Source organism: Aythya ferina (genome assembly GCF_964211825.1).
Source record: "Aythya ferina genome assembly, chromosome: 3".
Classification (NCBI taxonomy): domain Eukaryota; kingdom Metazoa; phylum Chordata; class Aves; order Anseriformes; family Anatidae; genus Aythya; species Aythya ferina.
In genome coordinates, this window is record NC_140298.1 from 84,892,829 (window position 1) to 84,964,917 (window position 72,089).

The 72,089-nt window shown below is 40.1% G+C and overlaps 1 protein-coding gene across 2 annotated transcripts; it reads right to left on the bottom strand.

The window, feature by feature from the left end:
- Nucleotides 1–27,049: 27,049 nt before the first annotated feature.
- TTK (TTK protein kinase) lies at nt 27,050–57,173 on the bottom strand. 2 transcript variants are annotated; one of them, XM_084514402.1, is made up of 24 exons: nt 57,048–57,065; nt 55,740–55,924; nt 54,783–54,956; nt 53,830–53,977; nt 53,503–53,725; nt 49,730–49,836; nt 44,879–45,022; nt 43,379–43,484; nt 43,210–43,285; nt 43,037–43,131; nt 41,934–42,033; nt 41,148–41,244; nt 39,498–39,679; nt 39,235–39,368; nt 37,875–38,001; nt 35,853–35,945; nt 35,063–35,220; nt 34,828–34,979; nt 33,215–33,339; nt 32,857–32,940; nt 30,289–30,465; nt 29,491–29,581; nt 29,138–29,232; nt 27,050–27,711 (listed from the first exon to the last, which is right to left on the bottom strand). In XM_084514402.1, the coding sequence occupies exons 4-24, from the start codon at nt 53,975–53,977 to the stop codon at nt 27,622–27,624; spliced, it is 2,604 nt and encodes an 867-aa protein (XP_084370528.1). In that variant the 5' UTR covers nt 54,783–54,956; nt 55,740–55,924; nt 57,048–57,065; the 3' UTR covers nt 27,050–27,621. The 2 variants fall into 2 exon arrangements, with proteins under 2 accessions (XP_084370528.1, XP_084370529.1); XM_084514403.1 differs by lacking the exon at nt 55,740–55,924 and having other exon boundaries at nt 57,048–57,173.
- Between the last annotated feature and the right edge of the window lie 14,916 nt (nt 57,174–72,089).

Genomic DNA, 72,089 nt, shown 5'->3' on the forward strand with positions numbered 1-72,089 from the left:
AAAGACTTGAAGCTAAACATGGAACAAAAGTGGCCTTACTGTTCATTAAAAAGCATATCTTTAATCAGTCTCAGTCCATGGTCCTCTTATGCCCCTCTAGATGTTCTGTACGTGCTCCTGTGTGCTTTATTTTATGTGCTTTGCTATTTTGAAATTCTGCCTGTCATATCTCTGTCCCAACACCTGCCATCTTAGTTTTACCGAGACACAAATTAAGCATGTGGAGCAGCATTCAACTCTTGTAATGCTCAACATCTACACGACAGACAGCTGCACTGAAAACGGTCACCCTCTGCTCCCCTGACAGCCATTGGGCACAAGTGACAGTGGAGATTTGACTACAATGAGAAGCCCAGCTATAGATGTCTACATTGCTAACATTTACATTTGTCCAGAGAAATCCTATCCCCAGGGTCTGACTTAAAAAGCCTCCTTTGATTCTGTTCTTGTTCTTCTTCATTTCCAACCCCATTTCTGTCCCCCTAGCTGTCAACAGAGGCTGTCTTCTCCAGCTACCTGCCCTGTACTCTCATACCTTCACAGAATCACAGAATTTCCAGGTTGGAAGAGACCTCAAGATCATCGAGTCCAACATCTGACCTAACACTAACCAGTCCTCCACTAAGCCATATCCCTAAGCTCTACATCTAAACGTCTTTTGAAGACTTCCAGGGATGGTGACTCCACCACTTCCCTGGGCAGCCTGTTCCAGTGCCTCACAACCCTTTCAGTGAAGAAGTTCTTCCTAACATCTAACCTAAAACTCCCCTGGCTCAACTTAAGCCCATTTTCCCTCGTCCTGTCACCAGGCACGTGGGAGAGCAGACCAACCCCCACCTCGCTACAGCCTCCCTTGAGGTACCTACAGAGAGCGATAAGGTCGCCCCTGAGCCTCCTCTTCTCCAGGCTGAACAAGCCCAGCTCCCTCAGCCGCTCCTCGTAGGACTTGTTCTCCAGACCCCTCACCAGCTTCGTCGCCCTTCTCTGGACTCGCTGGAGCACCTCAATGTCCTTCTTGTAGCGAGGGGCCCAAAACTGAACACAGTACTCGAGGTGCGGCCTCACCAGAGCTGAGTACAGGGGGACGATCACCTCCCTAGCCCTGCTGGTCACACTGTTCCTGATACAAGCCAGGATGCCGTTGGCCTTCTTGGCCACCTGAGCACACTGCTGGCTCATATTCAGCCGACTATCCACCATCACTCCCAGGTCCTTCTCTGCCTGGCAGCTCTCCAACCATTCCTCTCCCAGCCTGTAGCTCTGCTTGGGGTTATTGCGCCCCAGGTGCAGGACCCGGCACTTGGCCTTGTTAAACTTCATGCAGTTGACCTCAGCCCATCGGTGCAGCCTATCCAGATCCTCCTGCAGAGCCTTCCTACCCTCGAGCAGATTGACACACGCACCTAACTTGGTGTCATCTGCAAACTTACTGAGGGTGCACTCAATGCCCTCATCCAGATCATCAATGAAGATATTAAAGAGGACCGGCACCAGTACCAAGCCCTGGGGAACTCCACTAGTGACTGGCCTCCAACTGGACTTGGCTCCATTCACCACAACTCTTTGGGCCCGGCTATCCAGCCAGTTTCTAACCCAACGAAGCGTGCGCCAGTCCAAGCCAAGAGCAGCCAGTTTCTTGAGGAGAATGCTGTGGGAGACGGTGTCAAAAGCCTTGCTGAAGTCAAGGTAGACCACATCCACAGCCTTTCCCTCGTCCACCCAGCGCGTCACTTTGTCATAGAAGGAGATCAGGTTCGTCAAGCAGGATCTGCCTTTCATAAACCCATGCTGACTGCGCCTGATCGCCTGCTTGCCCTGCAAGTGCCGCGTGATGACTCTCAAGATAATGTGCTCCATGAGCTTCCCTGGCACTGAGGTCAAACTGACAGGCCTGTAGTTTTTCTGGGTTTGGCTTTTTTTTGGCAAAAAAGCCAAAAAGATGTATTTACGAGTTAGTTTTACGTGCCGGCATTATTTCCTTGTCTGGTCTCCCATTTAGGGCAAGATCTATCTGGGGGGGAACGTGTAATGCCGTGCAAGGTTGTTTGGTGGTATGAGCGACAACATGACTTTAAAATTTTGAGCTGTTTGTATAGAAGCAAAGAACAAAAGAGTACACTATCCCCGAGGGCAACATAGAAACTACCCGTTGCTTCTCAGGTTTAAAAGTTAAAAGGTGTAAGCAGCTGTTTGAGTACCATACTGACGTATACATGAACATTTTCCTCTCTAATGTCCAAGCTGGAGTGCAACATTTTTCATCATGCTCTCAGATCAGGATTCTGATTCTAACAATGGTTCCTAGTGCAAATTTCCAGAGAAGGGGGAAGCAAACCATTCCTGACTGCTTTGAATGAGATGGAGAGAGCAAACAAACGTAGACAAAGAAGATAAACCTATAGGAATGTTTTCAGATAATTGCCACTGTCCAAAAGCTTTAGAGTGCTTGATTCCTTCAAAGTTCATTACTGAAAACTCCGGCAGCATCACTGAATTTGAAGGAGTAAGATAGACTTGCACCATCGCAGAGCCTCAGCCACAGTTTAAATGGGCACTGCCTCTAACTTCACAAGAATGAAAGAGAAGAGGTCATCTTTCTACCTTGTCAGCTACTGGCAGACCTAGAGAAAGAAAAAACAAGAGTTGTTAACATTAGGATGTAATGCTTTTTTTTAGGACATCTCACCAAATGTGTAATATTGAATAGTAACCGGACAACAAATGAAAGGGAAGAAGAAGGAGTAGAAGGTACTTGCATGGCCATAATTTCCATGGCAATTGACAACAACCACAATGCGCAATGATTTCTAAGTGCCTTACACCATTGACCCTTGAGGCACAAAAACGGGATTCCCACATTAGTTAAGGGGAGTACAATCCTTCTCAAAACACGAGAGTCTGAGGCCCGCGACTGAGTACTGAAAATCTTAAGGCTAGGATGTTCACATACCAGAAAGGAAACTCACATTTTAGCACTAAACAACTACCTTTCGAGGCAGGCTGGGAACCAGTTCTTTTTAACCCAGGGTCCATTTCAGCATCTTCAAAGCTAAAGAAATGGTTGACTGCTCTGTTGAATTGTGCTCCAGGCAGAAAGACTCACATTCCTATTAACAGAAAGAGCTTAATACCTTGCTTCTATCCTAAAGATGAGTTTTGGATTCAAACGTATCATCTGACAATGATCTCCAGAAGCCTAGTGTTTGTTTTCAGTCTGACCATCAAAAGTTAAACCAAACTGCCCAGATGTAATTGCAAAATCCAAGGATGGAGGATTATATGCAGGCTGACTTCACAGGCAGAAAACAACTGATAAGAGACAATATGACATCTGACTGTAGTTAACCCTTAATTGGGATCCAACAACAGCATGTGTGTGCTAAACATGACGTTTCAAACACACACATGTAATCTCATCTTGTTTATGCAATAAGTAAAATTAATGTAAAACATTAATCTTTGATCTAATTTGATGATGTTTATATTATAAAACTACTCTGCAGTCAGTGCCATTTGATACCAAACCTCAAGTAGGATTGCTTTTTGTCTTTATTTCACCCTCCGTGAAACCAGGCCCTTATTAATCCCATTTGCGAAGACAGCAAAGTTTAAGAAGATGAAAAGCCATGATTTACACATACCTATATTTAAGCACAAACAGTCCTCTTTGATCAGGTTATAGCATATGCTTTGCTGTGTTTTAGACAAGTCTTGAGAGAAAGCCCAGGGGCAGCTTTCCCCAGCTATCATCACCTATGGCTGATCCCTTGCTGCACCTCTCTCCAGTGATGTAATTTTGATTTCCCTGCTTATGTTCATAACAGACAGAGAGAGAAGAAAAATGGGAAGCAATCCATTTATTTCCACCTAAATTTATTCACAAAGTCCTTCACACCTTCATCCCTATCTTTCACCCTATGGAGAGATTTCAGTCAGGTTGAATAAGCCTACAGGTAGGTAGAAATATTCCTCTCCACGCCCTGAAAAAAAAAAAAAAAAAACCTTTTTGAACCATTATATAGTTCTTTCTTACATCCTGATGGATGGGAACCACTTTCTTTTAATACATATGACAATCTGCATTAAAATGATGTCCCAGAAATATTCCTGAGGTATGTGGCCACAGATCTTAACTCTGAACCCTCTGCAGAACATCAGCATGACCAACAGTGCCAAACCTCCCAACCTGGTCACCAGCCTCGCTCAGTAAAGCTAAAGTCTCGGAGGATTTATGCACAGCAGAAAATATTTAGGGAGCAAGCAACTGATCCAATGACAACAGGCGTTCATTCTCCACATCCCGTTAGACTCACGTCACTCAGCCAAACTGGCAAAAAACATTTAAAAATTTGCTTTGCATATCATTGAATTTAAGCATGAGCAGCCCTGTTGACTCAAGCTGGCTCTACTGAATTAACTAAAGCCTTTTATCCGTCTGAAATTTCATCTGCTGCAGAGGAGCACAGGAAGAGAAGAGTCACTGAGAAAAATAAGGTCCTCAGTGAGGACACAAATAAGAGCAAACAAAAGCAACGTCACCCTCACATTTTAGACTGCTGAATTTGTGTTTAATTAAGCATTTTGTGTACAATTTGTGTACAAGAATTTGTGTACAATTAAGCATAGCACACAGAAAGTGAAGCAGAGGCTCGGAGAGGCCCTGCAGCTTGTCATATGGGCAGCAGTAGGTTTGAGATTCAAAATCATTTCTCCTCATGCTTCACCTCACAGCCTGCCAGCTGGGGCCCTTAGGAGTCACAGAGTGAGCCCAGAACCAAAGCTCTTCACCTTCTCTGTAGCAGGGATCCTGGTACTGCGGCTTTATGTCTTTGGGAGCCTGTTCCTGTGCTGACAAGCCTGAAGTGGCCCAGCCTCTGAAATACAGACAGAAATACTCCTGGGGCACAACCTTAAGGCCTGCAGCACTTGCCAGAGAAGCACACACCTCCTCCGCGTTCCTCCAAAGTAACAGGCTTAAACCTAAGTGCCCCTCGGGAGGTTTCCCTGGGCAGGGCTCCTGCTGTGCTTTCGGGCCTCGCTCCCTGGTCAGCAGTGTCCATAGCAGGAGCCAACTCTTCCTCTGTTTCGGTCAGACGCTAGTTCAAGCCGTTGTCAAAAATCAGATTCTCCCAAAAAAGCAGCACACAGCCATCCATTGGCATTACCCAGCCCGCCCTCCCTTGAGTGACAAAGCACAGAAGCCTCCTTGCTGAGCAAGGCCAGGGCAGCCAAGGACACTGACCACGGGACCTGCTCAGGAGCTCTGCTGCTTTTGGGAACCGTGTGACACCAAGCAGATTCACTCAGCCACACAAAGGTGTCCTTCCCCTTTATTTGGCACAGGTGAGGCCGCACCTCTAGTACTGTGTTCAGTTTTGTGGCCCTCACTACAAGAAGGACATGGAGGTGCTTGAGCAGGTCCAGAGAAGGGTGACGAAGCTGGTGAGGGGCCTGGAGAACAAGTCCTACGAGGAGCGGCTGAGGGAGCTGGGCTTGTTCAGCCTGGAGAAGAGGAGGCTCAGGGGCGACCTTATCGTTCTTTGTAAGTACATTAAAGGAGGCTGTAGAGAGGTGGGCATTGGTCTGTTCTCCCACGTTCCTGGTGACAGGATGACGGGGAATGAGCTAAAGTTGAGCCAGGGGAGGTTTAGGTTGGGTATTAGGAAGAACTTCTTTACCGAAAGGGTTGTTAGACAGTGGATTGGGCTGCCCAGGGAAGTGGAGTCACCATCCCTGGAAGTCTTTAAAAGACATTTAGATGTAGAGCTTAGGGATATAGTTAAGTGGAGGACTGGTTAGTGTTAGGTCAGGGGTTGGATTCAGTGATCTTGGAGGTTTCTTCCAACCTAGGTGATTCTGTGATTCTCTTATAGGAGACTGCCTTTGTGCTCAAATCTGGACCTTCCACTGTCTGCAGTGATATTATGGAGGGCTGTAAAGGGAGGGCAATGTGGGCATGAAACTGTGGCACAGCAGCAGCCTTCAGCTTTCAGGCCCAGCAACTGGCAGCCAGTCCCTCTTCAGATAAGTATTTCCTGTTGTTGGCACAGCACTGGCTCTCCAAGAAAAGAGCTCAGAGCTAAAACACTCCTTATTTTGTCTCTTTTTAGGTCTGTCAATTGACAACTCTCATCACCCTACCAGGAGTAACTGGAAGGACTGGTGATATATATACCATATAGATAGTTTTGTGCACTAAGGCACAATGCCAATAATCCAGGGAAAGAAAAAAGAGGTCAGAAATAGGTGATTTCACTAGATGGCTTTTTTTTTTTTTTTTAATATATATATATATTTTAATAAATTTCCTTAAAAACAAAAACAAAACAAAACAAAAAACCTCAGGGTACAGTCCACCCACTTAAAGTTTTTACTATCAGCAATACTATGGTGCCCTCAAGTGGCTGCAAGCACTGTGATATGTGCTATAAACCGAGGTTTCCTCATGACCATGGTACGTGCTGCATGGCCTACAACCAGGGCCTGTGAGCACAGCTCCTGGGGGCCCGCCCTAAGAGCCCTCTGCGAGGCCAGAGGAATAAAGGCGTTTCAGCATTCAAAGCGTGCCAGACCCAAAAGTCTAATCAAATCTCTAATTTATGGTTTAATGTAGTAGAGGCATGTTTGGAAAAAATATAGCAAAAATGTTTTCGTCTGTCAAATGGCATTTCTTTTCTCACTTTAATAGATGCTCCTTCCCTCTCCCCTTAACTTCCCAGCACTGGTCAGCTAGAACTTTCTATAATAAAGGTTTTCAAAGTAATTATTGAATTTAGGGACACAACAACAACAAAAAAAGATTGCAGCATTACCTTTCTGATGTTTCTAAGAGGTAAAGGAAAATCAAGGGGCTTCTGAGCCCCAACCACAGGCCAAATACCATGGGACTTGATTCCCCTTCCAGATGCAGTACCGTTTTCCTTCCTCTGGAAATCAGCAATTGATGCTGAATTGCCCAACGTTGGTCCTTGCTGATGTGCTGTCGCCAGCCTGCTCTGCCAGCCGTTGTGCAATCCTTGTTTTGTTCCCCCACCAGAAGACCTCTCAGTCATGACTCCAGCAGACAGGGCTCACAAACACTTCTCCACCCAACCCTGGTGTTCTGCAAGAGCCTGTCCTTTCCCACCCACCAAACCTGGAAAACCACCAGGGAACTGCTGAAACACAGGGTCACAGAGGTGCCACCACAGGTTACAAACTCTCCTCCCCTTCTTCCAGTCCTCCAGAGATCAGGACAAGGACAAGATGGTTCAAGAGTGGTCATACTGGTCAAGACCTTCATACTAGCAAGTCAGGCCAGTGACACGACTGGTGAGCTGGTTTGCTGCCAGCTGTGCTATTTCACTGATGGCAAGCTACCTACCAAATATTTTGCCAGACAGCAGACACAGCCATTGAGCCAGAGGAGCATCTCTCCATACCCTTTGTGAGGTCCATCTCATGTAAGGGGGAATGAATGGGTAATTAAGATAACCTAGGCACTGGGTGAAGCAGATCCGTGAGACCAGTAACACAAATATTGCAGCAGAACATAGAACAGAAAACAGCAAGAACTTAAAGGTAGTTAACAATGAACTAGACACAGGAGTTAACAGCACACTAGAAAAGACACAGATCCCATTTATGGCTTCCTCCTTCCCATTTTCAGTTTAGGAATGTACCATGCTCTTTGTCACATCAAAGAGTTACAGGGGCAGCACGAGCTCTAGCAAACACCCCTAAAGAAAACAGGGAAGATCTCAGGAGGGTGGAATAGAAATACAAAGACTCTTAACACCCAGTTGACATAATTTTAAAACAAATCCCTCATTTTTAACTCAAAGATCACACAATGAGCCTCACTGAGCTTCGTGCTCAGAGGTCATAGGGCAAGCAACACCACCACTAGAGAGGACTTGAGTCATGGTGGGCACGGTAGATTTTAAATTAGCTTATCATAGCAGCTAAGTTACCTCAGCTATATGCTGCACAGGCAGAGGGAGGTCTGTTAGAAGAACAACACGGGTGTGGATGCACATTCACACGCCTGCTCAGTTCACTGCCCATCACAGCCCTTTCTACAGAGCTGCTCCCAGGCAGGCAGTCCCAGCCTGTCCTGGCACCCAGGGCTCTTTCTCCCCAGGGGCAGGGCTTAGCAGTAGTCGTTGCTGGATTTCATGAGGTTCCTGTTGGCCCATTCCTCCAGCCTGCCTAGGAAAGGCAGCCCTGCCCTTAAGCAGCTGTCATCTCCAGGCTTAATGAGGGCGCCTTGCATCGCCTCCTCCTCCAGGCCGTTCATGAAGATGCTGAACAGGATGCACCCCAGCACCTGGAGGCCAGCACCAGTGGAGAACTACACGTGAGGAATGTTTTAACAATTCGTGTCCATAAAGAACAATTCTGTTTGAATCCTGTCTGCCTCTGGGCCCTGCACTGGCAATTTAATTCTTGAACCACAGATGCAGTGTGTCCCAGTCTCCCCCTCATTCTAGTCAATTTATCACTTCTTAAATTTATGAACCTGTTTGCTTTTGTTATTCCGGACTTCTATTTCTAACACTGCTATAGATGTGTCTGTGAATGGCTGGGGAAGAATGTTTTAATTACTCGTGTGTCTGGGAGTTTCAGAACAACTGATAACAACTAGTGACTGTTATGGGATACTATGTGGATCTTTGGTATCTGGTTAGGGGGGGCCAAGAGATAAAGAGGAAGGAGAAAGAAGCTGAAGGGCGGCTGGGAGACAAGACTTGAAGAAGATGTTCCGTAAACTTGGTATGGTGCCCAGTAAGTACAAAGGTGGAGAGGAAGACTATGAGCCTTCAGCATGAAAGACCCCTAGAGACCCCCAGAAGAGACCCCAGAGGAGACTGCGCATGCTCCAGTAGGAGGGACTGCACCCCGGAAGCTAATTTTAATAATCTATTTTTTTTTAGAAGTAGTAATGAATATGTATTAGTCTAGGAGCATAAAAATCAGCTGCTTGATGTAACTGGTGTGCGTCCTGGTGGAGCAGAGACTCCCGGTGCACCCAGCGCTGTTTGCTTACCTCTATTCCTTTATATTCTTTCAATAAATCCTATTTTTTTATTTAATCCTAATTTGAATCCTGAGCCATTTATAACAATTTGGGGGCTCGTCCGGGATGGCTATAGTTCCTGAATTCTGATTTAATCTAGGAGAGGCGCCCCACCATTTGGTGGCTCCTGTTTGAGTCAGATCAGGACTAATGCCATCCTGAACCTGAATAAAGGTAAGCAAAGAATTTGATTTTTTTTGAGCTCCCTTGCCGGCTGTTTTTTGCCCGTAATTCTGCGCGCGAAGATCCGGACGAAGACGACAGGGTCGTTTGGATACCGTTCGGTTGGGTTCCGGTGTCCGGAATCGAACCGGATGAAGACGACAGTCGTTTGGATACCGTCTGGTTCGATCCCAGACGAAGACGCTTGTGGATACCGTCCGGTTGGACTCTGGACGAAGACGACTGATTCGTAAGATACCGTCCGGTTGGGTAAAGGTACGGTTGCCCGTGTTTGTGTGTGAGAGTGTAACTGAGACTTCTAAAGTCAGCGTGGAGGTCTTTTTGTTTTCTCACCAGTTCTAATCTCCTGTCGGGGGGGCTGGGCTGGTGAATGGAGTGATACGTGGGTGGGTGATAGGTCCTAAACCCCCTGCAAGACACTCTCACTGGGGGCAACCAAGGGCTGTGGGAATTGCCACTAGTAAAATTCCCGGATGGGTCAGATAAAATCGAAGACCAAGGACCAGAAAGGGAGCAAATTACCAGATATATGACCAAAAAGTCCATTATGAATAATGATTAGAAATTGGAACAATAGGGGCCCCAGAAAATTAAAGAGTAAATTGAAAATGATCCAGTATTATATGATAGAATGACCAAAAGAACCCTTAAGACCCCATGTATTTTGATCCACGGAGGACGGGGTCTGTCAGGCTTTAAACATTAATAGTAGAATACCTGTGGATCCGGAAAAGAGCAAGCTGAAACAATGGAATTAGAAATTAGAGAGCAATTGATTAAGAATGAATATGTGCTGCATTTGTGCCTGTGCTGCACTTATACCACCAGATAACAGGAGCCTCTCGGACACCGAGAACCAGATCAAAAACAACCTCATGGTTCAGATTTTAATCAAGGGGTCTGAGATAAGGAGGACTGTTCACAAAGGGACAGGTTAGGAATATGTATATGTATAGGAATGTTCATGTATATGTAACTCTTTACTAGAGCAATTTGCCACGTTAGGCGTGCACGACTCTGGTGGGACTACCCGCCCCGTGCTGCATGGAACTGAGTAAACATACCTACTTTACAATCTTACTGATGGTGGAGTCAGCTTTCTGTGAGTCATTTTGGAGAGCCAGGCAGGAGACACTCTGCTCGGCTGCGGGATCAGCTGCAGCGCGGACGCCCCTAGGTGCACCCTGAGCGTTTTGCTCGGAGGGGACTCCACACTCGGCTGCTCACCGCAGGAGCAAAGATCTCCTGAAACTGCAGACAAACGGTATGTTTTCGGCTGCTGGAGGGATACTAACTGGAGTGTTAATAATTGTATGTGTTTTTATGTATGTATTTTGTGTTGTATTTTGTGTTGAAATTTTGTATATTGTAATATTTGCATATTGTACGTATTTTGTGTTGAAAGTATTTGTGTAAGTGTAAGGGTTTGAAACAAAGTGTTACAAGTCACTTCACGAAGAACACAGTCAGAGACAATACTTATTTGGTTGGTTATTGTTATAAATTGCCCCCTTAATTAATTTTCAGAGAGCATTGCATTAATAATAGAAAGGAATTTATTGAGTAAGCAACAGCAAGCAAAACAGCGCTGGGCGGCCGGGGAGTCTCGGCTCCGCCAACGGCGCGCACCTCAACCCCCCCAGGGTCCCTTTTTATATCTTATTACGCAGCACATCTTGGTGTATTCTGCGACTGCGCACACTGTTGCTAGGGGGTCGTCTCTGTCCCTCTGGTGGTCGTAAAGATGAAGGCCGTAGTCTTCCTCAGCGTTGTGGTTCAACTTCTTTCTTTATTTGGTCATGTTGGCCCAGCTTGGGACAGGAAGGCGAAATGTTGATACACTAGTTTAACAACTTATCAGGAGATGGTTACATGAACTTTGCAGCAGTGTTTTCTAAACAAAAGAGGCTACTGAGATGCAGAAGGAGAGAAGGGGAGTGGGTTCTCTTTTTGTTACATTAAGCAAAGGAATTTTCATACTGTCTAGCTAAGCATTATACATCTCCTTACTTCAGCAGGAAACAACAGAACTCCTTGTTTTTATAATACAAAAGACAATGAACAAACATTTATGGTGTATGTATTACAGTTATCATTCTAAGTTATATTCCTGTGGTATGAATGAGATGTGCTGGAGGCCTCCGTGTGCGATTGTGCTGTGTGAGTGAGACGCAGTGTTGCTGCAAAGCGAGTGCAGAGTTCCGATCCGTGGTTCTGTACTCTCTGCAAGGGGAGTGGGCAGAGATGAACGAAGTGCTTGACAGACTGAAAAGAAGTGCTGTTTTATCCAAGTTTGAGTGGTGGTGCCTAATATATGGGCCCGGTGTATCTTGTGTATCTCGTGTATCCTATTTTTGCTCTTAAATGTTTTGACTGTGACAAGAAAAAGGCAGGAGCATGATCTGACTCTACTGGTGCTTTCGGCTGTGCTTCCTGCAACATATGAGGCCCGCACAGGCCGAGACCTGGACTCACTGAGACCTGAACAGGCCGAGAGACCGGAGCGGCGCCGAGAGACTGGAGCGGCGCTGGGAGACCTGAGACACTACGGAGGGACTACCGCTGGACGGAGAGAGCCCTGGGATGCTGCAGAGCCACGGCCGGCTCTGAGAGACAAAGAATAGACCTGACAGAAGCTGCAAAACGCGGGGAAATTGAAGTAATTGCGGAACATCCGAGATCGAGTTGCTACGGGAGATCAGAGGCGTCAGTGGACACCGGCAGTCGACTCTCACCGTGAGGCCAGTCGGCGCAGAGCAGAGGGGCGGACATCAGGACCCTGCAGCCTGTCTGACGGAACCATGGAGGCAGCGGCAGCAGCGGCTGTGCTGCTTCACTCAAGCATTCTTTTTATAAAAGGTTTATCTTGCAATGCAAAAAAGACTATTAGTCCCCAGATTGGTGTTATAACCATTACTAATGACGACTTAGCTCTATTGCAGGGCAGGAGTGCAGAGACGCAGATTACACTGCCAAATGACCACCGGCAGGCTCTTTCACAAACCTAAGGTTGCAGCTGGCACTGCCTGCAGCCGTATAACAGACGTTACACTCTCTTTCCTAACTAGTAATCATGTGTCTCATCCATTTGTGGTAAATGGTCAGTGGCAAAAAGAAAAGGAGGATGCCACTGACACTAACAGCATGGGTAATAGGAGTAGTATAAGTGACACAGGTGACGGTGCGGGGCGCTCTGCCTGCTGCTCGCCTTCGCCTGACTGTGCACTGCTGCCGACGGTGCTAGATTAAAATGTGAAGACTGCTCAGATGGCAGTGATGAGAGTGCTTGTGTGAAAAAGATGTGTGCTAAATCTTTGTGTGCAACAGTGGTCAGTGTGTGCCAAACAGATGGCAATGTGATGGGGACCCGGATTGTGAAGATGGGTCTGACGAAAGTGCTGAGCTGTGTCATATGAGAACAGTGTCATGGAAATGTGATGGTGAAAAAGCCTGTGACAGTGGAGAAGATTAAGAGAATTGTGGCAATGTGACTTGTAGTGCAGCAGAGTTCACATGCAGTAGTGGACAATGTATTTCCAAAAGCTTTGTCTGCAATGGTCAAGGTGACTGCTCCGACCACTCGGATGAATCTTTGGAGCAGTGTGGCTGCCAGCCTGCACCTCCGGTGAAGTGTTCTGTGAGTGAGGTGCAGTGCGGCTCAGGTGAATGTATCTACAAGAAGTGGCGATTTGACAGAGATCCTTATTGCAAGGATGGAAGTGATGAAATTAACTGCCCTTCTTGGACCTGTGGACCAGACCAGTTCAGATGTGAAGATGGGAACTGTGTCCATAGGAGTAGGCAGTGCAGTGGTGTGAGAGACTGTTTGGATGGCACTGATGAAGCAAACTGTATTCAGTGCTCTGGACCTGGCAAATTCAAGTGCAGAAGTGGAGAATGCATTGATATCAATAAAGTGTGTAACCAGCAGAGAGACTGCAAGGACTGGGGTGATGAGCCCCTGAAGGAATGCAACATAAATGAATGTGACTGTCCAGCTGGGTTTGAGTTTGTAAACCAGAGAAACTGTGGAGGTATTGATGAATGCCAAAACCCTGGTATCTGTAGTCAAATCTGTATCAACCTGAAATGTGGCTACAAATGTGAATGTAGCCGTGGCTATCAGATGAATCCTGCTACAGGAACCTGGAAAGGGCCATACGGCAAAGCAAATTAGATAACTGTTATTTAACTTGTCAGAAGATAAAAAAGAAAGTGTTTCAACAAGCAGCCATGGGAGGGAAGAATCACTGAACCCCCGATGTGAGGGACTGTACCTTGTTTTACTGACTACTGAAACAGCTGTGAGAACTGCAGAAAGGGACCCACGCATCCAGAATAAAAGGACCAGTAACTACTGAAACTTGGAGGGTTGAGTCCGCTCCTGGGAAACTGAAACTCAAGCTAAGGGAGAACTAATATTCTGGCAACGAGGCTCTGCATGAATGAAGGATGCTAAATAAAGGGGACAAGCCTAAAGGGAGAAAAGGGAGGAGGCAAGACCGGGGCAGGACCCTCCACTGCGGTGTGTATGGTCTACCGAGGGAGGCAACCCCTATGGGTATTGACTGCCGAGTGAGAGGGCCTCGACCGGACTTCTCCCACACTAAGATCAGGTTGTCCCGAGAAAATAACATAAAAAAAAACTTTTTTTTAAACCTATATAAAATTGTGATTCGTTTTACAGGAGCTGGATCACCCTGACAGGCCGAACGGTAACACAAGCCTGAAGTGACCCTGAAAGCGGGCCTAACTCCTTGACTGAAGGCGTTTGCCTATTATGATCCAGCTACGTGGGCAGAAGACAGATCCTGGGACTATAGGACCCCAGTATATATACTTAATAGAATAATTAGGTTATTAGCTGTAATAGAAATAGTTATAAATGATGAGAACTGATTTAAATGAGTTATAAAGATGAGAACTGCTTTGTATCAAAATTGCCTAGCTTTGGATTATTTACTAGCACAAGAAGGAGAAGTCTGTGGAAAATTTAGCTTTAGTAATTGCTGTTTAAAGATTGATAAAAAGGGTGTTTCTTCCTAGTAACTGATAGAATGTTATGTTCTGGTTTAGGATGAGAAGAATGTTAATAATATGCTGGTGTTTTAATTGTTTTTAATTGTTACAGAGCAGTGCTTACACCAAGCCAAGGACCAAGCCAAATTCAGCTTCTCACTGTCCTGCCAGCAGGCAGGCTGGGAGGAGGGCCGGACTGCTCGGGGTTAGGTTGGGCATCGGACAGCAGGTGGTGAGCAATTGCATTGTGCATCACTTGTTTGTACACATTATTACTAGTAGTACTATTATCATCATTATTGTTATTATTATTATTGTTATTATTTTCTTGTTTTTATCTCAACTCACAGGCTTCACTTTCCCATTTCTCTCTCCCATCCCAGAGAAGGAAGGGGGGGAGGTGAGCGAGCAAACACAAACCTGGAAGGATATGGAATGGGATTTATTTTCATGGCTGCCTGGTGGACCATGGGTTAAAAGAGTGTTATTTTTATTGTCATGTGGTGTAATTATGTTATTGTATATACCTTGTATGATACCTTGCCTTACGTTATTAATACACCGGGTGATAAATAGTACATTTGTAATAACTTCATTAAAAAGGGAAGGGGATATGTCAATTATGATGTTTAAGAATTGGACCCTCCAAGAACGGACTGATGAAATCCAGTTATTAACAACAGAAGTGACACGAATTGGGGATGTTAAAAAGAAGATAAGGGATTGTGAGGAATGTTTTAACAATTCGTGTCCATAAAGAACAATTCTGTTCGAATCCTGTCTGCCTCTGGGCCCTGCACTGGCAATTTAATTCTTGAACCACAGATGCAGTGTGTCCCAGTCTCCCCCTCATTCTAGTCAATTTATCACTTCTTAAATTTATGAACCTGTTTGCTTTTGTTATTCCGGACTTCTATTTCTAACACTGCTATAGATGTGTCTGTGAATGGCTGGGGAAGAATGTTTTAATTACTCGTGTGTCTGGGAGTTTCAGAACAACTGATAACAACTAGTGACTGTTATGGGATACTATGTGGATCTTTGGTATCTGGTTAGGGGGGGCCAAGAGATAAAGAGGAAGGAGAAAGAAGCTGAAGGGCGGCTGGGAGACAAGACTTGAAGAAGATGTTCCGTAAACTTGGTATGGTGCCCAGTAAGTACAAAGGTGGAGAGGAAGACTATGAGCCTTCAGCATGAAAGACCCCTAGAGACCCCCAGAAGAGACCCCAGAGGAGACTGCGCATGCTCCAGTAGGAGGGACTGCACCCCGGAAGCTAATTTTAATAATCTATTTTTTTTTAGAAGTAGTAATGAATATGTATTAGTCTAGGAGCATAAAAATCAGCTGCTTGATGTAACTGGTGTGCGTCCTGGTGGAGCAGAGACTCCCAGTGCACCCAGCGCTGTTTGCTTACCTCTATTCCTTTATATTCTTTCAATAAATCCTATTTTTTTATTTAATCCTAATTTGAATCCTGAGCCATTTATAACATACAGGAGGCTGCGAATTTAAAACAACCCCTACCCTGTGAGCCCACTCATCAAACCCATGTTTCACCCATCTGGATGTCCATCCACCCAGCCCCTCACTTCCTGCTTCAGACTGTGGGAAGCAGTGTCAAAAGCCTTGCTAAAATGAAGATAAATACTGCTCCCCTCTTGTCCACAGATCCAGTCATCACATCATTGAAGGCAATCAGGTTAGTGTACCATGACTTAATGTGCTGAGCAGCTTTGGGAAGAATTGGCAATATAAGACTAGAGCTACAGCAAACTATATCTATTAGAAGGAGCATTCCTAGGTACACAGAGAAATCGTGATAAGTAGGAGTCAATCAAAGCCACAGCTGTCTAGGCAGGAAGGATTACAGAATTCCTTACAACAGTAAGTCAACTACAGAAATTGGCACCTAATTTAGTTCTGAATTATCTGCTTCAGAGCATTCTTATGCAAAAGCACCCATTGCACTGATGGAAGTATTAGTAAAGATAGTGGGGAACTTGGAGTTAAAGTTTATTACAGCAAATGTGAGGTCTTGGAGTGCACAGGTACTGTACTCTTAAACTACCAGCACATAACTCCAAACAAGGAGCTGATCATATCCACATATGGCACCAGGCACCACCAGCCCTCAGTGTATTTGAGCAGAAATGGCAGGTCTGTACATGTTATAGTCAGGACAGATTTTAAATCTGCTTAAGGGAGACCAGCACTGCCCAGCTCTGGGCAAAAATTTATTTGCAATCAGTGGCCTCAAGAAGTGTGCCTCTCAGATACTGCTGAAACCTTGTTTGCGTGAAGTCATCACGTATAATTTGCAAATCAAATGCCAACCTGGGGGAGATGTCATAGTAGTCCAGAGCCAGTGGTGTGTAGGGTAAGGTATTCCACAGCTCAGAGAACAATTACTGGGACTAACTCAGAACAAAACCATACCATGAAAGAAGAAAAGTTAAAGGATTAAGATCAACCTCTTACTGGTATATGAGGGAACTGCAGGTACAAGTAGAAACCTGTTTAAAAGAACCTAGCCTCAGACTAACAAAACTAATTCAAGATATAGAGAGATATCTAAAGGAAGGCTAAAGGACATTTCATGAAGTGGTGGATGGAGTATATGGCCAAGTCCTGCTAGTCACATACCAGAACACAGGCCCATCCAAAAAGGAGAGTGGACTGGTACCACAGCTTACACAAGTTTAGCAAGCAAACTGGCAGCAAGCATCCATCCCAGCCCCGCCTGAAACAACTTCCCCAGGGCAGATCTGTGGCTATGCCACACCATCAGTGCAAGGCGGGCACTGATTTGTGATCTTTCCTCAGACAGAGCTCCTCAGGCTTCTTCCTTCCTTGTCAACAAGCAGGTGACATTCAAGCCTGCCACCCCAGGCTGTTCATTCTAGCAAGGAACAGAAGAGATTTATCAGGACCTTAGTGCCAAAATCATTTTGGATACAAGTGGTCAGAGTGGTTTTTACTACAGTAGTAAAGCTGACCCTGAAGGAAGATGTGGACAGAAACTAAATATTACGAGGTACTATACCATTACAGGAGGTTGGCAGCCTAGGAAAAAAATCAGAAGAAACAATGTTGTAGTGACAACCTGGAAGTGACATTTCTCTTTACCAAATCACCCCAAAATCTGCAAAATCAGAAGCCAGTTGGGTTTCCTTTTAGAAAAGGACAGAAGGGCTCCACAATTTTATTTGAGAAATAGCAAGTGATCACAGGTTAAAATAAAGTGGCAGGACAAAAAACAAAAGTAGATGTAACAATATTATACCTACTTCTGATGTCTTCTGATTTTTGAAATCTGAAGGAGCATGAACTCCAACCACAAAAAATGAAAACCTTTAAAGAAGTACATTTTTCAAAAAATTATTCCTCATCTAAAATGTAAGATTGACTTTGCAAAACTTTGCAAATGCTATTAAGACAAATAGCGTTCTGTCATACAGAAAAGACAACAGAAAGATAAAGATTGCCAAATTTACGTGTAACTTCAGAAGAAGTCTTGGTTTTCGTACCTTTTTTTCTTACCTTCTTTGTCTTGGTTTTCAGTGAGGACCACATTATCTTCACAGATGGTCACTAAAATTGGACACAGTATTACAGAACTCCATCTCTTTTGGGACTTGGAAGTACAACTTCATATGAACTGAAGGGAAGGCATCAATCCCAATCTCAAGCATCACTGCACACTTGCCCCAGGCTGCTCTTTTCTTAGCATCCACTGTTGGTCAGAGACCAGATTTAGGCTACAAGCACCTTGGTTCTGACCTCACAGGCTTATGGAGTTGTGAAAGGACCAGCCTATGAAATTGCAGACAAGGTACTTTCATCTTAAAGTGAATCTTAAAGTGAAAGCAGTTGAAGATATAAAGAACTGCTGATCTATGCAAGACTTATCTCAAAGTATGCCCAGATGCATTGTAATGTGTAATGATAATGATGTACATGGAAAATGACACACAAACAGTTTAAGTAAGACAATTTCTTTCCTTCTGACAGTCAGATCAGGTTTGTGCATTTATCTTGACACAAAGCTTCTGGCACAACAGCCTCTTACTGGTGGAAATAGGAAAAGGTGAGGGCAGGCATGTGAACCATTGAGACAGATGACAACATGCAGTACTAACACTAGTACTAGGTATATTTGGATACCGTGCTGTTGAAATGGAAGAAATCTGAACTCTCTAAGGAGCTCTGTGAAAAGCTAAAACAATTTCAAAAGGCTGAAAAGGCTCTTTAAAGGTGAAGAATGACAGCTAGTACTTTCATTAATTACAAGACCAGCATCATAATGAAGTTTATTGCTGCATCTGCTTTATACCATCCATTCAAGGGCAATAATTCAGCTCTAGGTGGTTATCTTCACAGATGGGACTAAAGTGAGTTGCCATAAATTCAAGAGCACAAGGTATGTCAAGCACCTAGAACCAAAGTCAAAAATCTCACCTGAGAGCTTAGCAGTAGACAATGAGAAGAAAGTTCTCTCAGACATTTTTGGTTAGTTGTCAATGATAACTACTTAAGACAACAAAAGGGAAACAGCCAAGGGATTTGTACTCTGAAAAGTATTCCTTGAAAACAAGATATTAGTATTTTCTTCTAAAAGGTTCCCATTCTGACCTCTGGAATGCAGCTTCATTTTCCATTTATCTTTCTTGACTGTGGCTAAACAGGATGTGCAAAAGGGCAAAGACAGGTTATTGGGTGGTTATTAGTTTTCTACTTAGAGTAGTAGCTTAAGAGGAAGATAGGATATTTTGGTTAAGACAAGTGAGCGAGACTCTACTTAAAATTGCAGTATACTGCAAGCATGGAGATGAATAAGCTGTTACAGAAGGTGTGCTTGGGATTGTACCTTTGGATGCACAATGCACTCATGCATTAGCAATGTTTATGGATTAACACATTACACAACCAGTCTTTATGCACATCTCTCCTGGGAAAACACAGGTTTCCAGACAGTCAAAAACAGGACATCCAATATCCAGGAAAAATTATTTTTCCTTAGTCTTACATGAATCGGAACCTCCCTGAACAAAAATATCTTTGACCAGTAGTTGAAAGGACAAGGGAACATCTAATGCACCCCAAGTAATCAGACCACAAAAGGCATTACAAATGCTGTAAGATAGGCTCCAGGACACGTAGCCCTCATGCTAGGAGCTAACGCAGGAGCCCATCCAAATTATACCATTATATCAAGCACACATCAAAAAGCAAAACCAAGAACTTGAAGGGAACACTCTGAACTCCTTGAACTGGTGTTTCCCCATGAAACCACGGCTGGAAAGCTTCCAGCTATTGCCCTGTAAGAGTGAATAAGTACATCCATATAGCAAAGCGTGAGGCAACGTGCTGTGGGAAGGCTGAGCACATGGGGAACCGTGAAAGGAAGGGCTGGGCAAACAAGTTTTGTAGGACTGGTTGTAGACCTGCCCATGCAGGAAAAAATAAGTGTGCCAAACTGCTTATTGGAACAGGGCCACCTGTAGCGACCGAAGCTGCTGGCAGGAGTTGCTGCCAGCATTGCTAACAGGGTATGTGCGAAACGTTACCTGGTGCCAACTACGTCAGTACGTGGTTACAAGCGGAGTCAGGAGAGCTACAGTGCATACACGGGACCTACAGGTGAACTTTTATTCACCACAGCAAACCTGTAAGAACTGAGCCCTGCCACAGAACATGGTACTTAATTTCCTTCAGCCTTGCTCCCATCTCACATCAGAGCAAAAAAAAAAAAAAAAAAAAAAGAATATATTTGTCCTGTTCCTAGCTTCCAGGTGAGCTTGTAGAAGTATGGCTTTAGATGTATGGTTTATGATCTCAGCAGGGAAGCAATCAAACTGGCATGACAACTTGAGGCACTAACTCAGAAGCTGAAGGTGGGATGTAAGATAACATTGTACAGATATGGCCAAGCCATTGCTGGCATACAAAACGCCTGCTAAAACATGTTTGTTTTTCAGATGACACCGATGCACCTGATCATATGCATTTGAATATTGCTTATGAAAATTGTCATGTTGACAGGCACAGAGATTGAAAATCAAGTATCTAGTACCCCAAAAGCCCCAACTACAGGGCTCCATTTAACTCCAAATTTAGCTCAAAATGTTGCCAAAGTAGGTCAGAGCAAGAGCCCGCAGTCAGATAGGCTCTTTCCATCAGTGAAGCCCTACAGCAAGGCAAGCGATTCCATCTCTGGCAAGGCATCCCAGGTGCTTTGGAACAGAGGTTTACAGGGAAATCCCAAGGCAAAGATTGCATCTACGCAATTCTATTCAGTGCCAAGGATCATCCTAACCTCCTTGAATGTGTCTAATCTTTTTAAGCATGCTTATGCATTGGGTTTCCACAATAGCCTCATTTTAAAAGTAATTGCATTTTGCATATTAAATCCCAGTATTTTCCATTTTTCCTTTTACATGTTTAAAAAAATTGACTGATCATATCATTAAGTGCCTCCTAGTGTACCCCTAAGCCTACACAATGCTCGTCTTTCTTCTCCACCATCCTGTCAACAATCTATCTGCTCTTTAATGCTAAGATCACTTGGCTATATGGATTACCACAGCTCCTTGACCCACTTTATTGCAATCTTTAGGTAAGAATGACTCACCACTCATTTGATAGTTTTGTCCTACCTCTTCATCTCTTGGATGGGACTAAGCAACCTGACCTAGTGGAAGGCATCACTGCCAACGCCAGGGGGTTGGACCAGATGTTCTTTAGAGGTCCCTTCCAACCCAGAATCAAGGAATGGTTTATCTGTGATCCATGAGCAGACCTTTCTCCTTCTTGGCATATTAACTTCTTTGAGACATTAAAGGACCTTGCTTTTGGAAAATCTAAATATATTGTACCTGAGTATCACGTACTCAGACTCATTGCATAGAAAAAAAAATGCTTACAGATCTTAGTTCTTTCCAAAATGTTCCTTAGCATTCACCCAGGGGTCCCCCAATTCTGCTCTGTAATTTTCTCCCCTCAATTTATTACTGAAATCTTGTTAGTCTACTTGTTAGTCTAATCCTCAGTCTCCACATTTTTGAAGACCAGTATTGCATTTATTGCCTTCTATTTCAGCAGTCCTAACGCTAATTTAAGAAACTCACATAGTACAATTTCTAGCACAGATGTTGCAAACTCCTTTAGAACTCCTTCAAACGGCCAGGAACTGGACAAGTTAGTGCCTTGAAAAAGCTGCTCTTGGCACATCAACTCCAAGTGGTAATCTCTTACAAATAAATGTTCTGACATTAAAGCTTCTGAGTTCCTCTCCATTGAATACTAAAACAGATAATTTACTTCTGTCGTCCTTTTCATCCTGGAAAAGGATAAGCAACAAGAGCAGCAGCAGAGGCATTCCCAAACTCATAGCAACATGCCAAAACCCAAGGTTTCTTTGAAATTTTCTTTGAATTATGGAGAATTCAAAGAATTACGATCTCTGGAGATCATCTGGTCCAACTTCCTTGCTCAGGAGCACATCCAGGTGGGTTTTGAGCATCTCCAGAGGAGGCTCCACAACCTCTTGGCAGCCTGTTCCAGAGCTTTGTCACCCTTACAGTAAAGCTTTTCATATCCAGACAGAACTTCATTTCTGTTTGTGCCGACTGCTTCTCATTTTATCCCTGGGCACCACTGAAAAGAGTCCAGCCCCATCCTCAACAGATCTTTAGGTATCCCCTTCAGATATATATATATATATATATATATATATATATATATATATATATATATATATATATATATATTAATAAGATGCTCTCTCAGCTTTCTCTTCTCCAGGCTAAACAGGCTCAGTTCTCTCAGCATTTCCTCACAGGAGATGCTCCAGTCCCCTAATCGTTTTCATCTCTCTGCTGGACTTGCTCCAGATCTCTCTCCTGTACTGGGGAGCCCACAGCTGGACACAGTAAGTTGTCAGCTGCTCTCCCTAAAACCAATTCTTTGTTAGTATTTGCATTTTGCATTGCCTAATACACATCACTGCAGTTAGGAAATGTCTTCACTTTCAGTGCTAGACCTCTGCTAAGACCCCTAAATCAGACTTAGACAGGATTTAGGAAGACATTCGCTTTTGAGTCAGGTACCCAAGCTCAGCTCCTCTCATTCCTGAAGTCCCGTAGTGTCTGTGAGGACCTTTATCCATAAAACTCACTGGCAGCCTATGGTACCACTACAGCATGTGCCAACAGGCATCACGGTCTCAACAGAAGGCAGCAGCTGCCTGCCTTTTACACAAGCCACAAGAATTTGGAAATCCCGTCTCAGCAGCCAGGTTCATTGAAGTGCCCAGGCAGTCACACGGAGCAGAGGGCAGCCGCAGCAGTTCCGATTTGCCTTGCAGCATGGCAGCGGGCGCATTCATCAAAGCAAACACGTAGGTTGCAGGCCTTCCCTTCCTCTGCCTGAGGGGTAGATTTTGGTCAGTGCCTCCCATCGGATGGCTTTGGAGTCCTTCCAGGGCACGGCAGCTCCTGCAGTGCCCAGCGCTCTTCTACCATGGGAGGAACATCCCCGCCTTCTGCTGCCTGGAGCTGTGCATCCAGAAAGCAGAGACCTATTATATGAGCATCCAAACACACCACGTGGATAACCAGCTTCGTGCCCTGTTACGAATGCTTCCAAGCACGGCGCTGTTCTGCAATAGCAGCATTAAGAGCTCGCTCCTTCCCACACAGGAAACCAAACGCAACAAGCGGTGTACGAACTCGTGGCAACAAAAACTCTGCCAAACCAAAAGCAGACAAAACGGAGTGCAAAGAGCAAAGACTCAAATAATTTGTCCAAAACCACACAGGAAACAAGTATTAATGCCAAGAACCCAAATTGTATTTCCTTACATATACTCACTACTTAACTAGATGGTTTTCAACAACTACATTAGGAGGAAAAAACTTGACAAAGCAGGTATTCAGTTTCCTTGCACTTACCACGTAACATCCATGTCTTTACAATGCAGTAAGAGTCAAGGCCAACAGACTGATGCTGTTGAAGCACTGAACTCTTCCTTGCATTTGTTAAGGGTTCAGAACAGTAGCACCACTATTCCTCCTCAAGCCAGTCATCTCTTCCATTGCAAAAGCTGCCCGATTTTAGCAATTCATCTGATTAGAGCTGGCGTCTTAGAGTTGCATCACTGTTTAGCTGTGACTATTTCACCTGCTAAGGCAAGGAATCAAGGTGAAGAGTCAGATTTTTATCTTGGGTTTCATTTCAGCAACTCCCATGAAAGTGTATGGGCAGGCTGTATAAAGCCCTCTGTTTCAGTACAGCTGTACAGTTCTATATCCTGCAAGTAATCACACCACACTGTTTGTTCCATTCCTTATACCCCTTATCTTGCAAGAAGATTTATCTCTTAATTGCTTTATGTGGAGCAAGCGAACAAATAAAGGCATACTCCGCAAGCTTACTGACAGACTGATCTTGGCAGGTGGGCACAGGTAACTGAGCTTGGAAGTGATACATGCATTCAGCAGGAAGGGAATTCTTGCGTTAACCATTTATATTTAGCTGGAACAGGATCTCTTAGCCATTAGTGTCTAAGATATGAACATAAGACATTACATTTCTTCTTATTCTTGCTTCTGAGAACCTGTGCAAACCAAGGGAACAGCAAGGCCATGAGAGCACAGACAACAGAAGAAAGCAGCAGTTAGTTTTCAGCACTAACTGTATTACAACTTTTACCTGTAAGGATCATCCTTCCATCCTCAAAGAGGTGACCAGGACAAAACGAGGTTTCAGAGTTGAAATATATTCAAATAACTTCAACTGTTCGACTTTTAATTTAGTACTGACTGCTGTAGTCAAGATTAGTTATTTACTTAGCATGAAACTACTATCAGGTGCTTAAAAAAAAAAAGAACCAATCCATAAGAAACCACAATCTAATTAATAGTCATTTGCATTTGACCACTTACCTTCAAATCAAGTCACATCCCTATCTGTACTCTCTACCATTAAGGATTTAACCATTCCCTTCCCTCCCAGCTACACATTCGGTAGCATGAGCAGCGTGCCTTGGCCAGAGCCAGAAGATAAACAGAAGCCTGAGCCACCCAGGGCCACAGGGACAGATGCAGCTCGTTCCTTAGAGAAGTGTTCTGAGAGCAGGGAGTCACACAAGAGAACAGCCTTTTTCTCCTCAGTACTTTAGGACTCCATTTTGTACATTGGCACTCCAGGAAAGTCTATCAGATTAGAGCCTTCAGAATTTACACATTAATCTGTTTAAATATAGTTAAAATTCCAAGTCTAAAGAGAAGCTGTCCCAGCTCTTCAGGCTAAACAATTCTGTGTGCATTCATAAATATGCAGAGGGCACACTTCTGTGGTTAGGCATTTCTTAGTGTTAGCTGCTGAATGAAGGTTTGTGGTTTTGTGTGGTTTTTTTTTGTTTGTTTGTTTGTTTTTGACCACAGGATTAGATTTAAAGGTTACTAAAGTACCCAAACCCAATTGAACAAAACTACAGAAAGGAACTTATGTAAGTGCTCTCATTTACCCTTTTACTCTTTATAAAGCTATAAATCTCAATATTAGCAGATAGAGCACTATTATCCATGTATCCAGGTACCCTGACTACAAACATACTCTGATCTGGTTTAGCCAATTCTCTCCTCATTCTGTACACACACACTGTCATGGAACAGTGGCCTTGAGACTCAGTGACAGTAATGCACAAGGGGCTTTGTAATCTTGAGAAGCTCTAGGCAGCAACTTCTGTTGAACACTTAAGATGTTTTTTGCCCTTTAAAATTATTCATGCATAGCTATTCTGTGCTTCACACACTTGAAGATCCCAACAAAATCAAAGAGAATCTGAAAAAAAATCTTTAGCAGTCATGGAATGAGACAGAAGATTGCAAAAAGTATGCACTACAAGAGAGAAGATAGGGCACAGCTTCTCTGTATGTCCAATATTAATCAGCAGATAAGCAAAACAGTGAAAAGTCTAGCAATTATAATAGAACAGTTACACGGAAATATCTCAAGGTCTGTAATCTGGGAGACATTTTAGTAACAACTCCTCACACAAAAGGAGGATTCTACAGAGTAAAAGTTCTCCCCAGTGAGGCTGATACATATTTTTCCCTTCTACAGGAAAAGAGACAATGTTTCAGTTCCCACACTACAAGCAGCTTCCCAAACTGCCTAGAAGATGAAAGGTGTAGAATATTGACTTCTTCCTTCAGTAGCTTCAAGCTTTGTCACTCTGAACTTTTTATGTAAGAGGAACAGGGTACAATTAACAGATGTACTCATGCTTGAAATAACACGCTGAACTTCCACAGGAGTACAGAAATCTGGGATAAAAAATCAGAACAGGACCATTACGAGGAACAAACCTAACATTTTTCCCCTGGAAACATGGGATAATTGCCCCCTCCAGCAAAAGACTAGTTGAGACTACATTAATCTGTTTCACATCCTGACAATTAGATCAAGAAACTTAGGTTTATCATTCCAAGTTTACCCTTACAAGAACTGAGGGATTCCTTTGAGATGTGCTATTCCCATGTTATCACCCAAGTGACAGCACATGTTCAGCTTCAGCCCAGACCAGGCTGAGGTGAGAAGGGCCACTCTTAGGAGGTTCCAAATTATTCTCCCCATGTAACCCACAGAATCCCTACTGAACTGAAACAAAGGAGGGCAGATGCTGAACAGCCCCAGGAACACCACACCCCAGAATAATTAATGCTCTTTTACGAGTACTTGCTCTGTTGCAGCAGGATGGTCTTAACTGGCATAGGAAGCTGGTGAGGGCTTGGTTTTGTAACAGACATTTTTGTAACAGACTTTAAGCAGAGGCCTGAAAGTTACAGAAACCATATTCTTCATTCGGGATTTTTTAAATTATAGAATTTTGATAATTATTTGCTGCAGCTTAGTTTTTGTTCCTCTAAATCTTGAGTCATAAAAGTGAAAGCTGTGGAAATCAGCTAGTAAGGTATCAGTAAAACCTGATGTTCCACAGTCCAAAAGAAAACAGATCAGGTCCATGTGTCCAGACAATCTGAAGAAAAATACTCAGAATGGTGTGCAAACATTTAAATGCGTGCTTGTAATGAGACAGCCTCCCTCCTGCCCCTCAATTTAGGCCGTTGTAAAGCATTATATCAAGACATCTTTTCTCCAGTGACTTACACAAAGTTAAACACTGAATATAAAAGCTAAGATTTTTTTCAAGTATTTCAATTCTCATCTAAAGTCAAGTAAACATGAATTCAGTAATTAACATGCAGAAATCAAGGAATTCAATAATTAATCAATAAAAGCTTCCCTAGTACTGACCTTCCACTTTTCACATTACTGTTCAAAGGGTGTAACTCTTGATTCCCAAAAGTTATCACAGAGAACTTCAAAAATAAAGCCAGGATCTTCATATGCAGAACTTACAAAAGAAAAGGCAAGAACTAATCCAAAAGTGCTTGATCAAGAAGAGAACCTGACAAACTCCATCTTTTAAAGGCATCCAAGGAGAACAAGGCAGCTGTTGTGAAAATGAAGCCCATACCCCCAGTTTGAAACTATTAAATATCTTAATGTCTTTCAGTTAGTTAAAATTCGCTCTTGCACCAGAAAAGCAACTCAGTGACAGAAGTCTGATCAAGCCGCTAATAACCATGTGCAAAAACCAGTTCAGTATACTTCAGTGCTTAGTGTTAATACCTCCAAAATTCAAAGAAAGTGATTTCTGACCATTGTGAATCCTGACAGATTTCAAAATTTGAAAGCATACTGGATTTGCAACACAGTAATATTTTTAACAAAACCTATTTTATTCATATTATTCTTTAGTACAGTACTGATGCTTCCATCATGCCGTTTATCCACCAGAGCAACAGCTCAAGTACTGTGTGACAGTCACCTACCAGACTTGTAACTGATTGTTCATATAAACAGTGCTTATTCCCTTAGTTATGGTCAGACCTGGAAACAAGAGGCATTTATTTAGTGGCAAAAGATAGAACAGCACAAAACCCTGCGTTGACATCATAGGAGATACTTTAAGGCAGTTGCAGGTTTTACATGTCCACCAACTGGTGTTTTAGGAAGTTTCTTCTTTTACTTTCAGGGGATGAGAAGCTTGAAGAGTCTTGTCCAAGTTTGTTATCCAGACACTGTAGTGCTTTGTAACAAAGACCATAATCACCAGCCAGGAATTCTCATTGTTCTATCCAAGTAGCATACAGATTTATTGTACATACATTTTTACATTTACATTTAAGAATGTGAACTTCTGCTGAGTGTCCTTTTAAAAAAAAGCTAGCAGCACAAAACATTCTTTTGAACAGACCAGATAATCTGTTGCATCCTGAGCATCAGTACATCACTTTGTTGTCCATGATTTTTGACTCCCAGGTTTTGCAAACGCTGATACATCGAGATTTTTACCACTGTTGCATTGTTCATATAAAGTCTGAAAGTTAATGAGAACACAGGTATTCAGGTAAGCACAGCTATTTCACAAACAGACAAATTAAATCTTTTTTTAACAAATGTTATCACTTGAAGTAACTTACCACACCTGAAGTGTTATGAACTCTGTACTAGAACTTACTAGAAATGAGCCAATAAAGATATACTGAAGATAATGCTTAATCATACCAGTTGTAATGCAAAGTAGTGCCTAAAACACATGCTGACTTAACAGCATAAGCAAAGGTACAGAGCTTCTGAAGTCCGCAGAAAATAAACAAGATTTTACTCCATTAACTGTCTGATGTAGAAATAGCAGCATGGAAGAGGTATTTGCATAGTCGGTGTAAGCAAGCAGGTTTTATATCAGGAAATCAAGAAAACTAGTGGCCACAAACATAGCCACAACACAATGGTGTTAAAAGGATAATTTGTTTACACCCATGAAACACTCAGGCCTGACTAGCAGTGATCCATGAATGGAAGAACCATCTATAGCTACAAAAAAAAACAAACTTCTATAAGGCACAAACTTCTATAAGGCACCCAAGGACTTGAAATAAGACCTCATTCCTGTCCTTACTTCTGCCTTTCATACAAAGATCAAAAGTTTGTGGACATCTCTAACAAACAGGGAATTCAGGTAGGACAAGTGAAAGATTCCATACCCTTACTACCTGCATAAAGGAAGATTAAATGTAAGCCATCTAGAATTACACAAGTGATCTTCCAGTGGAAAAAGGATCCTTGCTTCAGTTTTTCTAGTTAAGACAGTTTTCCTTAAATATAGGAAGTATTTACACTTCAGATTCGCTTCACACATGCTGCACTTTCTTTATGAATACTGGACTTGCTTTCCTATCCACAAAAGCAGCTTTGCATTCCATCTCAACTTATTCTGAGTTTGACCAATACCACCTCTTCTGATCCCAAGTCTAGAGGCTAGGATCATAATACCTCAGAGATGCTAATTTACATATACAGAAGTAGTAACAGTTCAACTCCCAGAAATTACACTGGGATCCAAAAGCTTGCACAACGGACAGATCAATTTAAGTCATTTCTCCATAGCATGACTCTCACTGCAGTTTCTGACTTTGCCAGCTTAAAGGCAAAGCAGCACAGTAAGGACTGTTCTGGAGAGGGCCAGAGTTGTGGATGCTAAAAATGGAGATGTACAGATTTACTGGAAGGTGTGGGGAAGGAGAGTTAGCCAAGATTACCACCACCTTTTCAACCAACCCCTCCTATTCTAGGAGAGAAGTAGAGTTCCTGAACACTTGCAAACAAAAGTACAACTCTGTGCTGTTTTTACAACAGTTGTTAAAGGTCCAGCGTATTTATCCCTTCTGCTGTCACTACCAAACATTTCACTTTTTTGTATCAACATGCACAACCATACAAAATAGAAAAGCAAATTTACTTACCCTAGCAGCTCTGGAAATAGAGTTAGGAGAATTTAAGCCAACAAGTTGGCCAAGGATACGCTTTACTTCTTCTGTTCCTTTTGCACTTGGAACACCTACAGTTAATTTGAAGTTATATTAAAAGTTGTATACAGTTACATAAAATTAACAGCAAAATTTCTAAGAATCATGCAGGTCAGTTTTGAAATTAACAGTTTAAAGGTTAAAATGTTTAAATATAATTTAAATTAAGTGTATTCTACGTTATACATGGTATCAAAATACATTGCTATTCTAGAAATCAGAAGGTAAATATTTAAGAAAATATTATTTTCTTAAACAGAATTGTTATTTCATAAAAATTAAAGATGTACCTGTTTGACTGTGGGTTTGAATTTGGACATAGGGATGTACCAGCAACTCTGAAACTGATATTCTCTGTTTAGGATTTCTTATTAAACAGCACTGCAAATGAAAAAAAGAGGAAGAACTTGGTTTTGTCTACCAACAGGTTTCCTAAGAATTAAAATTGTGGATAATTAAAGACACAGTGGGTGTATATCAGAACTTCTTACCACCAAACTACTGATTTGGAAAGACTAATAACTAAGTACTAGAACAGATGACCCTAATTACCTTCATTAGCAATTATCTTCACAGAGTAAAGTTTAGCATCCTGTTTTACTTTGGCAAAAACATTGGAAGAGGTAAAGATCAGAACCTACAATATTTTTCTTCTGAGAAGTCAGAGGATGAATGTTTCTGGATTTCAGTTTGCTCCCTCCTGAGCAACACAATTAAGGCTCTTGAGTAAAGGGGGAAAAAACCAGCTAAGTTTCAAATGCAGTCAAACGTGCATGGTGAGGGAAGGGGGTTGAGAGTACAAATACTACTTTATTACTTGGGGTGGTTCAGCCAAAGGAGTTAGACTGCTTTCAGTGTTCACTTACTTGCTACTAATCTGAAAATAGACATATACTACAGAAAGCACGAGATAGCTCTAGTTTTAGTAAGTCTTTTGTAACAAGGCCTGTTACTACAATCGGCACTGAACATTTATTTGCAAGACAAGTTCCTCAAATACAACTCATTTATTCAATTTAAAGAAAATATGCTTTATTTAAAGTTGCCATTTTATGAATCAAAATTAATCTTCAGGGACAATTAATTACCTTTAGCACATCTTGAAGATCTTTCTCAGCAATATCTGGGAATTCTATTTCATGATGAGGATCAACAATAGCATACAGTTTTTTACGTGTATTTGTTATATGCTGAAATGGAGTCTTTCCATACGTCATACAATACAAAATGCATCCCAATGACCACACATCACTTTTTGGACTTATCTAATAAAAAAGAAAAACAAAATTTCTTCCTCATAGAACAGTCAGTCCATCATGTAACTATACAGTCATTTTACTTAACAGCATAGCTCTTTTACACTGAATAACAAATCTTAGAAACTACCACACAATTGGCAGCAGTGTACCACTAATACTGTGCTGTAACATGGCTTCTTTCAGTTATATTCAATTAATTTAAAAAGCTATATTACAACTTTAAACAAAAGCCCATAGTAAGTTGATTATCATGATTCTATTTGGATTTACCTGCAAAGCCAAAATCAAAGTATACTGAATTAATTCAATTCACAAACTAGTAAGACATATGTATGCATGTCCTGCTCTTCTAGGCTTAAGGGATTCAGTCCGTATTTCAACCACCACACCTGGGATGTTCTTTACAGGAGGATTTCTACTCCTCTTACTAAAATACTAAAACTGAAGCACTCCTAAGAAAAGGACATAAGGTTGAGGGGCAGGTAGAAGAAGGGACGTGGGGAAGGAGACCATCTAATTTAGTAGCACAAAGGTTAGATTTTTGCTTAAATGAGCTGAGCTCCAAAACAACCCTGAACTTCACATACAAATTTCTAAAAATTTAGAGTTAAGTTTTAAAAGGCAAAGGGTATCAACCTTAATAAAACTAGTTGTTTTATAAACTTTCATTTATAGAACATGTTCTAGATTTAGAAAGATGAGATTGTGTTTCCCTACATATTTCTATTCAACTGTACTACATAAAAATACTTGCTCTCTTGCTCTAGCTGTTAAAAAGTCGCAACCTGAGATTGTATGTATGCATGTACATGACTTCTTGTTTTGTGTTTTTTTTTTTTTAAATTTCCACAAAATTTTGTGCTCTTTAATTGAAATTTGACTGTCAATGTGAAATTGCTTTCCTCAAGTATTCTTACCATTCCCATTCCAAAGCCCTGAAGTTAAATATGAAGTACTAAAGTATGCAGTACTCTAATACAGACAAGTCAACAGGATATACAGAACTGAGCAATAGGTCCCCCAAAATACTAGACTGTCATATCTTTTAAAATGCCTCATTAGGTATCACTCATCTCCTGCCAAACTGCCACTCACTCACAGGTATTACTGCATCTTGAATCCTGTATCACTGTCATACCTTCTTGTTTAAGCAAACATGTGCTTTATAGCACAGAAGTTTCCTTGCTTTCATGAAAAGATTTCAAAGCAGGAGTTATTTGTGCAGAATGCTAAAATGTAGCTGTGGAGAAGCTAGCAATAGCATATTGAGCTCCACCAATTTTGGGCTATTTTTGGAATAAAGCCAAAACAGAAGGCTATGAGCAGCACAAAAGGCAGTATGAGTAAGGAGTGATTGTCTTAATTGACCTTGTGGGACACCCTGCCAGAAACATCCACCTAAAAGCTTTAGCCTAGTGTTATTTCACTGGAAAGAATTTGTCAGAGGTATAACACACATTTCTAACACCTGCTGCATCAAGACAGCCAAGTATCAATATTCAGATAAAATGCTAAAATCTTCAGCTACATACTACACTGCTTGTCCTTTCAGAAACACCAGTGCTCACATTAGCTTTCTGACACCAGGATATGGAATAGCTGAGGTTTCTAATTTATCACACACAGGAGCAAAAGCAGAGACGCATCTCCACATTCAGATTGCAACAGAGGAAGCTGTGTTAGAGACAATTGGTTCTCTAACAGAACATTTCAAGCTGTAAAGCAGGAAAGGGAAAGAAGCCTTTTATCGGTGTTCTTTCAAGGTTAGGTACAAAGAATCATTCCAAAATGAGTCAATGAAAGCACTGAACACATCACTAAGTCAAAGATAGAGTATATGGAAACATAGGTGCAAAAAAATCCACAGCCAAAAATATGAAGAATTAACAGAATAAACTGGAATAGTTGTTTTAAAAAAAGCTTTTCCACTGCAAATGGTTTTAGTAACTGTCAGAAAACAAAGCCATTAATAAATTAAACTCAAACCTCAGAACACAGAGCAAGATACTCCACAAAGTTTGATTCAGATCTATTATCATCACTGAATGCCATTCACATCAATAACATAGGAAGACTGGGTGGTCCTGTGTGGAGCCAGGAGCTGGACTCCTTGTGGGTGCCTTCCAATTTGGGATATTCTGTGAATCTATGAAGTCTGTATCTGTCCTGTATTCAATTTCTATCAATTCAGCATTTTTCTAAACATTATCTGCAAAACGCTTCTAGGTAGTTGAGAATAAATACCTAGCCTTCAACCTCTGCCCACCATCATGCTGATGGAACAGATTTCTTCACGTTCTAGTTTCAGCAGAATTTTGAAAAAAAAAAAAAAGGCTTAGACATATGCTTGAGTTACTTAGCGTAAGGACAACAAGAGGAAAAAAGACCATATGTTACCTTAGACTGAGATTTCCCATTTTCTCCATAGGAAGATGACATATCTTGTATTGCTTCAGGAGGCATGTAATTCATTGTGCCAACCTAGTCAAAGTGGAAAAATATCCCTTATTTTAAATGAAGCATCGACTTAGTTTTATCAAGTAAGAAAAGGTTAGATTTTGGTCTTAAAGTACTGCAAAGCATCTTGAAAGTTTGTCTGTGAAGGCCACTGTTACTCTGTTCAATAGAAACATTGAACATCCCATATATATTCATTGAAGTTAACATACCAACTTCAATTAATACTTTAACATAATCAACAAATACTACAGCACTGTACAGGGAGATGCACGTCAATTTTCCTTCAGTATTTCACCTGAGAGTCTTTAACGATGCTTGTCACATCTGGCTGCATTTGGTTCGCAATGCCAAAGTCAATCAGCTTTAACATTCCATCAACTATCAGAAAGTTTGCTGGTTTCAGATCACTGTGAATAATACCTGTCAAATAGAGTTTAAAGTCAATCCAAGGTGCTCCTAGTATGGTATTTATTAGTTACCCACACCTTTGTACAGAGAATAACCTCTACCTGGCTAAAACTAAGTTGTTCTTTGCAGATTTAATTTAATAACAAATCTGTGTATTTCTTATCAATGGTTAGACTTGCATAAGTTCATAGTTTGAAGTATTACTTATCCAAGTCTGCAGTAATACCGAAATAACTCCATGAGACTCAAGTTGCACAGTTTCTCTCAGTTAGGGATAAGCCCTCCAGCTTATGCTGTTTGTGCATAGCCATGCACATAGATGCTGAAAAAGTCAGCATTCTAGCTTCAGATTCTTGGAGCTTTCTTTTTCCAGTGACATGGACAGCAGCTGTCTTGCAACCTTCATTTCTCCCACTAAGAAACTAAAATAGTACACTGTACTTGTTTTACAGTAATAGCTTGAATCCAGATGTAAAATATACAGAAAAATCAGGAAAGTTGACTGAAAAAAATCTGAAAAGTAGTGAAAACAGAAAATAGTGAAAGCAGAAATCTGAGAAACCAAGACAAAAACCAGGAACAGAAACAAAATGGGGATGAAAAAGAATAGGTTTCAGTCCTACAGCCTGCATCATATCTACAGACACGAAAACACAGATGGAAAAAAAATATTTCTTTGTAGTTGTGTTGTTGCTCATTAGGCACACTGACATACTGAACTGTTGTGGATCAGTTCAGAGGTGTTATATTTCATTTTTTTTTCCTTAAATAATTAGCTAAGCAGGTACTTGAAGGAAAAAAAGACAAGGAGACTGCTTAGTCCAACGTTCTCTGCTTCCTTGATTTCAAAGGTACCATTCACTGAGGTTTACCTATGACGTGTCTTTCACAAACCCTGATGACATCATGAATTTTGATCATTCTTATCCATAAAGTCAACTTATCCCTCTTTATATTTTGTAAAGTCTCCACTACATTACACAAACAGAATACAGATGCATACACTTCAGTTATGTGGTTAAGGATGAAAGGAAGCATCAAAACATACAAGAGATGAAAAAGCTGAAACATATCAGAAGTGAAAAATAAGAGGTGAAAGCTGAAACATTGTGTTTAAATAAAGATGACAAATCTGTGCAGAAGCTGTCATTAGCGTCAAAGCTTCTTTGGATAGGATAAGTAGTCTGAATTTCAGTTTAATGAAGAAAAAAGTGTCAGGAGCATATAATATAGTGCAATACAGAATAGATGATTTTCTGGCTGTTGCAAAGAAATAGCAAGTTTTTAGTAACAGCAATACTCAAAGATCCCTTTGATCTACCTAAAGTGAGTCTACCCTGATATTGAGACATTCATCTTTTGTTTCATTATCACAACACAGTAAATACTGTCTTCAAAGATCACTAGGCTTACGCCAAAACAGAGCAGTATCAGCTCCAAAATTCAAACATTATCTCTGCCATATAACCCATACAAATACCTAGAATTATTTAAGAGTACCATGCTCATGAATGGTGTGAACAGCTTCCAACATGTTTTTCCAATAGCTCTTCCTTTCCAATGGATCAATGTTTTTTTTCTTTTTCAGCCAGCTATTGAGATCGATATTTCCACACTCCATTACCATGTAGATATGGTCATCAGTAATCTCACTAAAACAAAAATAAACATTAAAATTCAAGGCAGCTTTTTTGTATCAAGCAGTATTGATTTAATAAAATATGAATTTACTCACTAGTTATAAAGACGAATTATCTTATCACTATGCTGCTGCAGTTTGCTCAAATGAGCAATTTCATTCTTATAGCTGTCAACAGTCTGTTGATCAGCTTCTTCTAGGTTCACATATTTGACTGCATACAGCTGCTTCTTTTCATTCAGTACTTGAAACACCTGCAAAACAGTTAAATCAGTGTTAGGATTGAATGAAGTTACTTTATGGTCCTTCATTTCAACAGAGCCACAGTGCCAAAGGAAAAGTGTACCTTTTCGAAAGGAAGAAGCAACACAGCAAACTTAAGAAATTCCTGTTTACTGAAATTGAGGCTTTTGAAGTCAGCCATAACTGTTCTTCATGATGATTTGAACTAAGAAGCCATCAGTTACAACAGAAACAACCACCAAACCATCTTGGTACCACACTGTATTTTAGTAGTTATATTTGATTACAAACCTGAAGTGTTCCAAAGATAAATACGCGGAATAACACCTCTCATTGATAAGGTTTTAACCTGCCACTGCCCATTCATTTCAGTACACCAAGATGATTTGGGAGATTAGACCACAACACAAAAGGCTGAGAACATTGGGTCCATGCGAAAGGCTAAAGGGAATCACTGTTGACTTCAGCTTATTAAAAGGAAGGTAAGAAAAAAATTCTTGAACAATCCAAGCATGGAAGGCAATAAACAAACACTGCTAACTTCAGTGAAAACTCCAGTCAGATACCAGAAGACGTTTTCACCATACATGTAACTACTAGTGCATAAGCGAGTGACTAGGTCTATAAGGATAATACATCTTACCTTACTTGAGCCTCCACTACCTATTTGCTTCAATATTGTATAAACTTTTCCTTTGATGGCAATGCATTCATGTGCCGGTATAGAAGCTGAAACCTGTGTACATACAGAAAAGTTAAAAAGAAAGAAGTTATTGGTGCAGCAGAACTTGGTAGCGCTCTACTTCTGTCAAGTTACTATGATTTGTAACTATCAAGTTTTACTATGATTACTAAGTTTGCATTGATCAGGTAAACCAAGACAAGTGCACAAAAGCCAAACCTTAAATCTATTCGTATACTAAGAGCAGAAGATCACCACAGCAAAAATATTTGTATAATGGCCATCACAAGCTTACTAGGAAGCAAGATTTCACAAGCTTGTCTATCAACACATTGAGTATAAGGCCTCGAAAAAGCCTTAGAAAACTTTCTAGACTGCAGAATAAGTGTCATACTAAAATCACTGTACTCCTGAAAACCAAATGCAATTATCTGTGCTCAAGAGTAATTCTACCAAGATTTACTATTTAAGTCCAACACACTTGCAGAAGAATTGCCTTTTATTTTGTTTCACATTTTCATTTTAGACCACCCACCTAACTAGGATTACCTAGTATATTAAGAAACATCTGCAGGGAAAACATGCTATACCCATGCTCCACAGCAATTTCCAGGGAAGCGGAACCTAAACTGTCTCTTAAGCACTCATACAATCCAAATTAGGAAACATCTGTTTGCCCAGTGCCAGAATAAAGCATGGTTATGATCACCACAGGAAGAAGTCAGTGGTAATGTTGATAGTGTGATTTTATTGAGCACAGTAATGCTCTTAAGATTGAAGACACTTACTGTACCAGGACAGATAGGAAAACCTGAGGCCACAAATCCTATTCCCCAGGACAGCCTAACCAGGCTACAGTCTGAAATGACACTGTACCTCCCTCTTCCTGCACAAGAGAGACTGGCTTCAAAGCAACTGAAGGACCTGCAGGGACAGAGCTAGCCTGAGTATGGCCCACGATAATGGTCCAGGCTGGTATCTTTTCTAGATACAACTTACTCATTCTAGATTGAGAGGTAAATAGCTGAAATGTACACAACTGCACTGAAGATCCAGAACCAAGTACTTTACCCAAGGTTGGAGACTGTCCTCAGTGTCCTGCAGTTCACATTCCCCTTTTGGGCACCTTAAATCTGCCTTCCTTTATAAATTCACAAGGATAGAAAGTGACCACAATCTAGATCACCTAGAGTACTGGTGGCCAAGGCCATTTCTGGGAAATGGTTTCAAAAACCCTTGCAGGTAAGAAGGGCTTACAACCTACTCTCACTAGACGAACTGTAAATACTCAGGTATTCTGGATAGAATAGCCATTTTTCCCATGTAGATCCATCATTTTTATGCCAGCTAAAGGAGCCATGTGTTTTGCCCCTGCTGTAGCTATACCAAGCTGTAAAAACAGCCACAAAATTAAACATTAAATCCTCTGGGGGACTAGGCTTAAACTTCCTACCATTCTGCCTATAACTGGAAAGATTCCTATCAAGATGTGCAACCCACAGGTACTCTATTTTAATACTATTTCATGCCAATATAAATGCAGAGTTTGAAATCTAGCAAAAGGAAAAATAATGTAATTCTTCACTGTCTTTCCTCCCACAAACGTTTATGGTTTCCAACACACACTGCTTTTGGGGTACTCCACTGTAGTGGGTAGTACAGCAGAACAAACTAGTGATTCTAGCTCTTACCCCTGTCATGAAGTCAGGTCTGCAATAAAAGGTTTATATTTGAGAGAAGTACTTCAGGATTTTGACACAACTGAATTGTTTTTTTAAAAGCTGACTTATTTCACTGAAATTCAGGCATACATATGAAGACAGTTACTTGCAGAATAAGCTAGAGACACTGATTTCCATTACTTACCCACAAATATGAGTACCAATTTTAAATGTAAATATATATATAGACACACCCTAAAAGAAGTTTCCAATGACAATACATGCTGAACAGTTTAGGTGCATAAGAGCCTAAAATTGTTACCTGCAAGCCCATCTGATTTTGAAATGTAGTTGCTGGAGTATGTGGTAGGAAATATGGGAGCTGGCTGTAAGGAGTAGAAATTTGGTATCCTGGTGAAAAGTTGTTCTTTACAACTGGCGTTCTGAAACTGAAAAGAAGTCATTGTGAAGAATATCTGCATCTAGTTGTACTTTTTGAAGTGAAATTTTCTAACACTCAAGAAGCAATGAAGATTTCGGCTTAAAGTTAAACCTAATCTACCAGCAAATTCCCAAGCCTCTGCTGTATTTGCCAATTAGCATTAAGACCTCTTCAACTTTTACTTACAAGTCCTTATAACTATAACAGGAAACATAGGTGGCTCTCCCTGTAAGCTTGACAATGAAAGCACCATACAACTGGAAGGACTGCTCATAGGACATTATGAGAATTCGCATTCTTTAGCTGAGCTAAAGAATTTGCATTCTTTAGATGAGCTACTGCTCTTTCTTCAAGACATTTTTGGATGAAACTTTAAGCTAAAGTGAGACAAGCTTCAATACAGTCATGAGAATGAGAGGTTTATCTACTTCATGCTATTAGACAGCATAGAACTTATATTTAATAAAACTGAAGATTGCAAGAAAACCTTGACACTTTTTGATTTGTTCCCTTAGTGTCTACCATATATATAATTATATTACAAGATACACTTTTTTCCCATTGTTTCACTAATTAAAGGCACAGGATGAATCATGCCTCACTAATAAGTACTTAAAAACATACAGATGGTTCCAGGTCTGTTTGAACCTCGAATGCAAAGCCATTAATTTCTCAAATGCTTTGTAGGTTTTTACAATACTAATTTAGGGATTCAGCAGTGTGAATTTATTTGAAGTAACCTAGGCCAAAACATCATTTCGGTATTTACAGACTCAACTTGTGCCAATTTTGATTGTGTCAATTTTAAGATCAGAACTGAAAAATAACTTTGTGTACCTAGCACTTATTATGTAGGGAATAAAGTGACAAACTTCATTTTTCAGTAGTTCATTACAGCCAAAGCACAGCTCTTACTGAACACAAAAGTACTCAATTCCACTTACTTGCTATCATCATCATACATACTGTGTACAGTGAGTTTGATTTCCAAAAGTTTCCATATTATCAAAGTGTGGAAGAATGAACAATCTATTTGAGGATTACTTTTTACCAAGCTACATCATGAGATGATGTGCTTCACTTGCTACAAACATTCCAATTTCACATGAAGAGTTGGGAGCAACCAGGAGTCTCTTTTGCTATCTGAGCAAGAAACTTTAAGAAACTATTAAAAATCACTGAAGTAGTTGCAGAGATAGAACTGCAGTCTATAATTACAAAGCTCCAAGTAGCAGCTTACCACTCCATGTAATCAGATGTGGTGCTTGGTGTTCCACAAACATACAATGGATCATTCTTCTTAGAAACAGTATCTGGTGGTGACAGTCTTCTTGAAATGGGATGAAGAGATTGTTCAAGACTTGACCGTTTTTCCTAAAAAAAAAAATAAAATAAAATAAAAAATAAAGATATTCCACACAAGTAGCCACAATGAAGACTTTTTCCCCCAATATGTGAAGTCTGCTGCAACTAGAAAACCACTACATGTTCTTGTTACTTTACCTCTCTATAAGAGCTTTTCTGCATCACTTCTTGAGTTGGCCATTTGTTTCTGGAGTTAACACAGTTCAGTTTTATCTGATCCAATTGCTTTCTGTAGCTTTCAGCAGAACTGAATTCTTGCTGTTGACTCTCTACACTCATTGGCTCTGGTTTCTTCAATTCTTGATTCTGGACTTTATTTTCTGAATAAATCAGATAATTAAAAAGACAACTTTCAGTATTTGAAGTTATTTCTGACAGATTTACCTCAGTTTCTGAAGTTTCACTTCATTTTTCTACATCACAATAAATGAGTACCATTGACTTACTAGAAGCTGACACCTTCCACAGCAATAGTTACTTAAGGCATTAGTGCAGTCTTCAGGGTTGATAATTCAACTCAATGTAGTAACATGGTAACTTTAAAGTGTTAGGGTACTACTACAACAGTAACACAAATAGAACTGTTTTCATCACCAATACACAGAGGAAGACCATATTTATCAGTTGTGCTACAACACCCTTGGACATCCTGAGCAGGTTTATAAAGTGTTTAAGATAAGCTTGTTGCAATACTTCAAATTAGAAGTCTGTTGCCTGTGACAACAGGCAACCTATAATCCAGTGTGATTACTGAAGCCAAAGGCACAAAGGGACAAGGCACACAGTTTCAGATCCTTTTGCAGAGATAAAAGGACACTGAACTGCAGCAAAGCAGGCTGCAAATAGCACAGCTTAAGAGTGTTTTCTTCACCTGCTTGTGAAGAGGATACAACCTAACAGGTAAAACCAAAAGTAAGGCAAAAGAAGCCTGACCAAAGCATAAGTAATTCAGACAGCACAATCTTGATAGAGATATTATCTTATGTATAAAGAACAGCAGATAAAAACACCTGGAGTTTCACATACTAATTGGTAAACAGGATAGAAAGCAGAAAGTGCTGAAAGCAACAGATGACATAGACATTGTGTGTTCACAGGAAATGGTGGAGGGTGCTTTGGACTTTTTCCCCCCGTCAAAGCAGATGACTGAGGCTGTCTCTTTTAAGCTTACTTCAGACAAAATACTTTCAACAAACTTCAGCAAAAGAAATTAGAGCTATATCATCTAGAGGGTAAGCTACGAGCACATACTAAAAGTCACAGGAGAAGCAAGAAGCAAACTACTGTAATTTGAGTGTCCCAAAGAAAACTAAACAGATCACACTGCAGAAACGTTAATCCTTAGTTTGAATTGCTCTCAGCCAACATACACTTTTCCTGTATAAGCAATCATTAACCGATATGCTGGCAGCCTTGTTCTTCACTCAGGCAAGTCTTAATTTGAAACCTCACATTGGTGCAATTTCAGTACCAATTTACATTATGTATATCATAAGAGCTAAGGACACATTGTGAATTAGCTCTAACCATCATCATTTTACACCAAACCCAGCCCTACACACACAGGATGGCTACATTTTACTTTTGAAGTTCTTGCAAAATTTTTTTTAATTACTTCCACAGGCACCCAACAGGCAAATTTTAATTAAATGATTAAATGCTCCTGAATTCCAGGCTGAACAGTTTTCACTTCTGAAGAATATTTGCTTTATCAATGCATTTTTAAAATGCAGAACCGTAAATTTTCAATGCTTATTCTACTTCAAAATATCATACGCTAATAGTTACCTTCTCTTTTTGTCACAGGATTTGTATCCATTTTGGTTTTGAGAGTTACAGTTGAATTGGTAGCAACTTCTAAGCTGTTCTCATCCAACATCTGCAACTGTACAGAATTTCTCTCGTAAGGACTTGGAAAGAAAGCATCTTGAAGAAAGTCAAGAGATCCCAAGCATAATGCCCAAACAACATTCTTATAATTAATGACTTGCATACCTCAGAATAAGTACATTTCAGAAAGTAGTGCATGGTACACATAATTATTACTGATCCTATTTTAAAATCCATTAATACACTGGTTTTTCATCACAGATTTTATTAAATAAAATATTCAAGTCTTTGTTCTCGTTTCCTTTCTGAAGGAATAGGACATGAAAATGCAAGGCAGAGCTCAAAATTATTAGAGGCCATGATTTACAGACCACTTAATGGACTTCACACAATGAACTTCATGAAAATAAATACTTCTGATGACAAAACTCATGACTACAGCTGACAAGTCCTCTAGCAGAGAGGCAGTCTTATACCCTTCTTTATAAATCATCTGACAGGTTTTTAACACACCTCCCATTACCTCTACCATCAGATTTATTGTGCAGAGAAAGCTTTTTTAATGTCTGATCATGGTTTTCCAGCCTGAAAGCCACAATGTATCTGTTCGCAACTGATTTCTTAGAGCAATTCTATCTTATTACTTTAATAAGCTGAAAAAAGCATTATTGTTGTCCCTTCTAACATCATAGGACATCCATGTAGGTTTCCTTATATCTAATTCAAAAAAAATACTTCAGTTACCTTTAAGTCTCCGAAGTCATATGAATCACCCCCACTAGATTTTGATTCAGATAGTGGAAAAGGTGGAATCAGGGCTGTACATTTGGAGCTGGATAACTGCCTATTGAAATAACATTGTTAGTTACACTACAGGCCAACATATGATTGCCTTTTTTCAGCCACATAAATAGATGCAGTTGTGGGAAGACTTAGGACTACAAGTTAAAAGATTAGCACATCTACTCTGATAGAGAAGTGACAAACAAACCACAAGTCTGTAGCAATGCTACCATTATCCCATGAAGTAAAGTGACAGATTTTTGTTGTTCTCCATTGAAAACAACAATAAGCAGCAGCTAGGATTCTAAACCCTAGGATTCTAAACAGTTCACTTCAAATTCAGTTTTGAAGTATTTACAGAATAATATTATGTGAAGTATCTTACCCACTGCTTTCACAGTTTCAGAATGTGCTTTAATTTACTTTTGAGAGGTTGAATAAGCAGTTTACTCTTTGGTTACATATTTGTCTCAACATAAGTTCCATTTCTATGTGGATTTAATCACACTAATAAGAGGAAGGATGTTAACATAACAGACTTGATTAGAGGGGGGGAAAGCAATTTTCCCCCCTTTTACTTTCAAGCTATGCTAAGCTCAGAGCATGTAGCAAAGTGCTGTTTAAAATGGCAGATCCTTCCACTGCTGAACAGCTATTCACATTAGAATCAGCATAACTACCTTTCTTTAATCTCCATTGTTATGAAAGGTTGTTTATAACATTGGTTAAAAGCAAGGATTTACAAATATTTCTGAAGCTAGGAATGTCTACATTTGTGTATTCACTTCCTAAAATAGAAATATTTTCAACAAAAAATATTTTTGCCTTAGTCTCTACCTCCTTTTTGAGGCTATTCACTTGCTAGAACAAAGTTGATCTTTCCATACTCTTATACAAATAATCTCAGTAGTAAGGTAGGAAGGTTAATGCAATACCTCTTGCAGTTATGACTTGTCAGTCATCTTTAGACTAATTTTAACATTAACACCTGATATTTACATTGTCCAATAAAAACCATTCTACTGAAAAGAATTAAAACCTGTTGTAACACCCAATAATCATACCTCTTCATAACACTAGCTGTAAGTGGGACATCTGTCTTCACAGCATCATCAGCATCAGCTACTAGTTTAACAGGAACCCTCCCAAAAGGACAGGCCTAAGAGCAAATTAGAAGTTATCAGATGTGTAAAAAAGTGAAAAGCTTAAGATTTCAGAAAATTGTTGCATGTTCTACCTGGTTATATTTGTTCAGTGGTCTTAATGGATTGTGGAAGTTAACTGTACCATCAAGTTCTTGTGATTTCTCTTCCCTAAGGCAACAAAAAACAACAGTAGTGTGTGTGGTTTTCTTTTTTTAAATGAAATTTGAAGAAATTAAAAAAAAAAAAAATTAAAGCCATTACCCAAGCAGAGTTCTAGTAACACTAGAAGAATTTTCAGCCGAATTTCTTTTTATAATTCTGTGATTTCCAGGTATGCTCTGAAGTCCAGACTCCTGTACACTTGATACTGTAGGTAAATTAGTTAGAATTATTCAGATAGTACTACAGATGGCATTTATTTCTAAAAAATCATTCTTTCATAGTAACTGAACTTTAGAAATACACATTTGCAGTAACCTAGTATCAATATTACAACACTATTTTCTACTGACCTAGGCAGACATTTCATACCATTATAAAAATTCCAATGTTAAAAAAAAGACTTACAATCAGAAGAAGCTACCTAGGGCAGGCACAAAATGGCCTGCAACAGCCATAAAAAAAATACATTAAGCTGCTTGTTTTCTTATACAACTTAGTTATATGTAGTTGTAAACTATATTTAAACATGAAAATGGAGATTCCATATATCCAAAGACTATCCAAGCAATTTAAGTTTCAGCGCAAACCCCTCAATCTTATGCAGAAGGACGAAAATAAGTACCAAAACATTGGTTTTAGTACAACACAGGAGTGAGGTAGAAACACTGGCTTTAAGAGCAAGCTGAATACCTAAAGCTACATTGAGAATAAACCTTAACTCCAAATATTTCACTCCATACATTTCTAGAAACCACTTACATCAATATACTAAACTACTCAAATATTTAAAAGATAAGTACCATAACACAGAATATAGCTCTCAAAGTTTTTGTTTAATATTCACATTGACCACTTCTTTGACTTTGCAGTTTATCAGTCCACTACCATCACCTCCATAACATCCCCCATACAAACTTTTCCATATACAAAGGTTTTCTTGCCCAAGCTTACCAATGGACTCACATTCAGTTGGTGACCTGCAATACTTTGAAGGAATTAGTTTGAGACAGCTTCTGTCTCATACTATTCAGGACCTACACTTTTAGTACTGACTTTTTCCCCCCAATTAAATGTTTGATTGCACTCAGTATGTCAAAGACTTTATACTGCTGTACATGAAAGAGAAGGGGAGAAGTAATTTAACCGAAGTCTGTAGACTTGCAGTTTTTGTATTTGCATTATTACACTATAACTGCATATCTCTCTTGTCAAAAGCTTCCTGAACAATCTTACAAGGCTATGAAGAAATGCATTTACGTAGTATTCCTGTTTTCAGACAAACAGCTTTCAAAAGCAGCTCTTTATATGAAAAGATGAAACAGACCTAAATGACTTCTCCATTACAAACCAAAAATGCCCAGTGACAGTCAGGAACATCCTTTGCAGAATTACAGTTTGCCTTCCTATGGCTCCTGAGAAGAGCTGGAACCATGTAATTAAGGAATAAGATGGAGAATATACAGAGACAACTGGTCACTAGGCAATAACAGATTTTGAGTTTGTTATCTAGGAAGGACAAACAGTGGAATATATATATTTTTTTGATTTAGCATTACAACATGCATAAACTCGATTACAATTGTAAAAGTTTACAATTACCTGCAAAGTTCTCTTTCTCTTCATCTGAAAGCAACTGCTGTTTTTGTGAATTCAGGTTTTGTAGAGCCATTTCCAACATTTCTAGTGGAACAGCAGAGCACTCCACAGCTTTTTGAAGGAGCTGCTTACACTTCTTCACATGCCCTAGGTAGCAAGGACCACAGAATTAAAACTCAAGCAAATAAAAGCAATTTTACTGTGGTAACACTTTTTTTTTGGAAGACATGATCATGCTCATGCTGCTTTATAGTCACTTTCCATCATTCTCTGAAGCCGTTGGATATCTAAGGGGGAAGAGCATAATGAACACTTTCAGGATACTGCCTGGAAGCAGTTAAACAGATCACATAAGCTAGTTTTTCCACACGAAATTGAGCACGGAGTCACAAAACGTTTTGACTTCATGTAACTACATTCTTAGCAGTTGCTTAGTGTTATAAGAACCACAAGGAAATAACACATCACTAGGTTTTTTTCCCCTGTATCACAAGCAAGGAAAGAAGAGTTTTACAAATTTGCATTTACGTCTGACCAGATACCAAATTTGTTATGCATTATAAAACACCTTTAATGCACTTTGTAGGAATCAAGGTTAAAGCTGCTGTTAAACCAAACATTGTCACTCTAGAAGGCACTACAATTAAGGAAGTGTGAAAAAGGACAGTGACTTTGCCTGCTTTTGCTTCACTTTTGACTGGATGCGTTAACAAGAGTTTTGTAGTTAATACTTGCCATAAGCAGAGATGAGAGAACTGGTGGGGCTACGGTTTAACAAAACACTCAAAACATTCAGTTTGCATATATAAGCTTATACACACAGCTATGAAAAATAAGTCAAATAAGGAGAAAAATATACTGTGACCAAAATATTTCTCTTGATTTCTGTTCAGCGAGTACCAAACTGAAGCAACACTGTTGCAGTTATTAACATTCAGCTGTATATTAAAGTTCCAAAAATCCTTCCTCCTCATTTCCAGAACAGCAAAATGTGAAGCTCTTACAGGTGCCCCACGTCTACTTAAAAGATACAGATAGATAATATTTGAAAGCTCCATGTCTTTAGCACTCACAACTCCACCAGTAACTGAAGGTGGATGTATTACTGAAAGTGGATGTCAATCTTGCCTGAAAGGCTTGAGGAGGAAACTAGATTTAAGCATAGGTTCCTAATATATTTTTAGAACAATCTGTGATGCTAGACACAGGAGCAAGGAAACGCCAAAATAAGCTTCACTATGATTTCATTTAGATCTATGTTGTGCATACCCATTATTTCTTGGTTTTTAACCAAGATCAAAACCCACTTATCCCTCAAATTCTTAGCAAGAAATAGAGCTTTTTTTTCCCAGCATTTAAGAACCTATAGCTAGCATTCTACCTATGGCTACAGTTAATAACCACAGTCCTTTAAAGTGACTTGTTATTCAAAAGGAGAGTAATTTTCTCCTGGCATTAAGTGCCTCATTGAATAATAAACATGACAGACACCTACATGAAAAGGCTGCTCCATTCTCCTTATTAGATGGGGGAACCCAGGCACAGAAGTAAAGCCAAATGCATCTCAGTCTGTCTACTTCACAAAAAAGCCTGGACGATCCACACCTAGGCACAACGTTTCATATACCCAAACGCAGAGTTTTAATGGCCATGAACTCTAAGCTATTCACAGCAAATCTTACTTCAAGTAGCACTAAGCAAAGGCACAGGAGGAAAAGAGCTCATCTGATCTATTTAAATGAGGTTTTTACTCATTTAAACAAAAAATATCACCTTTGTATTATTCTTTCAGGTTATGAGTTACAAGCAAATCAATATTATTTCATCAACCATAATTTCAGGATTGTCACCAGTTTTCACTCACATTTTTGCCCAAAACAGAGAAGCAAATGTATAATTTTTCATCCTAACATAAAAGGAAAGTCAAATCAATCCAGAAACAATTGGCATGCTTGCCAATGCACTGCTTAAACAGCTTTGTTGAGGAGGCAGAGCACTACACTCCTTTTTCCTTTAGCTATAGCTGGACAAGCTCTATGAAAAAAGGAACCACGCTCTTAAAAAAACAATACAAGATTCACATGTTGCAGCAGTCCTCTGTGAAGTAGGGAAACTAATGCTCTATTCACATCACCAAATGTGGAATTGACCAGCTCAGGGATACAAATCAGAGACTACATGAGAGATAAAACAAAGCCAATCATAAACGGTTTATTCCTTTGGGATTAAGGATTGCATTTCAGGTTTCTACACTTTGACAGCAAGTAGCCAGCTATGGCTTGAGCATGTTCCATAGTTACAGAGTAATTAAATTACCAAGTGATTGTGATAGGATTAATTTAGTCATTGTAATCACTAATAACATTTCTACACTTTTAGTTACACAATGGGCTTTATGATTATTGCATTTATTTAATAATCTTTGTTATTGAAGTACTACCGGTTTACCTTTATTAACATCCAATGCTCATAAGACAAATCATTAGTGTTTTGGTTTTTTTTTTTTAAAGTACTGTTTTGAAAGTTCAACATAAGCTGACATTAGAGCAATAGATGGTCAGATAACTGACTCATCTAAAAAACTGGAATTTCAAGTCAGATATACAAATTTGTCATCTCTCTATCTTCTGGAGCCCCCAGCACAAGAAGGATGTGGACCTGTTAAGAGCAGGTCCAGAGTAGGGCCACAAAGATGGTCAAGGAGCTGGAGCACCTCTCCTATGAAGAAAGGCTGAGAGAGCTGGGGATGTTCAACCAAGAGATAAGAAGGCTCTGAGTTGACCTCATGTTAGCTTTTCAATACTTAAAGGAGACATAAAAAGGATGGAGGACTCTTTACTCAGGTAGATGATGGTAGGACAAGGGGGAATGGTTTTAAACTAAAAGAGAAGAGATTTAGATTAGAGGTTAGGAGGAATGTTTTTCATTCAGAAGCTGGTGAAGCACTGGAGCAAGTTGCCCAGAGAGGTTGTGGATGCCCCATCCCTGGAGGTGTTCAAGGCCAGGTTTGGATGGGGTCCTGAGCAACCTGATCTAGTGGGAGGTGTCCCTGCCCACGGCAGGGGGGTTGGAACTGGGTGATCTTTGAGGTCCCTTCCAACCCAGGCCATTCTATGATTCTAGTAGAAGTAATGTTTGGTATTCCTCTATTAGTTATGTGGCATGAATTTGAGGGAAATTTAAAACAGCCTTCCTGTTGCATTACAGGTATACTTACCAGTAGTTAAGAAAACACAAAATGCAAGAAGCTTACTTCACTATTTACTACTTTAATAACACAGGACACATTTTGAACAGCTGAACTGCATCCTAAAATACTGTAAAGCAAGAAAGTACTGGACTAAAATCTATTCTCCATGGACAATTATCCTGCCTAAACAAGAAGCAAGCATAAAAAGGAATATCTAGTGAGAGGGATTTAGGATCCAGAATACAGAACAGCTTAAGCTTCTTCATTTAGGGTAGTTAATTTTGAGAATAATTCCTCATACGAGGCAGTATACAAGTTTACATGATACTGACAAAAGCCATGAAGAAAAAACAAAACAAACTTAAGATGTATCCACCAAGGCTTCTTTCAAAGAAGATGGTATAGATCCTGAAATCATCTGAAACAAAGTTCTGTTTTTTTTTTCCCCCCAAACTGTGCTTGCTTGACCCTGACCAACAACTAGGCATTCACTCATTCCTCACTCCCAAAGGGATGGGCAAAAAAGGGAGAGCAAAAGCAAGAGAGAAATCATTGGTCAGGATAAAGTGTTTAATGAGTGAAAGAAAAAGAGATGAACAAAAAAGTCATGCAAAGCAATCATCACCTCCTACAAGCAGGCTGGTGCCCAGCCAGTTTCCAAGCAACTGCTACCATGGAAGAGCAAGCCACCAGCTTTTTACTGCTGAGCATGATGTTGCCTGACACAGCATACCACCAAGTTCCAGTCAGCTGTCCTCTTGTCCACCCTCAGCATACTGAGTATGTTAGTATGGGAGGCACAGATGGAGAGAAAAAGCTTTGGAAACATGCAGTGTTAAAACACTGGTGTAATCAACACTTTTAAACAATCACAAATCAAAAACGTAGCACTTAGACACAAGTAACTCCACCCAAGCCAGATGCAGTACACCAAGGAACAGGATGAATGAATTAATCCCAAAAGTCTGATCTCAGGGACAGACAGTTCAGGCATACCTTGAAGTGAACCAGATATGAAGAGATGCTACTCTCATACCAGAGCAGCTTGCCTAAAACATGGCTCAGCATCTGTGACACTGTCAAAGATTCGTCTATTACAACTATGAACCAACATCATTCGTCTCTGCTGTCCCAGCAGGAAAGGTCAACAGTGGAACAGGAAACAAAAGAATTTAAACCCAATTGCCAGCTACTTAAGAACCTGAGTGACAAAAGGGAAATTTAGTTTGACCAGATTGCATTTATAGTTTAGTGTATCGTAATTTTAAAGAGAATCAACGGTTGCTTTTTGGAGTGAGAATCTCTTCGACAAGCAAGTTGAAGATACCTAAAGGGAAAATTGCCACCCAGCTTTGACCATGACTTTTCACCGCACCAAGAGACTCGCTCACACCTGCCAATAAAATCTATGCTTAAAAAAAATCCCTGCTAGTTTTCATCTTGTTTGACAGATTTCTAAAAAGGGAAAAAAAAAATAAGAACTGCACATATTTTCATTGAAGATGCATTCTAATTAAATCTCAATCATAAAAGAAAATCCTGGTTTTTCATTTTATGATTTGTTACTCCGTTTCCTCACAGAACATGTAACACAGCAAAAGTTTAAAAAAAAAAAAAAACAACTTAAAATCAAAGAACAGCAGCACCAAAGTTTTTCTACACACCTTGTGATAGCTCAAACTGTGCAAAAGCCACATGCACAAAAGCAAATTTCTTGCAATTCAGTCTGGCCAGATGAAATTGGTCCCGTGCCTCCTCCGGATCTTGAAGGCTGTAAAGACAGCACAAGGCTAGTTACAGACTGAAGAACCTGACAAACAAAGATCAAGTTCCATGTGCTTGGAGATTGCTTCAGGTAATTCTGGAAAAGCAATCCATATATAGCCAAAGTTGTTCTTTTCCTCAGAACCATTAATAAGTACAGATAAGTAAACTATCTTTAGAAAGCTAATAACTGAAATAAATAAAACTGAACTTTTCCAAAAACTAGAATATGCTCAAATGTGAAAAGAAAGGCTGTAGACTCATTTTGAGGAACCGTATTAGCAGTGACAAAGAATACATAGCTATTTTCCCCTCAAAATACTCCCTAACACCTTCCAAGCCACATGCTGATGCTATCCAGAGAACTATCTCTGGATTTTGTTAGTCCATTAGCGTTATTTTAGATACATCCAATCCCACTAAGGAGGCTGCAAAGGGAGGTGGGGGTGTATTTTCTTCAGAATTTGCATGGAAAAAAGTCTGCCATCAAAAACACAAGATAATAGTACTCCAGATTATCTGGTTATCCAAATGATTCCACATTATATTAGTCAGCAAACTCTACAATCAAGAAATAGACATTTCTTCCAGAATTTCACCCTGGTTCAAAGTAAAGGAGTACTTAAAAGCATAGATGGAGAAAACAAATGAAATAACAGCTTAAACAAGTACAAAAAAACACATCATAAAGCTAGAGAGAACACACTTTGAGCAGAAGTCTGTGGAATTGTAGTTGTAATTAAAAATTAGCAAAGCCTCCATCAGAGTTTAGCCATGTTACTACTGCCTAGTATGTTTAATACACTGAGCTCTGATCCAGAGCAATGGGAGAGGTACAGAACCACCCATTCACAGGCAAAGCCAGAGGTAAGACAAATCAGCCTTGAACACATTAGTTCACTTTCACAAACCCATGTCAAGTGTTGTGTCTGTGGGAAGCAGCACAGACTTGGATAGCAATAAGCTGAACAGGACCTACCATTAGCAACACTGACCAAGTGCCACACACTTGGTGGCACTGTATTACAGCCAGAAGGCAGGCCTGGCATGGTTAATGCCATGTACAATCAATTCACACGTGCAGCTGTTTTCACTTTCGCCTGTTTCAGAGTACATTCAATGCTTTTTCAAACAACCTCTGCATTATAATAAGTCAAAAGATTTTAGTATGGTCAGGCTACAGCAAGAAAAGAGTCTGTGCTAAGCCAGGCCCAGTGCCAAGAATGATAAAACCCACTTTTAATCAGAAGAACCCAGTGCTGGTGCACATAGACACTGAGATCTCATTGTTGGTCGCTGCCTGCTCCTAAAGTTTGTGATGCTCTTATCTGGCTTTTGCTGTTAAGTGGAATATTTGCAAGAACAGCAAATCAGAACATTACCAAGGGGCACCTTTCTTCTCCCAAAGGCACCACCACCAGAGCACCTATGTATCAAAGAGTTACTTTATTCACAGTAGCTAAGAAAAATCAGAAACGTTTTAGGAAGTCATAAGGTTCTTTAACAGGAACTAGAACTGATCACAGAAACTAGACAGTACTAGGCAAACTGACAGACAGGAACAGGGGAATCTGAAACACCAGGGAAATCTCAGACACAAAGGAAACCGCAAGCACTGAGCAAACATTGACATCCTACACTCAAATAACCACTCATTGAATAACTCCATCACCAGGAATTATGGACAAGCAACACCAGCTGCATGGTTGAGTTTTTGTTGGTTTTTAAACCTGATCAGTCAAAAGCAAATCTCATGTTCTGGTGAGATTACACATGTAGTTCATACACAGCTTCATATAAATTTATACATTTATAATTTAAATGTAAAATAATGTTTATTCTTAATAGTATATGCCAATCTCAGTTATTATAAGCTAATGCTTTCTCATTAGAATTGGATAATCTAAGAAAGTAATTTTCAAGTGGGAGAACAATCATTCATGGAGACAATTCTAGCAAGATTCCATTGGGATTGATGCCAGATTTTAGCAGGTCCTTTTTTTTTTTTTTTTTTTTTTTAAAAAAAAGAGGGAAAGGGATTGTTTACCTTTTAGAAAAACACATTAACAAGTCAGGAAACATGACTGACTATTCACCAATTGAAAGTGAAAGATGAAGCAGAAAAATTGAGAGTAGACCTGAACTCCTCATCACTCTAGGTAGATTCCCTCGTGATGCTGGTTATCAAAGCAGAGGGTATTTTAGTGTAGCTATTGACAGGGCATTCTAATAGCAAAATACAATCCTGGCTACTCCCAAGAAGGCATCCCCAAATACTGTAGCAGTGAGTCAGCTAGCACATTCCAGTGAGTTGCTGAAACTAAAACTGTTAATATGCATTCTAGCTTAACAGGCTACTGCCTGTGCCTTCAGCTTTGCTTTTTGCAATACAACCCACAGAACATTGACATTCCAGTATCCATACCTTCAAAGTCACTTTTTAAATATGAAGTAGAAAGAAGTACAAGAGTTTTAAAGTGATTAGGCAGGTAGGGAAATCTTTCTGAAGCTCAACTCCTGCTGTACATGAGGCAGATGTGGCTTGGTAATAGGATCCAAGCAACATTTTGGAAGGGACGTTACAGAAACTGAGCCCGAAGCCTCTATCATACACCTTCTGCTCTGATAAAAAGCAACTAACTAAAGAACACCACCTCTCCATATCTTTAGAAACAGGATGTCTTTCCCAAACACGTGCTTTACTCCCAACGTTTAGACAAAGAGGACCATTTTCAAAACACTGTGGATTCACAGGTCACTTACTCCTGACTTTTTCTCAACAGTAGATTCAGTAGATTACTAAAACCATTCAATGGAACAAAACACTAATGCATTAAATTCCATGCAGATAACAGTACAGATAAAGAAGTAGACCTTATTATACTGCAAGTTCAAGCCAAAGAGGACCAAATAGGAGAATATACAATAAACAAGAACTAGTAGATACATAGCAAGTAACAACAAAAGAACTCCTTACCAAAAAAGGTTTATCGATATGTAATAATCCTGCCCCAAATTACATCTGAAAACATCTGAACATACTGTTTAAATTTGCACCAGATAAAGCAATAAACTACAATCAGAACTAACTTCATAAATCATGAAAGTACTGAATGATATTCTAAGACTTTCTTCCTACCCTAAGGCAGGTGTTTAATGTAGCTGGGATATGGCTTCCATAGCAAGAAAGAAAGAAACCTTGACAAGGAGAGACTACTGGAGTTTGGCTAGATGAATTAGATTATAAGAAGCTGTCTACCTCACAGCCACAGCAAGACAGTTACAAGAGTCCAGGGAAATAATCCTAGCTTAAAAGGTACAGTTTAATACACAGATTATAGTTACCAAAGATTGAAGTCATATCAGATTTCATCCACATAGGTTTGAGATTAAGTATAAATCTGAAATAAGGAGAAAGAGGGGTTTCGTGCTATCTTCCCTTTTACCAGAAGTGCCAACATCCCTAAATCAAATAGCTCTGAAGAATTTTTTTGAGTATAAATGCAAGTACTACAGAGACTAAGGAAGCTGAATAGCCAAAGCTGCTCAGCTTCAAGTAGCTGTTAAAAAAAATCTGTTGCAGAAACCACTAACACAAGACCTGCTACCATCATTCAAGTTCAGAAGTCATCATTCAGAGTTCTTACATTGACAAATGAAAATTCACACTTACGCTTTCAACTCAGCAAATCTCACGAGGATGCGAGCATACTTCTCGTTTTCACTATGCTTTTCTGCAGGTAACGCAGTTACTGCTTGACTGTAGCGACCAATGAGTCTGTTCAGTGTACTAACATCCATATGAGGAACACCCTTTTTCTCCAGCCTAAGCAAAAAAGACAGCCAATCTTCTGGGTTATTTGTCATCATTATTTGATTAACTGTTCCAGAGTTATCTGAAAGTAAAATAACAAAATATATTGATTAAAACCACAACCAACATGAATAAAAAACACTTTAAGAACTTCCACTCAAGACAAAGACCAACCAAAACACATACCTGTTGTATCAGCTGATATTTTAGTACAGTTAAGTTCATCTGTGATATTGTCTTCATTTCTGTATTTGTTTTTCAGGTCTCTAACTCTATTCATGATTGAAGCAATTCGTGGCAATCCCCTTTCACTTAGATCCTCCTCCTCCTCCATCTAGAGGCAAGAAACCAGTGAAATTTTAGAACTGTTGCAGTTGACCTTAATTGGAACTTCCATGGTAGAGTCCCTCATATATGTTTTGCAGATTGAGACTCAACCAGGATAAATAGCAAATATTAATACTTTGTCAATTTAGTTATACGAGTAAACTTGTGTTAAAGACATGCACATAATATCTTTGCAGAAAAGCAAGAACACAAAGTTCTAAAATGAACCCTTCCTTTCTTTATAAAAAGAAGTGTTTTCAGTGGTCAGAGAAGAACAGAAAGAAGCATCCCCCAGAAATGTAAACAGAAAGAATTGTGAAAGCTTGAGACAGCATGCTAAAATCAGCACTATCTAAAAAATCAAATTTTCACTGATCCCAGACTAAGAGAACCCTCCCCTCCTTTTTCTTTAACAGTAAAGTACATTGAACAGAAAACTGACTTCAGGGCTTATTTATTTGCAGCTTCCTTTAATACCCATTCCTCTCCACACTGCATAGAGAAGAATTATCCTTCGCTGTTCTGAGACCACCTCTGTAAACTACCACATCTTTTGGGGATCACATTGCTAAAAATGACAAAGGTGATTACTGTAACAAAGATTGTTTACATGCTGCTCCACAGGTGGTATTTACTTCACATGGAGAAAGATCGTCTCTTCATAAGGAAGATTTTTGTACCTATTGCAGTTTTGCCCTTGATTAATACAGTAGAGGTAGCTACAGAAACTCAGATCTCCTTATAGGTGAGAATATCCTTTTATGATCATATTTAAGGACAGATCTTACATCTCAACAATGTGTCAAACTTACATTTCTGGTATGTGGCTTCTTAACTGAAGAAGTGTCAATGTGTACAACACAGAGTAATCTTCTCTTGAAGAAGGAATTGTCAAAAAGTTAATTTGGATAAGAGTGAGATTACTTCAGATGATCCCAAGAACCCAGCAAAGGCAAGAAATGTAGCTCTCCATCCTGAAGAAGTTCCTAAGTAACAACAAATTAGACATCAATAAGTAAATGTATGTCAGTATGCACTGACAGCTTGCTTTATCGTCACAACTTCTCAGAAATATATTATTGATTACTTTTAATGAAAATTAGTAACAAGACTACTAAACAGCAGAAAGTCAAAAATTACACTTGTACTAACAGCAAGTACTTCCAAATGTGCCTGCTATATAAGACATTTTGAGATGAAAGATACGCTAAAATCATAATCGCCTGAGTATTGTCATGATTTGCAACTAATCTTCCCACTCACAGTCAAGTTCAATCATAAGCAAGTATTCAGAGTCTTGCTTTGGCTTAATCTGCTGCATGATTACTTTTTGAGAAAGCATTTGCCATGAATTTGTGCAAAGTGTGTTCAAAATTTGACAAGGCAATAAAGACCTAAAATAGCAACATGCAGTTATAAGCATGCTCAAGAGGAACTGAGCTTCTAACGGCAATGCTTGCATGGCAGCACGTCTGAGATCTAGAAAAGCCATGCAAGAAGGTGAGGGACAGGGAAGCAAGGAAGAGGGAGAACACGTATGCAGAAACCAGGAAAATATAAAACTACCTCTAAAAAAACATAGCAGTAATTTTAACACCTCATACAGACCCAATAAGAAATCAAGGGACAAACTAGAAAAGCAGCATGCGCTGTAAGTGGGGGGAGTGGCAGTATGGGTTGGTCACTGGGTATATTGCACATGGCATCCTGTCATGTTTATTGATGCTCAAGAGAAATAGTAACATCCAGCCCTGAAATAGTGGACTTACTGTGGTATGCTACTCCTGAACAGAGACAGGTGCTGTTTTTACTGAAGGTCCTTAATCTCTGAAGGACAAGGTATCCTCTTCCTGCTCCTGGAAGCTATCAAAGTACCCCATCAGCCTATATCCAAGGAGTTGCCAGGAACAGCCAGGATTTTAAGCAAGTGCCCAGGAGCATGCCTGGCTTTTTCCTGCAAGCGAATCAGCCTAGAAAAAGGCATCCATGTCATCACGTTACTTAGATGGTTCTGCGGTGCCAGATCACTGTGGCTGCAGCTATTGTCTAGCTCTGTTCCTATGGCCTAATTAAAATTTTTGCTAAGAGACTGTGATAAGTGACTGAGTCAAGACCTCTTTGCAGAAGAAAAACGCCACCTCTCCCACTACATCAGGAGCTTTACTAGCTTGGGTGTTTTCTGGCATCCCCTTACGTTTAAGCTGTTTTGCCCTCCCTACATGCAGAAAGATCCCACACAAACAGGAGGAGGAAACTCGCAGCAGCCTTAATCTTCTACAGCACTTGCATTATTTCATTCATGTGTTCAGGCCAGTATTTCAATACTGCTCACTGCTTAAGCACATACTTGCTGGTAGAACAGAAAACAGCGTCAGTTACAGAAAGCAGAGCTATCCCCACAATCCTTCCCGAGTGCAGTTATATCAACATTGCTTAAACACTCCAGCATTGCTCTAAACCCTTCCTGACTGTTCGGAACTACTACACAGACAACGAGGTGCAAAAGAGCTCCTGCCCTCGAGATCTCGCCAGCTGCTCAGCGAGAACAAAAGCAGAGAAGCACGCGATAACACCCGGCCAGCCTGCAGGAAGGCGTGACGCTATCTGCTATTTACCCGTTTAATCTGCAGATGTCAAAGCGGAGCCTATCCGTTACTGTAACTCTGCAGGAACAGATACAAGCTCGCAAGCTGCGGAGCTCGCTTAAAACACACGGGGAGCCAGGCAAGCAGATGTTCCTTCTAAAATACACACGTTTGAGGGTTGAGGTCAGAAGAGAAAATTGTAGTGGTGCGTGTGAAGGAAGCTCTGTGCCTTTTGCTACTCTGCTGCCCAGCACGGCCTGACCCTTCCCCTTCCCCTCCCCCTCCATCCCCAAACCACACAGACACTCGCCATTTTCTGAAACTTCTCCCCAATCCCAGAAAATAACAGTTTTTATTTAAAAAAATAAAGCCCCGAGGCCCCACGGGCACGGCCCAGCCGCGCGGGCCCCCTCCCCGCAGCCCCTTTCCCCCCCCCTCACCTCAGGGAGCCGCGGGGCCCCCAACGGCCGCCCCCCGCCCCCCCGCACTCACCTCAGCCGCAGCCGCCGCCGCCTGCTCCCGGCCGGACCCGGGCCGCGCCCGCCGCTCCCCGTTTGAATCTCCCCGCGGCCGCTGATTGGCCGGCGGAGGGGAAAAACATCGGAAGCACGCCTTTCTATTGGACGGGGGTGTGTGAGGCCCCGCCCACCGAGGTCGAGGCTCCGCCCTTCGCGCCGTGCGGAGGGGCCGTTGGGCGCCGTTACGCGGCGGGGCGCTGAGGGGGCGCTCGGGGCGCTGTCATGGCGGCGGCCGCTGTGTTAATCCCCGATGGCCGCAAAGGGAGTGCGGGATGCCCGCCCTGCGGCCATGAATACCAAGTGCAAAGTACAGAAATGGGATAGCACAAACATAAAACACACCTGAAAGCAGTTTGAAGCAATACATGCTCTATGCAGCCTCACTTACCTCTTACACAGCACTGCGTGCCCTGACCGTCCCCTTATGATCATGCCTTTACCTTTTCCTCACACGGATTCCCCATAAGCTGGTTCATAAGCACAACCCGTTATCTGCAGCGTGCCTACGGCTGCAAACAGCAGCGCTTCCTTTGAGCTGCCCCTTTCCTGTTGCAGTTGGGTTACAGCGATGCAAAATCACTAACCAGAACAGTTTGGCCTCTCCGCGTTTACATTCTGACTGGACTTGTTCATTACTGTCTTGTTTTTAGCCAGTGTGGCTCTTCCGATGCTCACAATATTTTCAAAATTGTTTGTACACTTCATAAAAAGCACTGAGACATATCCTCTATCTATATATATGCCATATTAAATTAATAGGCTACTACTTACCATTAGCTTTCCATGCAGATGCCATGTGACTTTTAACAGTATAATACCTAAACTGGCGTTTAATTGAAGTCAATCTTGCTTGTCTTGTATTCATCCAAAACATAAACATCTTGCCTAATGTAGTGATAAAAGTTCACTCCATAGAGAAAGGGAAGAGGCATTTCAAGAGAGAAATTGAGTCCAAACATCTATTTTGGACTCTGATGGATTATCCTGTGGAGATGGCTGTTTTCCCCAAGCACAGAGGAGTTACAGCTTTTAGCTAAGATGGGAGGAGATGTTTTTTTTTTTCCATATTGCCTATTGTTCTAGTTTGGTTTGATGGTAGAACCATTGTTTGCTTGTTTATAAATGTTTATGCATGTTATTCATTATAATGTCGTGGATGTACAGGGAATCTAAGAACTGCAGCACCTGACATCCTCACCTAAAGCTGATACCAGTTTGAATGGCAAGAGTCGCATGCAAATCAGAAAAACAAGGATGTGATGAAGAAAAAAGGTGGATGACAAACAAAAGGAGATATCAGTCTTTTGTGAAGAGTTACATCAGGCAAATCCTGTTTCATTGTTTTAAATACTTGATTATATGGTAAGATGTTGTATCTGTTTGGATAATCATATTGCAAATCCAAGTGTGGCAAATGCAAGGGAATTGCAAAAGATTTTTCAAATGTTGAGGAAATCTTTATAACGTACTATGGAATTTTCTGAAATGCATATAAGAGAAAGGCTGTCCTCTCCTAGCTGAAAAATTGGCAGCAACCAACCCATCTTCTTGAGCTGATATTTGAAGTTCCATGTCTCTGGTATGAGGTGATGAGCTAAAGAAAAGAGATGGTGGTTTATTGATTACAACTCCTGGCAGACATTCGGTGTAGCTGTTTTGGTTAAAAGTGCATTTGGAGAGAGCCCTGCTGAGTATTTGATGAAATCTTCATTTACTGGGAGCATGCAGACTTGTCCTGGTTGTTGATGCATTGCTCCAAACTACAGATGTCCACAAGAAGAAGCAAACAAATATTTTAGATGTTGAGTCACCTCAACAAATTGATCTGAAAGTAAGTGGTTAATTAACAAAGCATTAACATTTTCAGCAGGAAGAATAACAGATATTCCCATTCCTCCTAGCAGTTTTGTTTCCATGACAAACTATTTGTCATTATTGACTACTTCAAGCTTTATGTGTAATTAATTGGTTTTGTTTGTTTGTTTTTAATGAATAAGGAAGAGAGAACAATAGTTATTTATATTAGTGGATCTTGTTCCATAGCGCTTGTTCATTTACAAATCTGATACATGCTTTGTGACTGGACTTTTACAATATAATTTTTTCCTTATTGACAGACACGTTCAGTGACTGAAACAATGAGAACCATTTACTTGGCTTCTGTGTGTTGTCTCATAGCTACCATTTGGGGCTGAAAGTCAGTAAAATGCACAGATGTGTACACACACAAAATATCAATTTAGAAACTGACTCAATCAACAGATCCGCAAAAGGATGTGTCAACAGGACATGTTTGTGCTGTTCATTTCAGAAGGATGCTTCAGGGACTGGTTCTAACCATGATGTATTTTAAGTATTATATTGGCGATACGGAGATGAATATGAAATGACTCCAAGTAAACTTGATACCAAGATGATATTAATGCTGCAGGCAAATAACTTGGCTCTGACCTGAGGTTAAGCTAACTGCAGGACATAGGAATCCAGTGAATGTGACACGAGAAATTGCTGAACATGAATAACTTTGTGATAAGATGGTGAAAACTACAGACAGTGCTGTGAAAGGTGGCTGGATCTCGCGTGTGCTTATGGGGGAGTTATGGGAAAAATAGACAAATTTCATAGGAATTTGAAGAGGAATATTTTGGAAAGAACATCTTCTGTCAAGTGCGATCTTACAAGCTCCAAAGCAGGTCTATAACCATATCAGGAACACCCTCACATATGACATCATTTGGGTAATGGTACCAGATATACCAAATTTGAATACAGACTTACCAAAACTGGAACAAAATGAGAAAAAGGAATTAGAGACAGGTTTTGTATTTTGGAGGAGACTGAAACAGAGAAAAGGAGGCACAAGGGTGGCAAGAAAGACAACTGGGAAATGGGAAAAGAATTAGAAAAGCTCTGGAAAGGAATGTATATATTTTTCTGCTTTTGATATCTTCAGGATAAAGCTTGTTGTAAAATATGTTATATTTATGCATAACTTATTCTGATCAATATTCTGGGCTACTACGTGAAAATATCTAAGCTGTGCTAAGAAGAGATCAGGCGGGATAATCCAATGGTCCTTTCCACCTTGAACGGTGTGAATCCACAGGTCTCAGGAGAGGCATCCGTGGTGTTTAAGAATCAATCAGCATTCTTTATTGCTTGGAGAACACAGGTCTTATCTTACAAAGTTTTTTTCTATCAGGTTTGTTTCTTCACAGCATCTATTTCATGTGTAATCAGAAAAATAATTTCTGATGAGTCTTCTTACCCCTTACATAAGTCTATACATTTCTTCTTCCACTTTCTGCTCTTCTCTTTCCATTTTGCTCCTTAAATGCTAAGTCTCAAATAATACTCAAAATGTATCAAACAAGTTGCTTAATCTGGATGTAAACCTCTGCTACTTGCCAAGAAACAGCTAGGAGTTGCACAAGAGAGAGCTATGTAAAAGATAGGGTTAATTATACTGCTTTTATAATAAAGAAGTTTGAAACACGTCTTTACTCATGTGGTGGTGCAATGTCTGCTTGTTCATTATTGCACTTTGAAACAATTGCTAGCATTAAGCTTTTGGCTACTGCTAAAAACATAACAACCAGAAGTGTTAATTCTCCTCCTTTGAGCAATCTAAAAGGCGGATAGCAATCAAAGCTAGTGGTACATATTCCCTTTGCAGCCAGAGCAGGGGAGCCTGCCTAATCCTACATCCTTCCAGTCCGCAGACAGGTAAGGCATTCTCAGGAGGTTTCTTTCTCCCTCTCTGCTGGTAGTCGAACGTCTGCATTTGTGTTAGCCTAAACATGTAACTCAGTCAATTAAATAAGGCAAAGTGAATTATTTCTAAACTGCTTGCTTCCACAAGCAATGCCATTTCTCCTCATCCTGTCCTCTGCTGTATCTCCTAACCTAGTTTGTTACTAGCCTTCTCCCTTCATGGATATGCTTTTTCACTGGAGGGTCTGTATTTTTATTTTTAAACTAAAAATTGAATGGTTTTAATTCAGCTGTTTACCCATTTTCCTTATTTTAACTTGCTCCCCTTGGAAATAACAAGGCAGCCTGTGTATTTCAGTGATGAATTGCTACACAGGCCAAGCATGCATTCTCATCCTCTCAGTGACTGTTTTCAGATGCTTTTCTGTGCATTGCCATTCTAAGAGAATACCTTGGAAATCTCTGAAGACTTTGTTTTCAACACCTATATTAAGCTGAGAATTATTATTCACATTTTATACTGGAAAGTTAAGACATGAGAAAGCAAGCAGCATACCTTATGCCATACAGGATGCATGGAACAGATCTAGGCATCAGTCCCAGAGATCCTGATAACAATTCCAGTACTTTAAGAACTTTCTCGTTTGAGGACTTCTTTGGAACTCCTTTGGCTACAGTAACCTCTGAGGAAAAGTGTGTTATTATACATACCCACTTCAAACGGTGATAATTGTAGACCTATTATAATGTCATCTTCTACAGCTTGGCACTGACTACAACAAACGTTAGGTGACTGCTCATCTACATACTGGATAATTACTAATCCACCTTGGATGACTTTTCAAGTGGAGTTTTCCAATGTTTTGTTCTGTTATGTGTGAAATACAATGTATGTATGAGGCCACACAGGAAATCACTGTTGATATGTGAGTTGTGGTACCTTCAGTGGGAGGATAATACCCAGCTGCACGTATTTATTTCATCAGATCCAGCTGGTGCTGTTGAGCAGCTTACTTCATATTTGACCAGACTGAGTTACAGATTCATGTAGGCTGGAAATAAATGCAAAAGAACAGTGTTGAGAAATCATATGAACAAATGTTGTGCAGGTTCAGAACTTTGGGTCATGCTGGATCCATGGGTTCTGTCAGATATTCATATAAAAAGAACAGAAGCAAACATGTTGTGTTTATGTGTGTATATATATATATATATATGTTGGAAATTTTCAGGAAAGGACACTGCTTTTGTGTGTCCATCTTATAGCAGCTGAAGATGGTACAGCTGCCATGTTTACTGCATAAGTGCCTTCTTGAATATTTCCAAAGATATTCCAGATACTATATATTGACAGCGATAAAACCTACCAAAATTGTTCGGCTGCTAAATAGTGGAATATGAAACGTGAGTTTTGACCTGTAAAACTAGATAATACTGACTACCTGGTAACTAATACTGTGATTAAAGGCTTGGCAGAAGGGGCCAGTTAGGGAAAATTAGTCAGATAACTACAAGCTACAATCTTCTCTGCCCACATTCAGGTCCAGCTGGATGTGGACCAGGTCCATTTCAGAAAAGACATGATTGTAATAGAATGGTCTTCTGAAACCTGCCTGAGAACCAGCACATTCTAGCTTGCACATGGCATTCTTCTGTGCAGCCATTGGACTGCATTGGGTTTGTGTGACTAGCTTAAGCTGAGTTAAAGAAGTTTTTACTATTTTTCATCGCTTGCTTACTTGCTTAGGAAGTCTCAAGAGTCTGGGATTTAGTTTTGTAATGAAAATAAGAGGTGGTGTTAGAGAAGCATGACCTGTGAATGCCTTCCAGTAGAGTAAGTTTGACATGTCAGTTTGCTGAACATCTATTCTTCACATATTTCTTCATAATTGACTGTCTTGAGACTTTGCTACTATTAGGTTTTGGAGAACATACCTTGGAATATCAGAAAGAACTGAGTACAATGAGTTTTACTTAGGCAACTCAAAGTAGTAAATTTAAGAATGTATATGAGTAAAAGATGCACTTGATGATGCCAGATCAGGACATAACGTTATTATGTTACCATTGATCACTGCATTATTAGAGTATCTGAAAGAGTAGGTGGCCATAACGCAATAATGTTCATCAGTCATTTTAACATACACCTTTCAAAAGATGTGTAAGAGACACCTAAACAGCAATCACCATTATAGCTGTAATACGACTTATGGCTCTGGTATCAAACACTTCTTCTTTCAGTGTCTAAAACAAAAATATCAATACCAAACCCCATGTGTTAACAGTTAGATCAGAGGACCCTGCAGAGAAAATAAGCTACAGACTTGTTTCTGTTAATTCACCACTCCACGTGACTGCTATTAACTCCAACTCACAATTTTAAAATTGATTGAGCTTCATCCCGTGAAGATGCATCTCCATAACACGAGCTACATCTTCTTTCTTCATTGCCTCAATTACATTATGCACTGGATAGCCCCCTGTCTGGGGTCTTAAGAAGGTTGGGAGATGTGCTGCTATGGTCAGCACCACCACGCTGTTCTCTCACTCCTCCTCCACAGAGCAGGGTGAGAAAATACAATGAAAAAATCCTCAAAGGTTGAGGCAAGGACAGTGAGATCACTCAGCAAGTACCATCACAGGCAAAACAGACTCAGCATAGGGAGATTAATGCAATTTATTCTTTATTGATAACAAACTAGGGCAGTACGAACTAAAAGCAAATTAAAACCACCTTCCGCCCATCCGCCCTCTTCCACCTCCTCCCCCCAAGCAGTGCAGGAGAATGGGGAACGGAGGCTGCGGTCAGTCCCTGACGCTTTGTCTCCACAGCTCCTTCATGGTCACTCTGCCCCGGCTCCCACACGTCTCCATCCCACGGGGTCCATCCCCCAGGAGCAAACTGCTCCAGCATGGATCCCCCACGGGCGGCAGCTCCCCCCAGACCCCTGCTCCTGCGTGGGCTCCTCTCCACGGGCTGCAGCTCCGGCCAGGGCCTGCTCCTGCGGGGGCTCTCCATGGGCTGCAGCCTCCTCCAGGCCACATCCACCTGCTCCACCGGGGGCTCCTCCACCCATGGGGGGGCTGCAGCGTGGAGATCTGCTCCATGTGGGACCCATGGGCTGCAGGGGGACAGCCTGCTCCACCAGGGGCCTCTCCACAGCCCGCAGGGGAACTGCTGCTGCCTGCCTGCAGCACCTCCTGCCCTTCTGCTGCACCGACCTGGGGGGCTGCAGGGCTGCTTCTCACTCCTCACTCTCCCAGCTGCTGTTGTGCTTTTCTTTTCTTTTCTTTTCTTTTCTTTTCTTTTCTTTTCTTTTCTTTTCTTTTCTTTTCTTTTCTTTTCTTTTCTTTTCTTTTCTTTTCTTTTCTTTTCTTTTCTTTTCTTTTCTTTTCTTTTCTTTTCTTTTCTTTTCTTTTCCTGTTTCTTCAATCTGCTCTCCCAGAGGCCCACCCAGCGTCACTCATGGCTCAGCCCTGGCCAGCAGCAGGTCCCTTTTGGAGCTCACTGGAGCTGGCTCTGCTCTGACATGAGGCATCTTCTGGGTTCTGCTTACAGAAACAACCTCTGAAGCCCCCCACTACCAAACCCTTGCCATGTAAACCTACCACATTCCACCATTTTTCTCTCTGAAAAACATATTTAAGTATTATCATTAAAATATACATTCATCAACATTCATCACACAATCTTCATAAATACTAACAGCAACAATAAAATTCCCCTAACCAAAGTCAACATAATATCACAACACCGACAAAGGTGGACAATTTGCTCCCATTCCACACCTTGTCCCTTCACCACATTACAACATTACAACAACAAAACTTCTCAACAATTATTACTCTTTGGCAATGTGTAGTCCATGTTTTCCTGTTACCTCTCCCAATTACTGTCCTTAGCTCAACCCACAAGCTTTCTTTCGTCATATTGTCTCCTCCTGTTCTGCTGAGGAGGGGGAGTGAGAGGGTGGTGTGGTAGAGCTCAGTACCTGCTGGTATTAAACCACCATGTCTACAAATTGTACAGCTGTGACAATTGTAATTGCCTCATTTGATGACTGCTTTACCACAACCAGTGAAAACAAAAATAGATATCACATATAGTTTTGAACTGTCCTGAAAAAGTGATGGCAAATTCTAGATTTAGATCATCTAAAATGTTACTCGTAACTGAAAGAACATGAAGTGACTTTAAATTTTTAAACACAAAGTCAATTCCTATCATACTGGTTTCATATGCAGCTTCTATAAGTCCACGGAAATATGGCATTTAATGCCAAGAAAGAAAAAAAAAAAATGTGGTGGTCTTCCAGAAATTTCGTGCTTGGAAAAAGAACAGACCTAGAGAATTAGAGGGTTCTTGAGGAGGATTGCATAGCAAGTCTTTTTGGGCAGCATCAAGATGGTATAGTCAAGGTCCAACAAACCTAGAAAGGATCAGGCCTTCAGACACTAAATCCAGCAGATCAGAACACTTTCTCTGCCCCTCAGGAGTAAGTTCATCACTACATGTATGCCAGCTGTGACTTGCCAGGTACTTCTTTTCCCAGCATCACTTTTCAACATCTTTACAAAAACCTAGCTAATGAAAATCCACTTTTTTTTCTTGCCTGTTCTCTATAAGTCTTCTACCATCTTACTGACATTTAGCGAAGTCCCAAGGCTTTGCTTTCTTTCTTCTTCCTTATCTATGAAAAGTGATGATAGTAATGCACTTGTAATTACTGTGGTTCCTCATGTGGAAGATACTATTACAAGCATGCAAATGCAGTTATTGTCATTATTGCATAAATAATAATATATTTGTACTGGAATGAAGTATCCCCTCATGACTGGAAGAAATAGGGTTCAAAATTTACTTAAGTAGCCAATCATTATTAATACTCCACCCTCTGAATTATCAATACAGACAAACAATGTATTATTGTGCCACAAAGATTGTACTTGTCACCAAGCTTTACCCTTAGTGATGGTCTTAAGAAGGAAGCAAATAAAATATTAGTTTAAAGGGTAAGTGAAAGGGTAAGGGAAGGGAGTTGGAACGGAAGTAAGATATAACAACCTTAAGTGAACACAAAATAGAACAGAAAAGAAAATGATGAGAAAAAGACAGAAGAATTCAAAAAGAAGGACTAAGTGGGTAGTTACTAGAATTGCAAGGGTAGTATAGATGATGTTGTACGAGGATATAAGGTTTTCATAACAGCAACCCAGAAGCAGCTGTAGTTTTAAACATTTAAGGACTCTGACAGACAAGCTCCCACACGTTTTTCACCTCTTTCCTGCTCTTCTGTTGGAGGTCCCTGTTTTTGTAACAAAGATGAAGAATGCAGCATACCTCTTAAGTCCCAGTGAAAATGGGATGCTCAGCTAAAATGATACAGCTCAAATACACTTTCCTTTTTATTGCCTTTTAAAGGAAATGTATCCCCTGGCAGTGGGATGAAGGGAATCTCACAGATTGGCTCACCTCTTGTCTCAATAATGTGGTCAAAACGTTCAGGCCAGTTACTATCAAATAGTCTCCCATCCCTGGTAATGGATAAATTCATTCCTATATTGAAAGTTCTCATTGTTTTTACCAATAACCATGTAAAAACAACTCAAATGCAGCATTTGGCATTTGTCTTACACTTAGCATGAGCGGAAGACTCCAACTAGGCTAAGCATTCATTCATGTGCTCATTTCAACAGGATTTTGATGTGGTAGATGAACTGTGAGCAAAAGTCTACAACAAATTAGTGATCTACTAACAGAGAGGCCTGTCATTTCAGCCAGGATGTCAGGGACACAAATTCAAACACGTTTGCTGCCAGAACTATCAGAGAGATCAGATTCAGACTTGCCTATTTTCTTCTTCTTAACAGCACTGGATGGTCTGCATCGGAAGTGTTACTAAGGCTCTCGATTACCATGTTACCAAAAAAAATATATTACTTACAAATTGGAAAGAGTTTGGAAAAAAAAAAATAAAAAAAATCAGGCAGTTTAATAAAAAAATAAATAAAAATGAGGAGAAAATTGAATGAATTTTATTAATGAAACTGAACAAGAAATAATAATATAATCATACCATAACGTTCATTTAGAGTTATTATTAAAATTGCATACAGAAACAACAGATTCTAGTACCACAGAGATAAGTTAGGTTAATGTTGCATCACCTTGATAATAACATCGTGAGTGCTCTTTGGAGGTACATTGTAATTACTGTTCATTAGTATTGTTGAGAAAATGGACCCTGTTATTTCTAACCATATACAGAATATGAATTAATCACACCTTGGCAGAGAGGAAGATACCCTGATATATGAACTCTTTGTGCCTGTCTCCGAGAAATACCTGCTAGTTGATGCTGCTCAAACTGAAGTTACCTAGATTGGATTTTAATTACCAATACAACCAAATAATCTCATCAACATTTCATTCCACAACATGCACAGTGCAGAAAACTTTTTCTTTGATTTTCTCTGCTGTGCAATTATTTTCCTAGGTTTATTTTCTTCAAAATAGTAGTTCCCTTGGGTTGACATTTGTAGTTTAGTCATAGCTGATAAGAACATTAATAAATAGTTTCTCTCTGAGTTTTAAATTGTGATAGATTTTAAATGAAGGCTTATTTTCCTACTTCTTTTTAAGGAAAAAGGAAAAGTTTGATTAACTAAAGAGTAAGCATTTAAGGGAACTGGATGTTTCTTTGGCTGTTTCTGGAGTATCTTTCAGTAAATGAAAGTGAAGAGCTTTTCTTTTTCCATAATATGAGCTCATGTGAACAGGGAAGAATGATAAGATTTGAAATATAAATAATTGTTTACACAACTGGAACAAAAAAAAAAAAAAAAAAGTTTTAAAGTTCAGCAAAACAGAAGGAAACCGAAGATGCATAATTGCTTCAATGCTGATTCTAAAAAAAACATTAAAATTCAAGCTCAAGTTCAAAGCCTGGTTCCCAATAATAAGGCATTAAAAAAGGCTGAAATAATGATGTTTTTCCACAAAAAGACCTAATCTTTTAAAATGTGGTTCAAGTTGACACAATGAAAGAAAGATAGTGGAAGCTGCTTCTAGGCAGATTGCCCAGAACTGAGCCTCAAGAGATACTTAAAAGAAAAAAAATTAATAATCTAAATTTGCTAAAAGTGAGGTCTACTTTAAGATCTTATTACTAGGAATAAATATGTAATTGATTTTTATCGCAGCTGTAAATAGCAGCAAGAGAGCCAAAACATCCACCTCAGGACACGCTTGTTAGAGCTCTTAATTTTAACCTGGTTATTGAAAGCAGTCCAAGGGCAGTAACAGAGAGCAACGTGGACTCCCACACTCTGCCCAGAAATGCTGAGCTATGAAGCTATACACTATCTTGCATGGTTTCCATGCTCTCACTGTTGTTTTTTTGTACCCAAATAGCATTTTTAAGGAATACCTACAATATATGGCACTGTACAGGCTAAACAGGCTGTCTGATAAAAACTATTGCTTGCTTCTCAAGAATCTGACTGTAACTTAAGATATGAACCTGATTTTGCACACAGCCAGTTCCTCTATTCTGTCCTGACAGGTCTGCAGAAGGCAGACAATGAAAAATCAGGTTACTTCCTTGGGAATCAGATCTCGTGTGCCACCCTGCACAATTCTCTAATTGGTGGAGTATGAATGCAGCAGAAAATTAGGAAAGGAACCATTGCTCAGGTAGCAAAGCTTGCTGGTGTTAACTCACTGAAGTAACACCTCCTCCCAAGGTTTCTCAAGAAAGGAGGTTACTCAAAAAGCAACCAGAGCTTAATAGCACAAAGGAACTAACTACCAAGAATGATTAATGAAAGGTATGAGAGCTGAAATTAATAATTAGCAAATGTCCAGACACATGGTACTGATAAAAAGAGATGAGCGTTTTGTCCACCCTGCTTTCAATGGGAGTGTGAGCAGCATGAATAGACATGCACCACTTAGCTTTAATTTAATAAGCAGAGGTAAAATTAGCAATGGAGACATGGCAGCACAGTGTGGGCCAGTAATCAACATATTCTGCTGTCATTGTCTAACCCCTGCTACCGCTGATTTTACTGTTATCAATGCTAGGGGTACCTGAGCTAGCCAGATTTTACTTTTACTTGCCAGTGTTGCTGCCGTGCATCCCATTTGTGGGGAGACATGTGGAGGGGCAACTGAGACACTAGGAATGCAACCTGGGGTCTAAACTTTCCAGGACGACTCCAAGATCTTGCTGTGGTCTTGCAGTAACACCTGTTTTCATTGGGCATGTATTAGTTATTCAGAGGTAAGACAAGATTAATCATTTTTTTATAAAGCAAAGAGAATAACCAGTTATTCAGTACTTACAGGATTGCATCACAAGAGGATTTCTCCCAAGGGAAAAAAATATGGGAACAAAAGAAGAGTTATTGTGGCAGTGCAGCAGTGCACATTTCTGATGTCATCTAGGAGAGAAACCACTCCACTGTCTTTTTTTTTTTTTTAACCTTATGTCTTTGCAAAGTGTAAATTCAAAGATTATGAGACCTTAGGGGACCTTAAGTGAGCAAATGATCTTAAAACTGCTAATAACAAAGCCTTCAAAGCTGAAGTAGTCTCAGGTAGGTATGTAAAGTTGTTGACATTTTGACACTACCTATGCCAGCCAGTTCATACACACTAGGGGAATTTGATTATTAGCTACAGTAATCACTTAGCACAACATTAGCACTTGGCTTCCTTCTCAGTGAATTATTTTCTATGCTGATGTAGCCAAAGGAAGCTGAGGTGTATGCTTATGTAGACTGCATTAAAACTAGCATGAGAAGTTTGTGCCTGTTGGCAGTAGGAAGGGAATTTAATTATGACCAAATGAAATATCTTGATTGTCAAAAAGGAAGATGCTTTATGATCAAGAAAATGCTGCAAGGGCAGCCTTCTAAATAAAGACAGCTTTCAGAAACCCTTCGAGCTTAACATTTTGTTATGAATTATGTTGAAAAATGTTAAACATTAATATCTGAAATTCTAGTAGATGTTTAGAAAATATTGAACCCTCTAAAGATGGCCTGAGCATTGAATAGGTAACAGCAATGATTGAGAACTGAGCTAGCAGAGAGAAAACCCATGGGCAGAGGACATGGCTGGGATATGTTTGAATTAGCAGTTAATCTGACCTAGCAATGCGTGATGTAAAAGAAAACTACCCCACAGATGTAGGAAGAGGTTTCAACAGATGATCTCTATTGTTTTTGTAAAGAAAAGAGAGATAAATCCTTAGTGTTTATAGGTACTCCCACTTATACAGCCACTAAACAATATAGGCATGTCTCATACCTTTGTACCAACTCCTTCATATAAAACTGTGAAACAATACTTTCAAGAAGCCTTATAAAAACAGATTACAAATGAAAGTTGTCTTACCAATGTTATTCATTACAAAAATAAATGATAACTTAAGACCATATTAGTTAAAAAACAAAGCAAAACAAAACAAAAAAAAAAACTTATCAGAGTGGGAATAGTAAATTATTCACTGTAGTCTTCAAATCCAACATATTCTAAGTGGTTAAGGAGGTAAATCTTTATTCTTTGTCTTAAACTGAAAGAATCAAACATTTCTGGTTGAACAAATCCAATGCCTTTTATTTTACATTATTCTGTGAGCTCTCTGTGAAGCATTCATATTTCATATTGTGTCTAAAAATAAAATAAAAGGTCCATTTTTGTACTGAACGCATGGCATCTGAATACTTGATTTATGGCACTTCTTCCTCAAAACCACGAAGTACCTTAAAAAAATCTGCTCTGAGTTCTCATGCAACTTTAGACAAATATAGTAATATTTTCTCACATACTAAACCATGACGCTCCATGATGACTTTTACATTGGAATCTAAATTACCATGCCTAAAAATCCCACAGTCTTTTAAACTGGCAGAGCAACCACTATCTCATCTGGTTTTGCCTTAGTCTTTATCTTACATGTTTTCTAAGAAGAAACCAAGTGTGGTCTCATATTAATACCAGGCAGGTTAATTGACGATATGAACGTATCAGACAGTTAGTGTGTGCTAAGGTAGGGTATGAATTTACAATGCATCAGCTGTCCCTAATTGCCTGTGTTACCATGCATTATTTTCTGGTTTGATCTCCAAAGATCGTGGCAAAATACGTCACCCCTCAGCAAGCTCCCTCTTACCACGGGGTTAGTCCAGGCACATAGACAGATACCAATGAGTAGATGACATAAAGGGAGTTCAAATCCCTAGATTACTGCCTGGCAATCTGTCCACATGCTGTTATCCTAAGTTTGATTGCTTATGGGTCAGGGACAGTAATTGCATTTGGGAAGAGCAATTATTTTCATTCAGGAAACCTGGAGTGCCTACCTTGAAGGAGGGTGCGATTGGTGTATTCAAGACTCATCCGCTAGACAAAAGCCTTCCTTGTGTATTTACAGAGATTGTATATTAACCTGTGATTTTATGAATTTCACTATGTATTAAAGATTGAAGGACTAAATGATTTTAAGTGAAATGCTTTCTAGTACTATCTGTGGAAAGATTTTCAGGTTGATGTCTTATATAAAGTGCCCATTTACATGAGAAATGTAAATGAGGGCAAGAGAATACCCTGAAAAAGTCAGCAAAAACATTTTCTTAGACTGCTTGGACATATGAAGAGATAAATGGTTCATTTTTATTTTTTTTAATGGCAATACAAAATTTCTTTAACATGCTAAATCATGAAGTCTACCACAGACTGTTCTATAAGTAGTTTTGCGACTTGGAAGCATGGTCCAGATTTTGCTGAACTTTTTCACTGCTAGTCTAGGGAAATAAATGCAAAAATCAAGAGAATACAGGAATCTTTCTGAAGATTTCTGCCCTGACATGAACAAGTTATTGATTAGATCTGTATAAAAAGGAAAAAAAAAAAAAAGTGACAGAATATGGAGAAAATCCAAAAGCAAGTATGTAAAACTACTAAAGGTAATGGCATGCCTCCAAGGAGAGAGGAAAAGAAATAGATTCATTAAATACTAGTTTCAGTAAACTCCATGGAGCACTGCTTTAATCCACTGTAGTAAGGCAATCCAGTTACAGAGAAAGGCTTTATCAGTTTGTGGTGTTAGGTTGTGATTAAGTTAGCTTACCACCAGCAAGTTCAGCAAGTATGAAACAGATAGGATTGGTCACAATTTTTATTTATAATCCAGTTCTTTGCAAATTTTCAGTATAACCAAGGTATGCAGTTGTCATCTGATGACATATTGGTTATCTGATGACATATTGGTATTTTTAGAAAAGAGAAAATTGA

Coding starts and splice junctions, on each gene's coding strand:
- TTK (XM_084514403.1), bottom strand. CDS start 53,977: ATGGAGGAGGAGGAGGATCTAAGTGAAAGGGGATTGCCACGAATTGCT. Junction 49,837..53,502: donor AGATTTGCTGAGTTGAAAGC/GTAAGTGTGAAT, acceptor CTGTCTTTACAG/CCTTCAAGATCCGGAGGAGG. Junction 35,946..37,874: donor AAAATCAGATGGGCTTGCAG/GTAACAATTTTA, acceptor GTATGTACACAG/GTTTCAGCTTCTATACCGGC.